General features: G+C 39.1%; 1 protein-coding gene and 1 long non-coding RNA gene across 2 annotated transcripts; both read right to left on the bottom strand.

Moving 5' to 3' along the window:
• Positions 1-33,617: 33,617 nt before the first annotated feature.
• On the bottom strand, positions 33,618-62,622 carry LOC142141587 (low-density lipoprotein receptor-related protein 2-like). Its single transcript, XM_075200253.1, has 20 exons — positions 62,538-62,622; positions 59,851-60,027; positions 58,514-58,729; positions 56,715-56,950; positions 55,700-55,829; positions 54,014-54,192; positions 49,968-50,154; positions 48,765-48,983; positions 48,463-48,646; positions 47,953-48,154; positions 47,708-47,872; positions 42,214-42,414; positions 40,498-41,035; positions 39,905-40,030; positions 38,652-38,759; positions 36,069-36,305; positions 34,837-35,233; positions 34,364-34,495; positions 33,942-33,974; positions 33,618-33,707 (listed from the first exon to the last, which is right to left on the bottom strand). Exons 1-20 carry the CDS (start codon positions 62,620-62,622, stop codon positions 33,701-33,703), a joined length of 3,759 nt encoding a protein of 1,252 aa, XP_075056354.1. The 3' UTR covers positions 33,618-33,700.
• Positions 62,623-64,126: 1,504 nt separating this feature from the next.
• On the bottom strand, positions 64,127-65,201 carry LOC142106827 (uncharacterized). Its single transcript, XR_012679796.1, has 3 exons — positions 64,991-65,201; positions 64,334-64,547; positions 64,127-64,236 (listed from the first exon to the last, which is right to left on the bottom strand). It is a non-coding gene; the product is annotated as an uncharacterized LOC142106827 (long non-coding RNA).
• Between the last annotated feature and the right edge of the window lie 6,888 nt (positions 65,202-72,089).

The following is a 72,089-nucleotide window of genomic DNA, read 5'->3' as shown; positions in this document are numbered from 1 at the left end:
GACCGTTAATTTAAAATGAAGGATAGTAGTGGATATAGGGTAAAAATAGGACTGCAATATTGAGTCTGGGGGGATTTTCACAATTGAAACAGATTGGCGGTTGCTTACTCTGGATTAATTTCAAATATAAGTGCAGGATCGCAGGAGATCCAAAATAGGTTGAACTTGATGGACTGGTGTCTTTTTTCAACCTCATCAACTATGTTACTATGTGACATCCTGCTAAAACGTTTGGAATTCAAAAAACATCCATAGTTCATGTGCAATTTGATTGCAAATATTTTTATGACATTTTTATTGTTACAATGATATTTTATTTCTCTTATGTTTATATTGAATATGCTTTTTTTGGTATTAAATATATGTTATTTAATGTGAGCCATACCTGTAAAGAGGAATCTTTATAGCGAGAGCAGGGTGCCGGGCATTATAAAAATAAAGGTTAAGCCTGCTTGGCATCCCCTCTCACCTATACAGTTATTTGCACATTTCTAAAATGACACCAGGGTGTAAATGTATCAAGCTGAGAGTTTTCTGGCGGGTTTGAAAAGTGGAGATGTTGCCTATAGCAACCAATCAGATTGTAGCTAGCATTTTGTAGAAAGTACTAAAGAAATGATAGTTAGAATCTGACTGAGAGTTTTCCGGCAGATTTGAAAAACCAGCTTGATACATTTACATTTAGACCAGGAAGAGATGAGTATAGAGGGGTATAGAGGAGGCATTTTTCCTAATTTACACTACAAAGTGTTTGGGGTGTCATATTCCCCCCCTTCTACAAAAAAAATATACCAGCACTATATATTTTTGAATTTGCACCACAAAAGTGTTAGGGGTGTCATATTCCCCCCCGTCTAAAAAAACTAATATATTGACTGTTGAAATTCTAATATACCAGCACTATATATTTCTGAATTTGCACTACAAAGTGTAAGGGGTGTCATATTTCCCCAGTCTAAAAGAACTATTATCTTGACTGCTGAAATTCTAATATACCAGCACTGTATATTTCTGAATTTGCACTACAAGTGCTTTGGGTCTCATTAAAATGGATTCACAGCAGTCCACATATGAGCAGGATCAGCAAGCAGGTACTGGCACCAGTCCTGATGGTAGTCTTCCCTGTACGTCATCTGGTAAAGCCTATGTAAAAGTACATAGTCTTTTGAAGTCAGGGAAAAAAAATCACACAAAAAAAACACATTTTACCGTGTTGAAGAGAAAAAGAGCTGTAGTTAAGGTTAACTGCTGATAAAAAAAAATTGCCAACATGCCATTCTACACACGCAGTGGCAAAGAAAGAATGAGGCCTTCGCCTTTCTCTATTAGTGCGAGATCTAAAAATATTACTGAATTTTCTTCTTGTAAGGTCACTCATGACCAAGCAAGACCAAGTAATTCGGAGTCCAAAAGTGGTGCACAACTACTGTTACGTGTGAAAGCTGAGCTGCAAGAAAACAGTAAGGCATTAGAGGAAAATGTATGCTCAGAATCAGAAATGACACCAATCCCTGAGGAGAGTCCATCCACGAGTGGTATGTGTAATCGTGACAATTCTGATAGTGTAAATAAAGAAGGGCCCTTTCAGCATTTCTGCTGATGTGTGCCTGCAAAGCCCGAGTGTATTTATTATTATTATTATTATTACCATTTATTTATATAGCGCCACTAATTCCGAAGCGCTGTACAGAAAATGCACTCACATCAGTCCCTGCCCCATTGGGGCTTACAGTCTAAATTCCCTAACACACACACAGAGACAGACACACGAACTAGGGTCAATTTGTTAGCAGCCAATTAACCTACCAGTATGTTTTTGGAGTGTGGGAGGAAACCGGAGCACCCGGAGGAAACCCACGCAAACACAGGGAGAACATACAAACTCCTCACAGATAAGGCCATGGTCGGGAATTGAACTCATGACCCCAGTGCTGTTAGGCAGAAGTGCTAACCACTTAGCCACCGTGCTACCCATGTGTGTAGCCAGTGATACACCGATTGAGGATGCCACTTTGGAATTGGGAGAGGACGAGGGCGCTAATGAGGATGTTGATGAGGATGAGGTTGTTTGTGTAAGTCCTGCACCAGTGGAAGCAGTTCTGGCATGTGACAAGAAGAAGGCCATTGTCATGCCTGGGCATAAGACCAAAAAAGCTACTTCTTATGTGTGGAATTATTTCTATCCAAATCCTGACAAGAGTTGTATAGCCATTTGTAGTGTATGTAAAGCAGCAGTCAGTCGAGGGAGGGACCTTAACCATCTTGGAACCTCATCCATGTTACGCCATTTGACGAGAGTTCATGGCAAGGTGTTGGGAAAAGCTGAAAGCTATGGCTAAAAAATAACAACAGGCACTCCATCAGCTAGGACCCTTCTCTCTCCTACATCCCGACGCCTGCAATCTACACCCACAACACCGTCCTTATTAATATCCTCAGTAGCGATCGGAGTTAGCCCTGCATCCAACTTGTTAAGGCTCGATGACTCCTGCACTAAAATGGATTCCTCTAAAGAATTTCTGAGCGTTAGTCCCCCTGATGCTGGCTGTAGCTGCTGCTGGGGGTGAATCTTCCTCCCATAAGACGCTGAAGTAGAAGAGCACTAGTACTTTACAACAATAAACTGTGAAACAATCTTTTGCTAGAGGAAGCAAATATGACAACAGTCACCCAGTCGCAAAGCGGATCACAGACGCCATGGCGACTATGCTAGTGTTAGATCTGCGTCCAATATCCACTATAAACGCAGCTGGCTTTTCACAGTTAATTGATGTTTTGTGTTCCCATTACAAAATTCCATCGCGACACCATTTTTCACGATAAGCTATTCTGCAACTGTATCAAAACGTTCGTAAAAATGTACTAATTGGGCTCAAAAATGCCATTCTACCCACTGTACACTTAACTCCAGATATGTGGACAAGCAGAACTGGGCAAACTAAAGATTATATGACTGTGACAGTCCACTGGGTTGGTCATTCGCCTTCCAAAGCAGGAACAGCAGCAGCATGTACACCCCTACGTAATATTTCTCACAGAGAAGCTACTCTTTGTATCACCAGCTTCACTAACAGGCATACAGCTGATAATTTGTTATGAAAACTAAGGGATGTGATTGATACATGGCTTATACCACTTGGACTCTCCCCAGGATGTGTTATTTCTGATAGCGCCACCAATATTGTGCGAGCATTACAGCAGGGTGAATTCCATCACATTCTCTGTTTTGCTCACACAATAAACTTGGTGGTGCAGAGATTCTTGAAAACTAACCTTGAAATACAGGAGATGCTTTCGGTGGCCCGTAAAATTTCAGGACATTTCCGGCATTCTGCCACAGCATGTAGGAGATTGCAGCAGCTCCAAGAACAATTTAACTTGCCTTGCCACCAACTTAAGCAAGAGGTGTTAACAAGGTGGAATTCCACCCTGTACATGCTTCAGAGGATGGAGGAACAGCGCAAAGCCATACAAGTGTATTGCACAAGCCATGACATTGGGAAAGGAGGAAAAATGTATTCAGTCTTGCACAGTGGAGAATCCTTTCTGTGCTGTGCAAGGTGCTGAATCCATTTGAAGTTGTGACATGTGAAGTGAGTTCAGACTCTGCGTGCTTGAGCCAAGTCATTCCCTTAATTCAACTTTTGGAAAAGCAGCTTGACAAACTGAAGGAGGAGATGAAAGAAAGCAATGATCTAAGAGTTATTAAAATCTTGAAGTTGGATCACTACGTTTAGGGTTTAAGACCTACATCGATTCTATGCTTCCAAATGACCGAGATCAAAACAGTTACAAGGAGCTATTGGTCAACAAGTTGACCGCTGAACTGGGCCTTGGCTTGACGACGTCTCCTCCTTCAGTTTCTCAGGCAGCTGCCGCTCGGAAAAAATTGCACTTTCCAAAGACAAGCAGGGATGACACAGGTGGCAAGACCACAACAGTTTGACATCTAGGCTGGTTTGAAAGATTTTACCAAAAATAGTGTGACCTCGGCCATAAATACATCCAATCCTTCTATTAACATGAAAAGGATGGTGGAGGATTATTTTCAAGAGTTAATTGATATAAAAATGTCAGACAGTCCCTTTCCATAATGGGATGAAAAACAAGCCATTTGGAAACCCATGTACAAATTTGCTTTGCAATACCTAAGGTGCCCACCCTCCAGTGTGTACTCAGAAAAAGTATTCAGCACAGCCGGAAATCAGTGATCGACGCAGGAGGTTACTTCCTAAAAATGCGGAAAAGATGATGTTCAGCAAAATGAACTACATCTTTCACGAGGAAGGCCTTTATTGGCAAATACATCCAAATACTGACACTTCTCTAATTGCGGATTCCAGCGGAGATGAACTAATTCTCTGTGATGATGATGTACACACTGATGAGGGTGAGGATGATGCTGAAGATGATGATGAAATCATCATGACAGTGTAGAATTTACTTCACATCACTGTTGGTCTAAGATGGCTTTAGGCCATTGATAGCTTGTTTAAGGAGTGCCTGAGAGGGATTAAACTGTATTTTTCTGAATTTGCACTAATAAGTGTAGGGTGTAATATACACCCAAAGAGAAAAGGTGCTTTGGACATTTTGATTTATCGTACAGTCTTTGCAGGCTGCATTTTTGTAGCTTTCCCTATACCGTGTTTCCCAGATAATAACACCTACCCTGATAATAAGACCTACCCCTTTACCCAAACGATCTAAGTTAAGCCCTACCCCAAAAATAAGCCCTAACTAAATCCCCATTTTGTTTCGGTCCCTGCGCTACAATACAATGCCCCTGGCTCCGCTCCCCCCCGCATGAAATTGATGCCACTGTTAAACAATTAACAGTGGCATCCAATGACAGCTGCAGCGTATCACTGTCTTACAGTGAGCATGCAACCTCCCCCGTGCGTGCCAGCGTCATTTACAGCAGCGCCGCGGAGGAGAGTACCGAAAAGGAGGAAAGTGAAGAAACGGTAAGTAAAGTATTGTAAAGCAGGACTGAGGGGGCATGATGTGGGAAAAAGCAGAACGAGGGGGCATGATGTGGGAAAAAGCAGGACTGAGGGGGCATGATGTGGGAAAAAGCAGGACTGAGGGGGCATGATGTGGGAAAAAGCAGGACTGAGGGGGCATGATGTGGGAAAAAGCAGGACTGAGGGGAGCATAACAGTCATCATTTTATTTCTTATCCTGTCTGTTTTGACCCCCAGACATGAGTGCAAAAAAGAAGAGCTATACCATTGAGTATAAAAAAGCAATTGTGGAGGACTCACAGGGCAAGAATCTTTCAGCTTTCTGTAAAGAAAAGATGTTGGATCTCCGAATGGTCCGAAAATGGCGAGCGGAGTACAATAAGCTCAGTCAACAGGTGGATGAGGGAAAAGATAAGAAGTGCAGGCCTGGATCAGGTCGGCAACCCTTATATCCTGAGCTGGAAGACATCATTGGTGAATGGATTGCTGACAGGAGAGCAAAGGCGTTGGTTGTACGCAGGGCTGATATTCAAGCATTTGCCCTTGCAATGGCACCACAGTTCGAAATGGTCCCAGAAGGATTCAAAGCATCACAACACTGGTTGGACGGTTTCCTTCAGCGATATGAACTGTCTCTAAGAAGATCAACAACACTGTTTAAGCTGGAAGATGTTGAAGTTATTAAACGTCCTTTGTTGATGGGTTAGACTTTTCTAAATACCAAACCTGCAATATGATTGCTATGGATGAAACTGCAGTGTTTATGGGTCAAGGATCTCAAACGACAGTTAATCACAGGGGTACAACATCAATCTACATTCCCACCACTGGCTACGAAAGTGCACGAGTTACCTGTGTTTTGGCAATTCGTCTGCATGGAAAGAAAGCCACACCTCTAATCATCAGTAAGGGCACGAAAAATAAGATTGAACGCGTTTCAGGCATTTACGTTCTTGAAACCGAAAAAGCCTGGTGCACACAAGCAGTTATAAGGAAGTGGCTGGATTTAATGCTGCCACTTGTTTTGCGAGGTGACCAAAGAGGTCTGCTAGTCTGGGATTCAGCCAGCACTCACCGCGCTAAAGACATGAAGATCTTCCTTGCAGAGAGAAGAATAGATCAAGTAATGATTCCCGCAGGAATGACTGCCTCCAGACTCTTGATATTGCAATAAACAGGCCATTGAAAGACCATTTGCGCATGGAAGTCAATGACTACATTGAAAATAGAATGGAAAGAAATCACCATGGAAACTTTGTGAAGTCCAGCCTGCAAGAGGTTGTGACTTGGGTGAAGAAGTCATGGGATAGTGTCTTGCCAATACACTACGAGCAGGCTACATGGACAAGACATGCTCATTTAAGGAGAGCTATATTGCTGGACATGACAGATTGGGTCCACTTCTTCTGCAGGAAATGGTGGTGCAAGAAATCCAGGCTGGAATTCGAGGTATGGTCACACTTACCTGTTTATTGAAATTGCTGTCAATGTTAATTAAAATAAGACCTACCCCAAAAATAAGCCCTATACATTTTTTTGGCCCCAAAAAAGAATAAGATAGTGTCTTATTATCGGGGAAACACAGTAAGTATAGGGTGTAATATACACCCAACTGGCTTTTTACTTTGAATTTCAATAGCTCTTTTTAGTGCATTTGTGTGTGTCTGATAAAAGCACACATCCCGGGGGGGTCAGCGCTCGTTGACATTTATTAGCTGTAGAATTACCTCACTTATCCAAGAAACAGGTAGAGCGCTCGTTGCAATGTTTCCTAGATGTGGTAGGAACTTTTGTGTGTTTGAGTCATTGCTCTGTCGCTTACCATCCAGCCAGATCGCTGCAGTATTCGGCTGAGAGTGCATGAAAAGCATATTGTGACCTGTGAGATGGTCAAAATTGAATGGAAATGACTGCAAATTAGTGTTAGTGAGGTTAATAATAATGTAGGTACAAAATAATACATAAATTATGTTATTTAAGCCCAAAATATTGAATTTTTAAAAAAATGGCAAAACAAAACCAAAACACGCAAGGGCGGTTTTGGCAAAACCAAAACACGAAGGTAATCCAGATCCAAAACCAAAACAGGGGGGTCATTGAGCATCTCTAATATAAACTAACTAAGGATTCACTTTGATTTGTAATGCCAGCATTAGGACCTACCTTATTGTTGGTAAATCTTTTTTGTAGCCAACAAATCACTAATGTAGCTAAGGTCTAAAATCCTTTCTCAAATTATTTAAAAAAATATTCTACTATGCACAATAATCTGCAGGGCCAAACACATTTGCTGATGAAATATTGATTAAAATAGGCTACTGCTAAATGGTTATAACATAGCATTCAGAAATTTGATATAATATGATTCGTTATGACGATGATATGATATGAACCAATTTGGTGTCTGCATATTAGAGACATAGATAACAAATACACTTCTACATTTATTGTATATCACTGGGCATCTCCCTTTTTTCTTTTATATCTTAAAGAGCTTGCCTGCTTCCGACCATCAAGGCCTTGGATTCTGCAATGGACATATTATATTGACAAAGGTATCTGTAACAATTGCATGTGCATGTAGCACCACCTACAGGAATCTGAAGGCAAACTCCAACTCAATAAAATGTTGTTTCACCATATTCTTATATTAATTTATTGCTTATTTGGTGCCACTCTATTCAGCGTCGGACTGGCCTGCCGGGGAACCGGGTGATCCACCGGCAGGCCCCGACGCTGGTTAGCCACTCCCCCGCCCGGGCCCGTTGTTCGGGTGACAAGCAGGTCAGGTGACACTGACAGCACTGCACTATCTTTTAAGTGCAGAGAGCCCAGATGCGACTGTGGCCAGAGGAGCTACACAAAGAATGCAGGAGCAGCAGGAGCCATTTCTGATAAGGTTAGTAAAGCGGGCAGTGTTGCAGCAGCGAGCAGCCTGTCATGGGGGAGAGGGACATGAGAGATGAGGGTCAATAAGGGCATGAGAGAGAGGTGCAATAAGGCCATGAGAGATGAGGCATCAGGGCATGTGAACTACCATGGCAGAGTGTGAAGAGGGGCAAAAGCAGCATGGCAGTGTGTGAAAGGGGGCCAAAGCAGCATGGCACAGGGCGGAGAGGGGCAAAAGCAGCATGGCAGAGTGTGAAGGAGGGCCAGGTCAGCATGGTAGAGTGTGATGGTGGGCCAAGTCTGCATGGCAGAGTGTGAAGGGGGGCCAGGTCAGCATGGCAGAGTGTGAAGGAAGGGCCAAAGCAGCATGGCACAGGGTGAAGAGGGGCAAAAGCAGCATGGCAGAGTGTGAAGGGGGGCCAGGTCAGCATGGCACAGGGTGATGAAAAAGGGCCAGGAGATGGGGGGAGCATAAGCAGCATGGTGGGCGCAGTGTGATCATAAGGAGGCACTGCATGGTGATTAAGGGGAACAGTAGTATGTGTGATGGCACAGCGGGCTTGTGGCAATATAATGTGTGTGTGGTAGGTGGTGGCTAAGTATTAATTGTGGGTCCTATTGATTTAACGCCGGGGCTGGTTGAAATTTTCTAAATGTACCCATTATTTTTTCCAAATAGGGCCGCCAACATTCCAGGATCCAGACAAGCCGCAAATAAAGAAACCAGCAGCCACAGGTGGTAAAAGTGAAAAGAACAGGTAGGACAGTCTGTCTAGTGCAGGCTTGGATAACCTGTGGCACTCCAGGTGTTGTGAAACTACAAGTCCCATCATACCCTTTCAGCAATAAGCTGCTATATATTAGCAAAGCATGCTGGGGCTTGTAGTTTCACAACACCTGGAGTGCCACAGGTTAACCAAGCCTGGTCTAGTGGGACAATCCCGATTTTTGGTGACTGTTCTGCCCAATCTAAGGGACAGGTCAAGACTATGTACTCTTTATATATACACACTACATTCTTTATATACAACACTATGGTGCTAGCTGTCCTTCCAGGGCTGATCACTCCCCCTCTAGTGTCTGGTCTCGCCTCTATGATGGCTGGCCACACCCCCCTGGAGGGCCCCTAGCGTTGCAGTCCCCCGGTGGGCCCTTTATGCCCCAGTCCGACACTGGCTAGGCTACGCTTTTCAGGGAATATTCAATCATTCACATCAATTAAAATAGTGCAGTCTTTTAATTTGAACATTTATGGTTAATATAACTTGTAACCAATGTGATTTGGTTTTAACTCATTCCATGCATATTTTTATTTTATGCCCAAATTGATTACTAAAATTTTAAATCGCATCTACTTTGTGTTTGATTCACACCGTGGGTTAGACAATACACATTAAAACAGTCCAGGTTGACCATCCTCTACCATATTACTGTACACATGCAATTTAATGAAAATCATGTTGGAGTAAAAACTGATTAAATTCCCTGTATTCATTAAACAGGAAAGAGCATTTAGTACTGGTCTACATGGGTAGACCAGAACAAGGACGTTACATACAACCAAATCTGTCAAATATCTGGACTTGTGAACAACCTGTGTGAATCGTGGATGTATGGTCACAGAGAGTCTCATTATTACGGTCTATGAAAAAGTCAATCAATCCTGCAGTCTCCATACAGTTTGGAAATAGGAAGCAGTCAAATGTTTGGCTCATCATTTTCTCTGATCATCAGATCGCTGAACTCATAGGACTTTACGCTTCCATCCGTAACGAAAACATCAGTTTTATTACTTTAGCTTATCTTAATGATAGATCCCCCCCCCCCTGCACAATATTCTTGATGTAACAGCTTTTAAATGTTGTGCCTGTTTCTTAGTCATTCATTTTGTAAAGTTGCCTGATGAAGGGGCCTCTGTGTTCTGAAGGACTAGCAAATATAATAATATTTTTTTTTAGGTTAGCCAATAAAGGTATCACTCCTATAATACTTTTGTCTTTTTTGACACAAAAGTATTGTAATGATTTTTTAAAAAATAATTTTTTTGCTACCCATTCTATGTCTAAAAGGTGAAAACTCTTTAAGATACATATTCAAGTCTCCTAGTGCCATTGGCGTAGAGTCCACTTCTGCTGTTGTAATTCATGCGTCATGGCTGCATTCTCCCCTGCCTAGCACACTAATTGGATGGTAGAATATAAAATAAATCTATGGGAGCACTAATTAGTACCCTTTACATTGTAAGTTCTCCTCTTTCATTGTGTCATCTTTTTCGCTTCTACTCGTACATCCTTGTATCATGCCTCAACCACCCTCTTAACCTCACTACATTATCCTATTACCACCCGTTACACTATTTCACACAAGACAACTACCCCTTGACCAACATTGTTGTGTGACAGGATCATTTAGCTTATAAGTAACTTTTATCTTTGCAGTCTGGCTGGGCTGAAATGAACAATGTAGACTTAACCTCATGTGTCAAACTCCCATTGTCCCATAGATTGTAAGCTTGCGAGCAGGGCCTTCTCACCTCGTCTGTTTTACCCAGTTTGTTTATTACTTTACAATGTTTGTCTCCAATTGTAAAGCGCTATAGATTATGTTGGCGCTATATAAATAAATAATGATGATCATCATTTTAACACTGCACCAAAAGCAATGTGTATAACATTTGCATAGTCAGACAGATAATGGAATTTAAAAGTTCAAAACCCAGATTTTTTTTTCTATGTCCTCTGAATAGAAAAGTTTTCATCCACACAGGGATTGGAGAACATTTGCAAATTTGAAGTTTGGCTGATATTGATGTTTTTATCCAGCTGCCATCGGGTAATAAAGAATATGTTTTTACTTTGATTAGTGTTGAATCATATACAGTAGGAGAGCTTCCATTATTTATACATATGGACATGCAAACTTGGTTGTTTTCTGGATTAAAAGAAAAATAGTGATTAAGTATAACCACCTGTAAGAAGTTATTGTGATTCATTTATTTTCAGATCTCTCAAACAAGAGAGTGGAATATCAATTCATATAAGAGTCATTATCATCATTACGGATAAAACTTTTTTGGTTGAAACTTTGAAATGAATTATAAGGAAATCTATATGTATGTGTTCTAAAAAACTTTTGTAAAGTGAATATAATAAGTTAATTAGAATATTAGCGACACCTTGAAGTGGCTTCCAAAAAAAACACAAAAAAAACACTATATGCAGATTGCACTATGAGGTTTACTTTTTTCCCCCCACATGTTATAATTTTGGAGAAAAGAAGAATATCAATATTTAGAGCAAGACAAGAATCCCATCATCCACAACAGAATTTTACACTGTATAACATTGGACATTGTGAATTTTGGTGACGTCATCACGCCCCGACATATTCAGTGAGAAGCGACAGGAGAGAGGAGGATGCTGGGTCCCGGGCGCCGCCAGATTGGAGAAGAAAGAAGTGTAGGCGAGTGGAAAGTATCATGCTCCTATGTAGGGTCACATGCAGAATGGCGCAAGATTAAAGATATAATGTAGAGGATGCATACAGTATTTGTGAAAAGGAAAGCAGGACACCTATGTGGATAGACATTTAAGACCACCATAAAGGCCAGGACATGCTTTATTCTTTGTTACAAATACTGTAAAACAATTACCACTAGTTCTGCTAAATTCTAAAAAAATTCAAACTTTATTGCTACAGATTACCACTAAGAAAAAGGAGACGTGTCCTGAAAAATCCAGGAAGCATGGGGCCCCTTACCTAAGGGCCTGTTGTTTGGGACTTAGAAACATGTTTCTGTCACATATCCCTCCCCCTTCTTTTGATCTGTGGGGTGGAACACTTGTAGTTCTTAAACAATATATCCGGGACAAAGCATTTGCATTGGCCAGTTGGCTTCCTGGCCTATGTTCTACAGAAAACTTTACATTTTTCTGTCACATATATTTTTCTGTCATTATATATATATATATATATATATATATATATATATATATATATATATATATATATATATATATATATATATATATAATCAAACACAAAGGGTGCACTTCCATAGTCAGTGTCGGACTGGGGCATGAAGGGCCCACCGGGGGACTGCAACGCTAGGGGCCCACCAGAGGGGGTGTGGCCAGCCATCATAGAGGCGAGACTAGACGCTAGAGGGGGAGTGGTCAGCCCACGAAGGACAGCTAGCATCATAGTGTAGTATATAAAGAATGCAGTGTGTGTATAAAGAGTACAAAGTCTGACCTGCCCCTTAGATTGGGCAGAACAGTCACCATAAATCGGGATTGTCCCACTAGACCAGGCTTGGCTAACCTGTGGCACTCCAGGTGTTGTGAAACTACAAGCCCCAGCATGCTTTGCCAATATATAGCAGATTATTGCTGGAAGGGTGTGCTGAGACTTGTAGTTTTCACAACACCTGGAGTGCCACAGGTTAGTTAAGCCTGCACTAGACTCAGAATATTTGACAGACTGTCATACCTGTTGTCACTTTTACCACCTGTAGCTGCAGGTAACTTTAGTTGCGGCTTGTCTGGATCCTGGAATGTTGAGGGCCCTATATGGAAAAAATAATGAGTACATTAAGAAGATTCCAACCAGCCCTGTCATTAAATCAATAGGACCAACAATTAATACTTAGGCCTTCCTCCAGCCCCAACATGCTTAGCCCTTCACTCTGCCATCATGTCGCCCTTCACTCTGCCCTCATGTCCCCCTACACTCTGCCCTCATGTCCCCCTACACTCTGCCCTCATGTCCCCCTACACTCTGCCATCATGTCCCCCTTCACTCTGCCATCATGTCCCCCTTCACTCTGCCATCATGTCCCCCTTCACTCTGCCTTCATGTCCCCCTTCACTCTTCCTTCATGTCCCCCTTCACTCTTCCTTCATGTCCCCCTTCACTCTTCCTTCATGTCCCCCTTCACTCTGCCATCATGCTCCCTTCTTTCTTCCATTCCCTCACTTACCTTTTCTATCTGCTACTTTCTTCTCTTCTGTCTGCGGCGCTGCTCACTGAATGTCGGGCGTGATGACGTCACGCCCGGCATTCAGTGCGTACGGAGCCGGCGCCACAGTCACGCGAGGTTTTTTTTTTTTTTCTTCCTTCAGTTACTCGCTCCCCCCACCAACGGAGAGGGGAGCGATCAGGGTCGGGGCCTACCGGTGGATAGACCGGTCCCCCGGCGGGCCAGTCCGACCCTGTCCATAGTGTATTATCAGATGTAAAAGATTTATCCATAAAACGTAAAATCATGCACATACCAGAACAAAAAGTATTCACAGCATATCAGGTTACAATTCAGCTTACTGTTCCATTCAGAACAGAGCAGCTCTCCCATTTGTAAGCAAGTGTCTACTCCCTCTACATGTTTCGTCGCAGGTGACTCCATCACACCTCTCCTAATGAAGTCACTTGCGTTGAAAAACTAAACAACTGCGACGAGCAGAGTTAGGATTTTAATTCCAAACCCAATTTATAATAAACATGCCAAAGTGGATTGTGCACCAGTTTGAATTATTTGTCATTTAAATTGAGTACAGGCAGGGGCTCTCCCTAATATCTCACTGGTGTTCATAATCCCGGACATTACCTGATTTCCATGAGTCAAGATTTGGGTGGTGGCATTGAATTGTTCCGGAAGGTGAGAGGTACATCACATTATACACACCCACCTTTCTCTGAGCTTGGCCAGGAAAATGGACATGACACAATTTAGAAATGTATCCATCAAGCAAGGCTCCAACTTGTAAATTTAAAGTGCAGTTTTAAAACAAACAACACCCCCTTGAATCACAGTCTCATAAAGGACTGTAAATAATGTAGAGATTTTCGAGAAAAACTACCAGAATCTGCATTATTTTGAACCAGGGTTTTTTCAGTAAAATTACCAGCAGCTTTTGAATGCCGAAAAACTTTAGTACTGGAAGACATATTGGAGTGCGAAGTCAGGATAAGTAGAAAATAGTCTGTTGGTTGGAGAGCTGGACTCTAGAACTATTTAGGCTTGGTATTTACAGATGCAAGAACAGACTGTCGGAGCATTCCTCTTTGGAAAGATGAACACAGCCCATCTGAATGGGTGCTTTGAAAAAAAAAAAATAGCGGTTTCTGGAAACATAGGGCTAGATTTACTAAAGGGCTGTTTGTTCAAACCGCCGCTTTTGGCTACTTTTCCGGCGGTTTTGAAACTGCTGACAAAACGGCCAGAATTAACATTTTTCAAAACCACCACTTTACAAATCGCCATCCCAATTTTAACAATGATGAACATACAGGCCACCAGATTAACTATGCTGGGGTTTTCAAAACTGCTGCAAAACAGCCATCCAAACGGCCAAAATGAAAGAGGTGGCTGTGAGTGGCAAAATTGCTCAAACTACATGCTGTTTGAGGTATTTTGCCATTCAGAACATAAGAGAAAGCATCAATCATATATAAATTATTGAGGCAATCATTTATTTATTAAGGTGCAAAATTAATTTATAATTTACTTATGAGGATTTTTTTTTTTTTTTAATTTTAGAGGGCAAAATGATATTATTATATTATTCTGGCACTATATAATGCCAAATTGTGCAACAAATAATATTATTAATAATATTAAGTGATTGCTATTGGTGAATATTTTAGTTTTGATTGCACAATTTGGCATTACATAGTGCCAGATTAATAATAATAATATATATATATAATAATAATAATAATAATATAATAATAATTAATAATAATTCAATAATTTTGCCTTCTTAAAAACAAATTTCCTCATAAGTAAATTGTAAACTAATTATGCACCTTAATCAATAAATAATGATTGCCTCAATAATTTAAATATGAATGATGCGGCTTCCTCTTATGTCCTGAATGGCAAAATAGCTCAAACAGCATGCAGTTTGGCAATCAGAGGCAGGTACTTAAAAACCTCAAACCAAAAAAATGACTAAGTCCACGGCGCAAAGCAATGTATCAAATCCAAAAGGCAGCCTGTAGCAAACTATATAGGAAACACCAATCCCTATCAAATATATATATACACACAGCAAATTTGCAAACAGGCGCCAATCATCTGTCAGTTCACCAAAATATAAAATCAAAAAAGTCCAGAAAAAATATATATAAATGTAGAGGAAGTTCTATGTTCCAAAAGGCAGTTATGGAATCTTCTGATCAAGTCGAGTGTTCCAATATTCCTCATAAATCATACATGCAAAAGAGAAGGAGAAAAAACATAGTGCAATCCACATATATATAAAGAATGTAGATGGAGGAGAAAAATCCCTATGTACTCCGTGCAATAATAGATAAACGGGAACACCTCACGTGATGATGGGTTAAACTTAACCCCTCAGGGTTGCGCACTCACCAAATAGTATAATAAAAACAAGCCTGTACGCAAGATGCAACTCCCCAGACTCGTCGGTCCTCCAATCCACAATATCACTCGAAAATACCGGACAGATAGCGCGGTCAAATTATGCCCAAGATGTAGCTCCCCACAAACATCGATCCAACAATGCAGAGCTTCCTTCAATTAAATCGAACTCCAAAAAAGGGAAAATGCTCCATAGTGTGACAACGTATGGGTAATTTATTGCAAACAATTAAACATGAACAAACAAATAAAACGTCAGGCGGGACCTGTCTTTTGGATGGGGGTTTTGATGGCTGTTTTAACCAAACCGCCGGCGGTTTTGCTGTTTTCCAAACCGCCACACATCGCCAGCCATTTCAAATCGCAGCCTCAAATTGCACTATAGTAAATGCGGCGGTTTGGACCACTAAACCACCAGCGATGTGTGGCTGTTTCAAACCGCCACCAAACTCGATTCTTAGTAAATCTAGCACCTGAATTCAATCAAAGAGGCTGCATTTACTGAGTTTACCTTTCCAGAGAACGCTTTTTAAAGCAGACATTAATTTTCTTACAAATGTAATGTGTTTATCAAGCAGGGGCGGATTGGGAACTTAAAGTGGCCCAGGAAAAAAGTCTGGAAGTGGCCTCATGTAGGCGGGGCCAAATAAATGGTAGACGGGCCCAGTATGTATGTGCACCCAGTGTGTTTGCATGTGTGTGTGACCAGTGTGTGTACCTGTATACGTGTGTTCTGTTCTTGTCACTTTCATCTCCTGTGGCTGCTGGTGTCTTTGCTGCTTGTCTGGATCCTGGAATGTTGGAGGCCCCATTTGGAAAAAAAATGGGTACATGAAATTTCGAAAACTCCAACCATGCCCGGTATTAAATCAATAGCATATACATTTACAAATAGTCATCCTCTCCCCAAACTCAGCACTGCATTCAATTAAGCGACAGAGCAACGACAAAAACACCCTGCAGTTTATATCACATCTAGAAAACATTGCCACACACCAGTGTCACAAACTCACAATAGAAAAGTAATACAAGATTTAATTGTCCTTGAGGCCTCCCACCCACCCTTATGTTGGATCTTAAAAAGGACATGCATACTTTAACAAGCCAAGCAGTTCATCCACAAGGAGTGCCACTTTTGTGGCTGAAGTGCTTATTTTCTTTCAGCCCTCAATAAACAAGATAACAATGTCACCCACAATTAGGAGAGGTAGCATGTACAATTTATCAAGCCAAGCAGTTCATCCACAAAAAGTGCCAATTTTGTGGCTGTAGTGCAAGTCCAACATGGCCCTCCCTAAACAAGCTAACAATGGGCTTGTTAGAGTAATGGCAGAAACACACATCAGTGCCAGGAAAGATTAATGGTGCAAGATGGAATTGTCCTTGGGCCCTCTCACCCACCCATATGTTGGATCTTACAAAGGACATGCACACTTTAACAAACCAAACACTTCAGTGACAAGGGCTGCCACTTTTGTGGCTGAAGTGCTTGGTTTGTTTGGGCCCCCACTAAACCAGCTATCAATGCCCTAAAGGCAGGTTAAACCAACAGTGCTGTCAAATTAATTCTACACTGTCAAGATGTTGTCATCATCCTCACCCTCATCAGTGTGTACAACATCATCACAGACTATTAATTAATCTCAGCTGGAATCCGCCATTACAAAAGTGTGAGCACTTGGATGTATTTGCCGGTAAAGGCCTTTCTCGTGGAAGTTGTAGTTCATTTTGATGAATATCATCTATTCTACATTTTTAGGAAGTAACCTCCTATGTCGATCACTGACAAGGTTCCCGGCTGTGCTGAATACTTTTTCTGAGACGTATGTGGGGTTAGACGTGTGTGATTTCTGCACTAAGTGGGATTTTCTCACAAAGTGGACGAAAATGCACAGTTAGACAACACAGCAACTAATCCTCATCTTTCTCTTCTCTTTTCATCTTCAGGTATGTTCATCCATGCTGCTACTACTACTACTCTGATCATTATTCTGTGAATTTCATCCCTGCAATCTGTGTTTAAGTATGTTCATCCATGCTGCTACTACTACTACTCTGATCATTATTCTGTGAATTTCATCCCTGCAATCTGTGTTTAAGTATGTTCATCCATGCTGCTACTACTACTACTCTGATCATTATTCTGTGAATTTCATCCCTGCAATCTGTGTTTAAGTATGTTCATCCATGCTGCTACTACTACTACTCTGATCATTATTCTGTGAATTTCATTCCTGCAATCTGTGTTTAAGTATGTTCATCCATGCTGCTACTACTACTACTCTGATCATTATTCTGTGAATTTCATCCCTGCAATCTGTGTTTAAGTATGTTCATCCATGCTGCTACTACTACTACTCTGATCATTATTCTGTGAATTTCATCCCTGCAATCTGTGTTTAAGTATGTTCATCCATGCTGCTACTACTACTACTCTGATCATTATTCTGTGAATTTCATCCCTGCAATCTGTGTTTAAGTATGTTATAGGAAACTGTTATCTGTTTAAACTTAGGTTGGCACAGTCTTTTATTGCTGCCTAATTTATGATAGGTATCTGGCCTCTATCCTTTCCCACAAATGTTTTTTTTTCCTTTGATTAGCTGACCAATTAGCACATCTGTAGTGTATTCCTAAATTAGACTGACTACATCTTAGCTTCATTCTATGGGGAGACGTATGTGGGGTTAGACGTGTGTGATTTCTGCACTAAGTGGGATTTTCTCACAAAGTGGACGAAAATGCACAGTTAGACAACACACTTGGACAAACATTGGACAACATTTGACTTGCTTTTACTCCCAGCAATAAGCAACATCTGCCACAGCCTATTTCTGCACTACTTGTCTATTTATATGGAATACTGCTAAGAGGTAATTCTTAAAATACCCTTGCTTTTTGCTTTTACCCCTTTTATCACAATGTTTCACAAATTGCTTTTCTTAGTCTCATTTCATGGCATGATCTTTAGGACTGTGTCATCTTTCACCCCTCCACCAACACACAAATTTGTTCATATTGCACCTGCATTACTCCACTCACCTCTATTTAACACCCATGAACTGTTGTCCTATTTATTATCTCTAACAAGTACAGCCTCCACCTGTCGCCAGAAAATAAAAGGCCACACATCTTACAATCCCCTTGCCTATCTTTCGCTCACTCTGCTTCTATTAGCTGGTGATATATCACCTAATCCAGGTCCCCCACACTCCTCACACACACATACATCAGAACACTACCGTTCTATAGCAAACCTCAAACACATCACCTGTCTACCCTCTCTTCCCAAGTCCTTTAAATGTGCCCTTTGGAATGCACGATCTGTTTGTAACAAACTTACCTCCGTTCATGATCTCTTCCTCTCAAAAAACCTCAACCTTCTGGCAATAACAGAAACATGGCTCATGCAATCAGACACTGCCTCACCTGCAGCACTTTCACATGGTGGCCTCCATCTCACCCACACCTCCAGACCTGAAGGCAGACAAGGAGGTGGGGTTGGACTACTTCTCTCCCCACAGTGCACATACACAGTTCTACCAAATGTCCCATCACTCACGTTCACATCTTTTGAAGTACATGCTATTCGCATTTTTAATCCATTCTCCCTACGTGTTGCGGTGATCTATCGTCCCCCTGGAGCACACCAACAATTTATTGAGGATTTCTCTGCATGGCTCCCTCACTTCTTATCTTCAGACATCCCCACCATCATCATGGGTGACTTCAACATCCCCATTGATAACCCACCTTCCAAAGCTGCTTCCAAACTACTCTCTCTAACATCCTCACTTGACCTCTCCCAGTGGATTGAATCATCTACTCATAAGGATGGCCACTGCCTTGATCTTGTTTTCTCTAGACTATGCTCAGTTTCTAATTTTATTAATACACCCTTCCCCCTCTCGGATCATCACCTTATCAGCTACACTCTCACCCCCACTGCTCTAACCTCTCTACTGTCTAACTCTACCAAGCCTCCTCATACTCGTAGAAATCTTAATTCTATTAATCTTCAACAATTTTCCACCTCTCTCCAACACCTTCTCTCCCCTATCTCTACATTCTCATCCCCTGAGATGGCAGTACCTCATTTTCACCTAACCTTAGCAACGGCCCTTGATCAAGTGGCTCCAGCGACACTTCATACTACACGTCGACTTCGATGTCAACCGTGGCACACCAAAGCAACACGAAATCTTCAAAAACTGTCCCGTAAAGCAGAACGTCACTGGCGTAAATCTCGAAGCTCTAATGACTTCTTCACATATACTTCTGTCTACCACTCCTATCGAAATGCTCTGGACACTGCAAAACAAACATACTTTCAATCTCTTATCTATGCTCAGGCTTCTAACCCCAAACGCCTTTTCAATACATTTAATCATCTTCTCAATCCTCCCACCCCGAACCCTCCATCTACTATCAGTGCTCAGGATCTTGCTTCCTACTTCAAGGACAAGATTGACAAGATCAGACTAGAAATGGTATCCTCCTCCTCAACAAGCCATCAGCTCATTTCCTTCCCACTACCCTCTGACACCCTTTCTTCATTTGACCCCACAAATGAAGAGGAAATTTCTACGCTCTTCTTATCTTCCTACTCTACCTCCTGTCCTCTTGATCCTATTCCCTCGCAAATTGGTAGATCCCTGTCTTCTGTGCTCATTTCACCTCTAACTCAAATCTGTAATCTCTCACTCTCTACTGGCATCTTTCCATCACTATACAAGCATGCAGTGATTACTCCTATTCTAAAAAAACAAAACTCCGACCCAAACTCTCTCTCAAATTACCGTCCCATCTCTCAGCTCCCTTGCCCCTCCAAGCTTCTAGAGAGACTTGCCTACACTCGCCTCACACGCTTTCTTTCCGCAAACAACCTGTTGGATCCTCTTCAGTCTGGCTTTCGTTCTCAACACTCCACAGAGACTGCGCTGACCAAGGTTGTTAATGATCTGATCACTGCTAAGACTGAACGCCATTACTCTCTCCTAATTCTCCTTGATCTCTCGGCTGCATTTGACACCGTTGACCACTCTCTTCTCATACAAACGCTGCAATCCCTAGGTCTTCAAGACACAGTTCTATCCTGGTTCTCATCTTACCTCTCTAATCGCTCTTTCACTGTTAATTTCTCTGGAGCCACATCTGCTCCGCTTCCCCTATCAGTTGGAGTACCACAAGGCTCGGTGCTAGGTCCTCTGCTGTTCTCTATCTATACCGCTTCTCTTGGAAATCTAATAAGTTCCTTTGGCTTTCAGTATCATCTCTATGCGGATGATACCCAAATCTATCTATCCTCTCCTGATATCTCGACATCTGTGTTGTCCCGTGTAACTGACTGTCTTTCTGCCATTTCATCTTGGATGTCCTCTCGTCAACTCAAACTTAATCTTTCTAAAACAGAGTTAATAATATTCCCACCCGCCAACAAGAGCATACCTGACATTTCTATCTCTGTTGATAACATGACCATAAATCCCACCCCACAAGCTCGCTGCCTAGGTGTAATCCTTGATTCACGCCTATCCTTTGTTCCCCACATTGACTCTATATCTAAATCATGTTACATACATCTAAAGAACATTTCCAGAATCCGCACATATCTCACACAAGACACTGCTAAAACCTTAATTCATGCACTAATCATCTCCCGCATTGACTATTGCAATTCCCTCCTTACTGGTCTTCCCAAAAACAGACTCAAACCCCTAAAATCTATTTTGCATGCTTCGGCAAGACTGATTTTCCTTGCAAATAGCTATTCCTCTGTTGAATCACTCTGTATGTCTCTACACTGGCTGCCTGTCTTCTACCGAATCCAATATAAAATACTTTTACTAACCTACAAGGCCATCAACAAAGCTGCACCAACATACATCTCCTCTCTTGTCTCAAAATATCTCCCAACTCGGCAACTCCGTTCTGCAAAAGATCTGCGTCTCTCATCCACCCTCATTACATCCTCCCATTCCCGGTTACAGGACTTTTTTCGGGCTGCACCCACTCTATGGAACTCTCTCCCTCGCACAATAAGACTCTCCTCTGTTCTACAAACTTTCAAGCGTTCTCTGAAAACCTACCTATTCAGACAAGCTTATAATATTCCTCAACCACCATCTTAACCTCACTACCTTTAGCCTGTTACACAATTTCACACAAGACAACTACCCCCGGACCAACATTGTTGTGTGACAGGATCATTTAGCTTATGAGTCACCCTACCTTTGCAGTCTGGCTGGGCCAAGATGCAAAATGTATACTTAACCTCATGTGTCAATCTCCCATTGTCCCATAGATTGTAAGCTTGCGAGCAGGGCCTTCTCACCTCTTTGTCTGTTTTACCCAGTTTGTTTATTAGTTTATTACGTTTGTCCCCAATTGTAAAGCGCTACGGAATATGTTGGCGCTATATAAATAAATGATGATGATGATGATGATGATGATGAGTACACACTGGAGGGTGGGCACCTTAGGTATTGCAAAGCGAGTTTGTACATGGGTTTCCAAATGGCTTGTTTTTCCTCCCATTATGGAAAAGGACTATCTGACATTTCGATTTCAATGAACTCTTGAAAATAATCCTCCACCATCCTTTGCACGTTAATAGTAGGATGGGATGGAGTTATGGCCGAGGTCACACTTTTTATGCTAAATTCTTTCAAACCAGACCAGTTGTCAAACTATTGTGGTCTGCCACCTGCGTCATCCCTGCTTCTCTTTGGAAAGTGCAATTTCTTACGAGCAGCAGCTGCCTGAGAAACTAAAGGAGACGTCGTCAAGCCAAGGATCAATTCAGTGGTCAACTTGCTGACCAGGAGCTCTTTGCATCTCTTCAGATCTTGGTCAGTTAGAAGCAAACAATCTACGTAGGTCTTAAACCTAGGATCAAGCACAGTTGCCAAAACGTAGTAATCCAACGTCAAGATTTTAATAACTCTTAGATCATTGCGAAATGAATTAAGTACTTCATCTACAAGGCCAACATACTTTGCGCAATTGCTTTCTTTCATCTCCTCTTTCAGTTTGTCAAGCTGCTTTTCCAAAAGTAGAATTAAGGGAATGACTTGGCTCAAGCACGCAGAGTCTGAACTCACTTCACATGTCACAACCTCAAATGGTTTCAGCACCTTGCACAACACAGAAAGGATTCTCCACTGTGGAAGACTGAAATACATTCCCCCTCCTTTCCCAATGTCATGGCTTGTGCAATACACTTGTATGGCTTTGCGCTGTTCCTCCATCCTCTGAAGCATGTACAGGGTGGAATTCCACCTTGTTAACACCTCTTGCTTAAGTTGGTGGCAGGGCAAATTAAATTGTTCTTGGAGCTGCTGCAATCTCCTACATGCTGTGGCAGAATTCCGGAAATGTCCCGAAATTTTACTGTCCACCGAAAGCATCTCCTGCACCTCACGATTATTTTTCAAGAAGCTCTGAAATAAATCACAATTTTTTTTTTTTTAAAAAAAACCCCCAAAACATACATTCAGCAGCCTCGGTAGGTTGCATGGCCAATCCGCCCCTGTTATCAAGAGATGCTGGAATATCATGAACCGCTAATTCATTATTCCATTATTTTATCAAAAAGTCACTTGCAGATGTTAGTACCAGTAGCACCATGATATAAGCATAGCAGACTTGCAGATGAAACCTAATTTGGCTCATTAAAAACTTTGTAAAACACTGAAATCAAGGCAGTAGGATGAGGTGTGAGGCCCAGGATGAATCTTCTCCATAAGTAAGAAATTATATAAGCCACTTTGGCATGCTCAGAGATGATGTCCCAAGGCTGCAATTTGAATCATATCTCAGCCTTGCAAACCTGAGAATCCCCATTGTAATGTGACTTAGAGGGAAGTTGCAGGGCAGTTGTACAGGAAAGGTACAGCCAGTGCAGGTACAGAAATCAAACATGCAGTTGTAATGCCAGTACCAAAATATACTTAAAGTGAATTCAAGTAACTATAGATACATAAATTGTATAATATGTTCTTGCTAGGCTACCAGCTTTGGCACTCGCTCATATAGGTTTTGAATAGCTAAAGTAGGCAACAGAACACAAGTGGAGCTCATACTTGACCTGAGCAAATGTAATATCCTGCAAATCACAGATATATTACTGTATGCATCCATTCAGAAAGCTACATCTCCCAAACTGCTCTGGGAGAGGTGTGCTCTGTTCAAGTTATTTAAGTGAAACAAGCGAGACCTCCAAATGTGTTGTTAAAACCTTGGACCGCAACTGTAATATTGCTATTGAGAAGTTATGGTTCTTTTCTGAAGGAAGAGTTTATTCCAGCCAAATCTGCTGTGCTTAAAGTTATCTGCAAGCTGACACAATGTGCAAGGGACATAGAAAGCAATAATTTGTCTCAAGAGATTGTCTATATTGCATTAGAAGTTTGATTCTATTGCAAAACTGCCTAACATGGTTGTAAGGGAGATAGTTGTTTAACGCTAAAGTTGCTGGGAGAGATCAATTATTGATTCATCTTGAACAAGTAAATAGGTTTCATGTGTCCAGCTGAAACTTCGCTTTAACTTGTGCATTTCAATTTACCCCCGTGGGTTCTGTCTATTGTAAAGTGACCCTAATCTACAGTAATTTCTGCTAAAGCATCTAACCTGAACAGGCTTGATTAGTCCTTCTTGCATCTCTACCAATTTTGTGTGGTAAGTGTTGTTCAATTGCATTAAGTCTATTATGATTGATTTGTTTAGATAATCTGTTGCAGCAGCATTTAGTGTAATTGTCTATTTAGCCTGTTAGCAAGCGGTTGTCTTTCAAAAGTATTTATCCAGTGAAACCCATTTCACTTAAGCACAGTGCCTAACATCAAAGTGAGATATTTATTCAGTGATGTATGTGTTGTAGTGATTTGTTTGCATATTGCGGATATTATTGAAACAAGATTCCTAACTTACTTTTTGTGTGACATGTTGAATAACCTCAAGTTAATACTATCCTACACTACTGCTACCTGGCTGCTGCGTGGTAAAACTTTACACAGCAAATAAAGAGAATAAACCCACACGTTTATGCAGTTTTAGCCCTGTGCCCCTTGTTTAATTCCAACAAAACTGGGGGACTTTTGCTCGCTACCATACCACTGGGCTTGTGGAATCCTAGCTTACACTACTTCTGGGGTGCCAACCAGACACGTGCCATGGTACTCGTAAAATTGCTCTGCACATGCCCAGAACCAAACCAAACCATTCACCAGTGACTGCAGCAGCATCCAATTAATTTTGAGCTCAATGAACCCTTACTACAGCATACGATTTCATGGCCGGAATGGGGAGAGGACTAGGCGTATGCACATAGTCCATGTACAGTAAGGGTGTGCCAAGCATGAGCGCATGCAGCAACATCCAAATCAAACTTTGGGCAAATCAAAAGGTATGTGTTTTTCTGTTGTATCACTTGCCCCAGATATAGGTCTGGTGTAAGTACCAAGTGATAGTGATGAGGGTTGCATATACATGCTAGAACAGGTGTTTGCAATCAAAAGCAATTGTAAATATGCATTTTATGTACAGTAGACATAGCATACTAATAAAACTATTTTATTACCAAAAAAATTAGAAACTTTTTTTTAATGTTTTGTAATGAATGACTTATGAACAGGTGACATTACTAGAAATTTTTTCTGTGCATTCTTTTGGTCCATCTATGTATTGGATGTGCATATCCCCGATTTGTTTTTAGGTTTTTTAAACACATGTAAAAACACAATTTACGTTCGTTTTGCATGCCTAAATAAATCAGACCCTGTCTGAGGGGGGACACCAGAAATCCTACAAGAATTATCTTTGGTCAAAAGTGAACTAAATATGGTGTTAATAAACTTATCTGAAAGGCATTGTGTTTTACAGGGCAGCACTTCTATGATAATGGATAGAAGGTACCTGCTGCTTTGCCATCACCTCAACCAGAGATTTACTAAAAAAAAGACTGGAAATCCTGGGGGGAAAAAAATATAATCTTTTTCCAAGTTCTATGATGGCCTGGTGGTTGATAGGCCCCTACTGCATATCAATGATAGAAAAAAATCCTGGCTGCCTTTCCTCTCAACTTAAAAAAATTATTTTGAATGTCCCAATTACACCAGATAAGACTCGGGTACCTATTAAATTGCTCAAAGCTTCCAAAAGGTTGTACCTCAAGAAATTTGTAGAAATCCTGCCACCTAAATGGAATAAAAAAAAAGGTTTAAATTTGTTCTGTGGAAGATCAGAATTTCTAGCAGACATGTTGAGAGGCAGTGTGATTGTGTTGCCTTAAAGCTATATAGAGAGACAATGTGCCAACTATAGACCCACTTCTTTAATTAATAGTGAACTTTTAGCAGATGGACTTTTTTCCCAGGTTGCCAAACCAGACAATACTTGCAGAACAATAGATTTACTCCATTAGAGTGCTTTCTATTGCTTTGTCCCTTGATGAATAGAGAGTCTTTGATAGGTACCGCCACCACACTGACAGAAGTTTGCCTTGACTTCTATTTGCTACATTGGTCTTAATTCCAAACAAGTGATATGAAATAGGGGGGGGCGTTTGCTCTCCCTAACCTTTGGTCTCTATAGTTAGAATATCCAGCAAGGACCTAGAAGTTAATAATGGATCTAAGAGAGTATAAAAGTGGCATTGTTCTGGCTGGGGTACTAAACAGATATTGCCAAGCTGCACAGCTTGGTCAATGTGTCCAGTAAAACTGTTTCCCTGATAAAAGTTTGGGTCTGGATCAAAGCAGCCTATATCAGACTCTCTATATTGACCACCCTTTTATGGATACCCCCTCCTGCCACCCATTTTAACTAGGACTCATCCAGTAATAGCATTTTCACTATCAATCTGTGATCACATTATTAAAGTTGCCTCTGATAACACCTGGCAACCTCCGCCAGTTGCTGTGTACTATCAGAAACTTCTGTGTACCAACAGGTTTAAATATTTAGGTATCTGGATTACAGCCCATACATCAGAATATGTTGCTCTAAATATTGACCCAATAAAAGAATAAAGACCAAAAGCCTCCCACAGTCTATGGTAGGATCAACCTACTAAAAATAGAGATGTTTACTGACCCCAGTGATTTGGTTTTGGATCTGGATTAACTTCGTGTTTTGGTTTTCATTTTAGAAAAACCGTCCTCACGTGTTTTTGTTTCCTCTTTTTTTTTCTGCTGAAATAACATAATTTGCCTCATTTTTATCCCTACATAATTATTAACCTCAATAACTATAATTTCCAATCATTTCAAGTCAATTTTTGTAAAATGAGAAAAACACTGCTACCCCTCCTGTTTATGTATGAGCAGTGGCACTGAGCTAGGTCACTGGAGAGTGACAAGAACACTGCTACCCCTGTTTCTGTGTGAGCAATGGCGCTGGATCTCCTGGGGAGGGAGGTACTTATGGAATCCAAAGTCTGCGAGATCCAACGGTAACGTTTTGCCTTCATTCAGATCTGAGGATGCGCGAAAGTAGTGAGCCTACTCGGATTCCCTAAGTTCAAGTGGGCTCTGTTTTCCAAAAACCAAGCCTGAGCATCTCTAAATAAAAACGGTGATCCAACCGAAGTACTTAAACTCCCTCCAGCACTCGCCAGTGTATCTGCCATTGAAGGTTTTCCAAAACATTAATAAACATCTAATTTCCCTGATCTGGAGTAGTAAGGTTGTAGAGCCAAAAATTAAGGAGGACTGGCCCTGGTTAGGTGATACACAGAACACCACTCGGACACTTCTTGAGCGAGCAGATGGACCCCTCTCTTGGAGCTTTGCAGGTTTTGTTATCCAAGCACAGACCTAGCAAGGTGGCCCTATAATAGGACAGGCATCAATTATTTAGGCAATATCACATGCGCTTATGGGAGGTGAAAGGTTAGACCCCGACACTCCCTTATGGTTCAATACTGGTTTCAGGAAACTTGTTGGGCTGGAGAGTTCAGTGTGGAAGGATGCGGGAATTCACACCATTGGTCAAATATATCTATCAATCAATTAGCTACATATGAACAATTGAGAGTGACCTTCCCATTACCCAACAATCAGTTATTCGGTTATCTGCAGCTGAGACATGCACTGAATGCCCAGTTTCCTGAGGGTTTGTTTTATATGTCAGATTCTCCAATTAAAATTATATTGATCTGTAATATATATATATATATATATATATATAATTATTAATATATGATCTGTAGGGTCATATAAAACTATTTCTGCTCTATGCCTTGTTACCTCAGGTGTTCCCAAGAGGACTAGATCTGCTTAGAATAAAATAGGAAAAACTGATGTAGGGGTTGTTTCTGATGAGGAGTGGAATATAGTGGTGGGAAATACTAGACATGCCATATCTTAAGTTTCAGCAGATCCATTTTTACATTGTACACAGAGTACACCAGCCAAGATGCATGCAATGGGACTGCGCACCTCTTCAGAGTGCCCAAGGTGCAGCATCACTGAGGGCACTTTTTGACATCCTATAGTCATGTCCAGTTGTCCAGTACTTCTGGGTCCAAATATGGGACTGCATTACATCCACACTACCCATGACTCATTTATTATGCTGCAAGATGTCCGTTTGGCACTACACTAAAAGAAAATGTAAGTATTCCACTCTTCAAATATAGATTTACCTCTGTAGCTAAGGTTATTATAGCTAGGGGATGGATAGCAACTGAACCACCTAGTGTACCTCACCGGCTCAATCTAGTTACTGAAGCATGGAGGCATGAACGGTTCATGTATGAAAGTAGAAAAGCCATACATAAATACCATACGATATGGCACCACTGGTATAAATCAAATTATGGTATCCACCCTCATCAGGATGATATGATGAACTTCGGGAATCGCCAGGTGGATGGTTAGTGGCTCAGCCCTTTGCGGCTTCAATAAAATTTAACCTGGAGTGCAATAAAAAATACTATTGTATCATCGGCCTAAAAGTTCACAAGCCATCACTATATAATGTTTATAGCGACATAAGCAGGGATAGATGTTTATTTAAATTGGATGTTAGATATGTAATGTGTGTTTTAACTAAAAAAAAAAAAAAAAAAAAAATGCCTCTTCTCCAACGGCCCTGGCTTTAATTCTACATTTTCCGCTCCATAGCAGGCAGGTGGCATCAGATTTTTTAGCAATATTTGTTCATCCACATTTCCCCATTTTTTATTTTATTTCTAAGCCACTCTGAATGTAACAAGTGTCTATCGCGGTTTACAAATGAAGGATTATTTTTGCATCTAAAAGCTCCACACTAACGGCGAGACTGTTTACTACATTTGAATCACTCTGCATAAAAACAGGCATCCACCAAATCTTTAGTCTCCACACTTTGTCAAACTTGCTTTACCCAGCTCTCCCATTAGCAAGAAGTATGGGGATTTGACATTGGTGACGCATCAGATAGAAAGGATTGGTCCGAGATTTGGGAACCTATGACTTGCAGCTCTATCTTTGTGAGGATCAATATGAATGCCTATAAATTATTGTATCGTTGGAACTATATTCCCACTAGACTATTTAAAATTTCTGATGCCTCAGACAGATGCTGGATGATCTGTTGTTGCTGTGGAACCTCTTCATATATCTGGTGGTTGTGCCCCAAACTCACAAACTAATAGTATACACTCAGAAGCCCAATTCCTCACTGTCCTGCAAATTGACATCCCACTCACACCCAAGTTTTACTTACTCCTCTTAGCTGCTCCTGGTGCTATTAAGCATCAATTCAAACTATTGCTCCACCTGCCAGCTAGTGATTTATTGGAGGGCTCAAGCTCCCCCTTCCTGTCAATAGACATATCTAGAAGGTCTACTGCATGGAATATAGGACCAGTTAAAAAAATAAATAAATTTTCCAAAACCTAGGAACCCTACAATAACAGCCACTTGCCCCTCTCTCATTAACAATTTTCCAATTCCCTAATATTTTTTGATATCTCAACCCCACCTCCCCAGGCTTCAACTGTTCCCTCACTCCTCTACTTTCTTCCAAAACCTACCTTCCTAAAAAAAAATAGACAATCACATACACAACCCCAGTTCTTTTAAGCTTGTCAAGTTTTGCCATTTGTTATTTATTCTATAATTTGATCTTTATTATGCCTGTTTCTGGCTTTTATTTTCAATGTTTAACCTTGAAGACAAAAAAAAAAAAAAAAAGCCATTGTTCCTCAATGACTCTTACCCCTATTAAATTTCGCTCCTCTTTTACTTTATAAATAGGATAGATCCTGACCCTACATTTGGTAGGACCATTGGGAATGGATAACAAAATTTAGATTTTTCTGGCTCCTAGATATGTCCTCACTTCTAAAGAGAAAGGAGCAATCACCATTACATTGTAGTAGATAAAGTCTAATGGGTCACTAAGAAGCTATACATACACGGATCAGCCACAACATTATAAAACACTGACAAGTGAAGTGAATAACATTGATTATCTTGTTACTATGTGGCAAAATGGGCAAGGGTAAGGATCTGAGCAACTTTGACAAGAGACAAATTGTGATGGCTATACAACTGGGTCAGAACATCTCCAAAACAGAGGGTCCTGTGGGGTATTCCTAGTATGCAGTAGTTACCCAGCAAATTTTGGCCCGGGGGGGGGGTCAAAATTAAATTCAGCAGCCTATTTTAAAGGAGAAAAAAAATGCTGGTGGCCCAGAGACCCGGCCCAAGATAGCCTATTATGGGACCAGTCTGAGTTGCCCAAGTCCAAGGGAGGACAACTGGTGAACTGGAGACAGGGTGATGGGCACACAAGGCTCATAGATGCACGTGGGAAGTGAAGGCTAGCCAGTCTGTTTTAATCCCACAGAAGCACAAGTTGTTGAAAAAGTTAACGCTCACTCTGATAATGAAATGGGTTTGAATTGTCTGTGGCTACGCAGCAAGCTGCAATGCACTCTGTTCTGAGTGTCCACTCTGTCTCCTATACCCTAGTGAAAGTGCCTACAATGGGCTGACGATTGCCAGAACGAGACGATGGAGAAAAGGAAGAAGGTGGCCTGGCTCAATGAATTATGTTTTCTCCTACATTATGTGGATGGCAGTGTGCATGTGTGCCATTTACCTGGGGAAAAGATGGCACCAGCATGCACTATGAAAGAAGGGAAGCTGGAGGAGGTAGTGTGATGCTCTGGCCAATGTTCTGCTGGGAAAATTTTGGGGCTGGGTGTTCATGGTGTTACTTTGACACATGACACCTACCTAACCATTGTTGCAGACTATGTACACCCCTTACTGTATTCAGTGACAGCAGGGGCCTTTCCGCAGGATAATGGGCCCTGCCACACTCCTGTTCCTCAAACCATTCCTGAACAGTTTTTGCAGAGTTCAAAGTGTGGACATGGCTTCCAAGATCTCAATCCGATTGAGCATCTGTGGGATGTGCTGGAAAAACAAAATCACAGCCTTGGAGGCCCCACCTGGCAACTTACAAGATCTACTGCCAATATTTTGGTGCCAGATACCATAGAACACCTTGAGAGGTCTTGAGGTCAACGCTTTGACGAGTCAGATGTTTTGGCGGCACAAGGGGGACCTACACAATATTAGATGGGTGGTTTTAATGTTGTGACTGTTGGGTGTATAATAATCTTAGGGTATCTTGACAGTGCATTATTTGTACTATAGTATAGCTTATACTTTATCAAAAATACATATGGGTGAATTTTATCTGTTACAGTAAAACAAGTTAGGATTCACAAATGTAAAACCTGCATCACAATTGCGGCCTTGCTGAATGGATAACTTTGTAAATAAATTACTTTCTATGAACTGAAATGTGTGAAGTCCCAAATACCATTTCCTTGTTTAGTGCACAGTGAATTGAAAATCAAAATACGCCATAGGCCCGATAATCCCTGACAATTGCTCTGCCTGCTATAAAAAAATTGCGCTAACTGTTACTATGGTTTTGGATGTACCCAGGCTTATATCAATTGCCTTGTATCATGTTTTTTTTGTGTTTTTCCACCATAACTTCATCAGGGCCATACTGTGAAAAGACATAGCAGCAGACTATTTATGTTGCCAACTATATATTGGAGTACCAAGTTGGGGGGGGAGGGCATTCAAATTTCCTTTATAGGAGTTGACAGCTAAAATTTAAAGTGGCGCTGGCTTGTAAAGGCAAGTTGCCTTTACAAGCCAGCGCCGCTTTAAATTTTAGCTGTCAACTCGTCGACTTTCATACATTTACCCCCAGGAGTACATTTTTAATCTGTCTGTGGTATGCCATATATCTATACAAAAATTCAGACTGTGGCTACTTTTAGTACTTCATAACTGTGGAGTCAAGAGTATCAGCATTCCAGATCACTATAACTGCTAAAGTCCAATTTCACTAATTCTTCTTTCAAATAGTCATGATGCACATTGCCAGTCATCAACCAATTTTTTGATCTTAGAGGTTCTGCTTAATGAGAATACACTTGAACTTATGAAACCCTTTATTTCAGCAAAACAGCACTAGAGTGATATTCACATTATATGTGTAACCAATTGTAGCCCCCACCCGGCTGTCGGGCGTGACATCATCATCATCACGGCCTGACAGTGTCAGTGAATGGAGGGGAGGAGACGGAGCAGAGAGGAGGCAAATTAAGGCAAGAAAAGACGTGGGGAGGGGGGGGGCCACCGATTTTCACAGTGTGCCGGGTGGGTGCCGCCGATTTCAGTGTGCCGGGTGGGTGCCGCCGATTTTCACAGTGTGCCGAAGGCGCAAAGGACCCCAACACCGGCCCTGCATGTGTGTGTCAACACTAACAAGTGTATGGCCAAACTGGCTATTTGCCTGAGTGGACAAATTGAAAACCCAGACTGGGCAGCAGATTCACTCTAGGTAGACAGATTTAAACTGTCAGTAAAAATAGTCTTAGTGTTCCCTTCAAAAATAAAAGCTTGATTCGATTTAACAGAAAGCAATTCTCTATTTTGGAGATACTTCGAAATATACTTCAATGATTCTATTACTAGAGAAGATAGAAACACAAAACAAAATAGTTGAACTAAAGGGCACAGACCAAACTTTCATCAAGTTTGGAAAAGGAATGCATTAAAAGAAAAAAAAAAAACAAAAATGCTTTTAGTTGATTAGACTGAATTAAAATATTTTATTTTCAATACATTCTATGGAAATCCTGAAATTATAATTTTTCTCTAACAATTTAAAAAAAAACAAAAACAAAAACAAAAAAACAGATAAAATCAAACACTGTCAATGTCATATCGAGGACTAAAAACATGTTGGAGTGACAAATTTTAATAAAAACAAACTTCAAGAAATTTTAATACATAAAAAGGTTATTCTATTTCATTACATTTTGTTATAGTGAACCATGCATCGCGTGTTCTTTCCCCTATTACTTACACGTATTAAGGAATCTCTCAATGTGGAAGACAAAACAATAAAAAATTCATAGTAACTATATGAATTAATCACCAACTCCTAGTTACAGGTTCCACAAACAAAAAGATGGACATGTTGCTTTTAAGTATTGTACATGTATGTGGCTTATCAGAAAAATTACAACATATCCATATGCATAATTCCCAAGCTTGGAAGCAAGGGAGAATATTTCCAGGACTAGGAAAATAAATCTGAGCTGGTGTTTGCTTGAGGTGACAATCAATGTAACATTTACCCAGGTGTGTTACCAGTACTCCATGTGTCACACGAAATGCTCAACATGGTCTTGTCATGTATGGGAAGACTCTAGGCAAGGAATTTTTTTATAAATACATATGTACTTTTAAAAAGCACCATCTTTTAAGGTTGATACAATCCATACGATTAGGAAATGGATATGGCAGGGCTCTTGTTCTGGTGAGCCTAGGGAAATTGCCCCTTTATTAGAACTATAAGTATGTTTTAATACTCTACATAAGAAAAGGAAGTTCTTATTCTCAAATTAGTATTTTGTATCTCTTCAGAGTCAACAACTGGATTAAGACTAGGAGGAAAGGTAGCAGCTATCTTGGGTAACCATTTTGAGACTGCTAGTTGAAGCAGATTTTTTAATTCAGTGTGGTTGACCTTAGAACATAGAAACAAATTCACTATTTACAACAGAATGCAAATACCTCACTAGTAACTGTGGACATGGACAATATTTAACAGCCCCTATAAAAAAAAAATGAAGTTCTTTAACACTTTCCGGTTTAGGCTAAACTGGACCGGGGCAGACAGATGTTGATTATATATCCTCTGCACAGCACTGAATACTATGATGGCACTAATTATATCATTGAGTAATGAAGGACTTTCCCATGAACTGTATGACACAATGCTTCTCTATGGAAGTTAAATTCACTTTAGTTTTAGCTAAAATTTAAACAAAAAAAACCAATGCAATTAAATATGATTTTTTTTTATTTGTATACAAGTGGATTAACATTTAATTTTACGTTGTACAAAGCAACTTGTGGAATTCTTAGCCCCTGAGGAGGAAAGAACAGATTTAACACATTTAGAAAACGGATATCCCAACACACAAATAGTAGTATATGTAACAATTTTACGAAGCAATATAGCATTTAAATTTATACAACCAATATGGATGCTTAGAATGTTTTATGACAAAAATGCATGTTCCTCAGTTTCCATTTCAATATTTTGTTGATATAAACCAATAATGTTAGAAAGGAGGGATTATTAATTAAAATATGGCTTACTTGGGGTCTTCAACATGTGTTTCAATCATTGTCCTGAAAAACAAACAACCCAATCAAGTTGAGAAGTCAAATATTGAGTTTGTAATTCTCCAAGAAGACAAACTAGTTAAAAACAAAAAAACAAAAAATAAAATTCTGCATCAACACCACATCTATAAAGAAAATGCATCTTCAAAGATGATCTAGGTTAAAAAAAAAAAAAATCAAAAAAACACCATTGGAAATATGTATTTCTACATAGTGTTATGTGTAATTTAAAGTGAGATGTGTTGAATATAAATTGGCTATTTATATAGCACTACCAATTCCGCAGTGTTGAGCAGAGAACTCACATCAGTCCCTGCCCCATTGGGCTTTACAGTCTAAATTCCCTAACATACACATGCAAAACAGTGTTTATTTGGGTAATGCTTGATTAATACCTGCTGGTACCTTCAGCATCAAAGGCCTCATTGAAAAAAGTTTCAGAGAACTCCCTGTTTTCAGCTTCTAGTGGCTCCATGTCCTTAGCAGTTTGCCTAGTTAGAGTTCTTGAAGAAGCTGAACTATAGGTCCTAAGTATGAAGGAAAAAAACAAATTGGAGATGTTGTATTAATTTAGTATTGCTCCCCCCATCAATATAAACATGCCGGGAAAAAAACCCAAAACACGACAGGTGGCACATAGAAAACAGTAGGTTAAATAAAATGTAGGAGTTTAGATTGTAATATAGAAAACAAAGTGACAGTTCTAGTGAGGGGATTAATGTACTCCCTACTGTAATGTATAATCAAAACATGTCACATGACATTGACATCTGTAAAATATTTATGGATGCTACTTGCAGAAAAATAAACTACAAACACTTCATTTCTTGTCTAAATAAAAAATGTACTTATGCATTCCAATGCCAACCTTTGCAAAGCTTTTCTTCGGGTTACAAGCACAAAGATCCCCGCAGCTATCACAAATACAAGAAGAACAGCAACAGTGCCAACAGTGAGGGGCACAGCAAGTGGTTTTAAGCCCTCTTCACAAAAGTCTCCACCATAGCCATCAAAACACCGACATTTGACTAAATCATTTTCCACAACACATGTTCCTCTCATGTTACAGGTCTCGCTAGTACATGGCCTGGACTCCATTTTTCTTTCAAAATCTTCATTTGTCTGGTTATACTCAGGGTTTTCAAAGTCTACAGAGAGAGTGCTGCTTGGATAAGACACATCCTTGCTAGCAGGGGTTTTAGGTGCAGCCATTAAAGTTGGTAAAATTACATTACTGGCGCTCTTTCCATCAATGTTGTACTCACCTAAAAAAAAAAAAAAAAAAAAAAAAGTAAAGAAAATAAAATTGTAAAATTTAAAATAATATTTTAAAAGGTTGTAGAAAACTAAACAATGCTCTTTGATTTAGCAGACCTGTCCTAACACTCTAGGCACAGAGCATATTAAAAAAAAAAAAAAAATGATTAACATTTTTTAAATGGATTTCCTTGTTTTCAGCATAGCACAGTACCAGCCACATAAACATGGCAACTTCTGAACATAAGCAGATATTTTGGAACTAATGTAAGTCAGCAAAAACATTTTTTTATTTACATGCATCAATTGTTGCTTATAAAATGTGTTGTACGATAGCTATAGATATACAAAGGTTTTCCCAAATAGGTGTCTAGAATAGCAGTAAAAGGTGTATTTGTTAATTTTCAAAGGTCACACAAAAAAAAATAAAAAATAGAAAAATACTCTGCACAGAATTGCCTATAATGGATGCAAGTGTGATATATTAATGTGACTTAATCTGCTCTAAATGTGCTTAGGAAAAATATATAATAGTGTAATCCCTTAGTAGTAGCAAATGGTGCTACCCCTAGAGAAAAATGTATATTCACAAGTTTGCCAGAAATGGGGCACTCCACAATTCTTCTATGTTAATTGATATGGATAATAAAATCATTACTTTTAAATATAATTCTTTAAAATATACATCAGAAAAATCAGCAAATTATCTTATTTATATAAAATTTGTGATTCGGAAGAAATGGTGAATTAAAATGTTGTATTATATGTATTTTAAAGAATTGTGAATAGAATAAAAAAGGTGCCTGCATCACTTAACATATAAAATATATATTTAGAACTTACAATTTTTCTCATCAGAGCCATCTAGACAGTCTGTTTTGTGATCACATATTTTGTTATTAAGGATACATTTTAAACCATCTTTGCAGATCCGAGCTCCTTCGTCGCAATACAACTGTTCATGGCACTGTGTACCATTCACCAGGCGATGAGTAGATGAACAACGGCATGTGTGGCCGACAAGATTAGGCAGACATATTTGGCTACAACCACCATTATTTTTTGAGCATCCATTGCTGCCTGTTACATCGGAAGAAAAAGTTAAATAAATTGGCATAAAACAACTCATTTGCTGGGATTAATTCAAAGTTTTCACTGCACTTGCAGCACAGACATTTTAAGTGGGTACTATGGGAGAATTCCAGTTTAGTTTTGCGCAATAAAGAAAAAAAAAAAATGTAGGACAAATTAGAAAGTAAGCAATTTAACAATGAGCAAAAAAATGTCATACTTGAGTTAAATTTACTATAAGATTTCATATTTTGTTAAAGATGAAACACTTATTTAATTGCCCTTTGTGTTTTTGAACTTTCAACAGAAATGAAATAGGGGGTAGTATTTATAAAGGGAAAACTAAAGCAGTTTATTGATCAAACAGATTTAGCACCGATCTGTAGTGCAAAAATTGTTAAAGGAACTGGTTGGACTGGTTCTTCTATTAAATACAGTTTGTAACAAGGACATGTGTTCTTGTTACAGTATCATGGATAGGTTAGTAAAAAATACTGGAATAGTTTTCAAGGGCAGGAGGATAGCATGTGTTGGGGTGGGGGCAGAGATGGGTTGTGACTTAGAAGAGGCTATGAAGGAGGTATGCAAGGTTAGACAATAGAAATCAAACAAGCTTATACTGTGCTACTCATTGATAAGTTAGTGTAAAAGATCAGTTTGCTCTTATCATTTATTTAATTTTCTCTAACTGTAGACAAAAATTCTGCCTCACTGCGCTGTGGTCAGGAGTTCAATTCCCAAATATGGCCTGATCTGTGTGGAGTTTGTATGTTCTCCCTGTGTTTGCGTGGGTTTCCTCCCACACTCCAAAAACATACCAGTAGGTTAATTGGCTTCCATCAAAATTGACCCTAGTCTCTCTCAGTCTAAATTCCCTAACATACACACACACACACAGACAAAGCTCCAATGTGGTAGGGACTGATATGAATGAGTTCTCTGTACAGCGCTGCGGAATCAGTGGCGCTATATAATAATCATCACCATTTATTTGAGAGAGACAGAAAAAGCACTTGACCTAGATGACTTACACACGTGCTACAGGAACCAAGTTTGGAAATTGTTGGATTACTACTTTTAGATTTGTGGACCCCCCTATTTTTGGGAATTTTCCACAAGAGTGACAGAAAAACAGATGTGGTACTAGTCTTAAAAGAGAACAAAATCAGAACCAGAAAGTTATAAACTGAGCTGGACATCTGTTGTGGAAATTTGTAAAAAATTCTGAAATGTCGTAGAATATTTGACAAGTGTCAACATGGTTTAACGAGGGACCAGTAATCCCAAATAGGATTAGGTTTCATGGATCTTTGTGGTGAAATTTGTGGAAAAATATCTGCATTTTGTGAATGTTTGATACTTTAACACACAAGTCTGGTAAATAAGACGAGTACTGGGTCTAGGTAAAGGTAACAAGTACATAGGTGGAGAAATGATGGAAGTATAGGATACAAAGGGTAGTTAAGGGACAGCACAGTATGGATCACTGGGCTAGGGTGATTAGTAGTAGACCTCAGTCTGAACATTTTTTATTTATATTAAAGAACTTGGTAACTAGACCTAAAACGTGAGATTTTCAGATTTGGTGAAGACAGAAAGCTATACATTTATCATCAGAGCAGGATAGTAAATTGCTACGGCAAGATTTAGACAAAACTGCAAACTGGACCTTTACACAGCAGATGAAATCTAATGTAGATAAAATATTTGTTTATGAACTTAGGCTATGGTAATAATGATGCTAATTACACATTAAATAGAATAAAATGGAAGAAAATTCTAGATGGAACAAAGTCTTCGGAATACTAGTTAGATTGGATATGCATTGCCGAGTGGCAAGCAGATGTTGCCAAGGAATATCAAATCCATTGGATAAATGTAATTAAAGAGAATCATTTTTAGAAATCTCTAGTTAAAACACATCTTTAATAAGTACAGATTGGCCATTTCACTGTAAGGACATGGGAGAACTTGTGTGCTGAGAAGTTTGAGGATGTTTTCCTCTGATGTCTCTTTGCCCTAAGTAGGTTTTTAATTGCAAGGAATACTTAGCATAGCAAAGGGTTCTTTAGTTTATTTCAAGACATTGAGACTGTAGCCAAAACTAGTAGGGAACATTGTAATGGAGGGGGGTGGGAGGGAGGGTTAGTTATTCAAAGAAATTATATTACCGTTTTTTGGAATTAAGAAGGCTAAATTGGCAAGTCACATTGGAGGTTTTGTTTATTAAGATTACAGAAAGTCAATACAGATGAACCATTTATGAATTTTTAATTGCAATAATAATCATGTAACCAGCATACAAGTTGAAAATGTTCAAACAATCAGAGGGGAATGGGGTGGAGGATGACTCACCTTGCTGGGTTTGACTACTGTACACTTTTAAATCTACCACCTTCTGGTCCATTTCAAAAGATCTCTTTTCGTATGTGTCCATTCCACTAAACCAAACTTTTGTTTTACCTAAGAGACAAGAAAGTAGATTTTGTTTACCAATTGCAAAACAAAAATTCCATGCCAGGGACCACACACCACTCCTTTGTGAATAGTTTTGCTTGAATATCACTATATTGTTGCCTGTCTATTCATGGAAAAGTGGCATTGCAACATTAGCGAGGGCCAGTGCTTTATTTCTGAATGGTCCGCAGCATGGAACCCACATGGTTCTGTTTGTTGAGGGGGGGGGGGGGGGGAGGAGGAGTTGGATGTTTAGTAGTAAATATGTGGCATTATCCAGTTAAAGGTTTAAAGCTTTGTAAATATTAAGTTTTAAAAAGTTTAACAGTGTGTAAAGTAACACCACATAGTCCCTTGTATCCAAACATTAAATACTTTTTTGCATATATACATCTACCAATACAGTAAGCCCTGTAGTCCCAATTACTACTTAAACCAGATAGAACACCTCATCTAAACAGAACAAAAGCTAAGATTCTATATTTCATTGCGTCAAGATACTGCTGCTTAATAAAGTTGCAGATTAAAGATTAGCAAAATATTTCCTTTTATGAATTTAAGACTTGTTTCAATTGCAATGTATATTAACCATCCGCTTACAAGATGCCTCTGAATATATGGAACCTACACTAGCCAATGAACATATAATGAACTTTAAAGAGGCTGCAAATTTAGAGGGGGAACGAAAAAAAATTCTCATTAAGTTAGACTCCCATTAAATGCAGCCAGCTCTCCTTCACTTTCAAATGCCCTCTCAGGGACAAGTGCTGTTGGCAGTGCTCAAAGTGGAGATTTAGAAGTGACTGTATGGAAAGTGTTATGGGAAGTTTTACCACCATATACCAGCCCAGCCCACCTAACGTCGGAGGGGGGGGGGGGGGGGAGAAAATAAAATGAGGTAGGGAGCATTACCATATATGTATAGTACCCATTTCAGTCAAGTTAGAAGAAAAACTCAATTTGCCAACAGGTGAAAGGTTTTAAGTTATCAAATTTTCTTCTAGAAAGTTTGACTGTCAGATTCTGATGGATAATCTGTATAGAAGTAGACCCACTTTATGTGTGTACTTTTCAGTAAAGCTTCAGTGTTATTCATTCACTGCTATTCATTAGTCAGTACATATACAGATTTCAGCATTGTGTAAACATACCATTGGCAACCATGGTCCAGAATAAAACCTCATCCCCTGTAGTGAAAGCGTTTAGACCATGCAATCCACTCCGTATTACTTTATAATCTGATCCATCCACCCTAATTGACTCAATGGTGCCATATTCTGGGGGAAAAAAAAATTGTAAAATAAAGCCACTGAAATGAGGGCTCCATACATTAAAAGCAAGAAATTTTAAGGGTCGGTCCATCTATATAAAAAAAAAAAAAAAAAAAAAAAAAAAAAGAAAAACCACAAGAATCCTATTTTAGGCAATAAACACATTTTAGTGCGGCAAGGTGTGGTGCATGTATACATTAAAAGTAAAAACAAAAAAAATTACACTTGCTGGTTCACCAATTAATTTTGAAGCAACAGTTTGACTAAATTAGTTGCTTTGCGAAACCAGTTCCTAAGTATTTAACATTTAGTCTTTTCTATTGTTGCTTTGGTCTGTGACAATGCAGAGTGCTCCTTTTGCCATTTGGAGCCAATAGAGTGGATCTATTTTTACAAAATAAAAACCAAAGTTAAATTTGAGAAAACACACATACATATTTTCAAGGCATGAACATGGTAATTCAATATTTTACCTCTATCAGCCCAATAAAGTCTAGATCCAGAGTCTACAAAGGTCAATCCAGTCACCAGTTTGCTCTTTCTCCATAGAACTCTCCTCTCAGTTCCATCCATATCTGCACATTCTATCTTTCCACTGTTCTTTTGACTTGGTAATCCTGCATCAAAATAGCACATTATGCCAATTGATGGAAAGACCGCAATGCAGTATGGCTGATACAAGTCCTCACTCATTACTACAGTTTTATACATGCCATTTGAAGTGCCAACTTGAATGAATGGCTTATTTGTGCTAATCCAAAAAATATTTCCAGTTATCCAGTCCACTGCTATGGAAGTCACACTGTCCTCAACAAACAGAACTTTTCTCCAATCCTTGGGGTCAGCTTTGATTTTAGCTGTAGCTATGTAGCCACCACTTTTTACAGCAAAAACAAGTGATTGATTTTGTACATTGTAGTCCATAGATGAAAAAGGATTAATGCGGGACAAAAAAGCAATCTGAGTTTTCATTGGAGCCTTTTGGTCGAATGCTCGTTTTTGCAAATTGATCTGCAAAGAAAATAAAATCAGATTATTCACATTATCTTGATTTTGACAGTCAAGTGACAGATTGTTCCCCCAATTATGCAGATTTCTATAACACATTTCCAGTAATTGATGCTAAGATAAAGTAACCCTGCTCTAGTGATTTATCAGTTTGTAACTACCAACAGAACATTGGTCATTGGAATCCATGCTTATTAACAATGGACATTTTTCACAAGTCTAAAGAGTGCTACCATTAATATTTGGTAAAATAAACTTCTATCAAGCTTAATAAAACTGTAGTTAATGCCATTGTCCATTTTACCTTTCAGGGCAAGTGCCAAATATGCAGAGGAATACTTGGCCAACACCAAGATTGGTAAATGCATTTATGATTTCAACTGGTCAATAATCCACCTACCTAGAACTTAGAGTTGACATTGTAGATAACCATGTCTAGAGACAGCAAATACTCTACCTAGTGGTACTGTTAGCCCCTGAAGTGTCTCACCTACCTGGATTTTTCCATCTTTTTTCTTTTTTGTTGGACAGTTACCAATCCAGTTAAAGCACAACACCAAACCTGTTTATATTTTTAGCCCAGCTACAGTAATTGGTATTGCGTGTTCTGGTCTGCTGTAGAGATTAAATTCGACTACTTGTTGACAAACCCTGCCAATGATCAATTGTCTTGAACCAATCCTTCACTTTTACTATACCTCTGATTTTCTGGTATCGTTTTACTCCACGTTTACTCACCTAGCCCGCCCCATCATTGGTCAAATGGCATGCGACTGCTCACATCCCTAGTGTTGAAATACTTAGAGATATGTCCCGGAACCCTAATCAAGAGGCCTAGGCTCTTCCACATGCCAGAAAGCCCATTAACATAGCTCCTGGGGACTTGCTACCACCAGTCCTGACATGATTGCATGTCAAAATTTTATTACATGATTAACTACATTAATCTGTGTCGTCTAACAAACCTTGTGATTTTTACCCAATATAAAGTGACTGCATGACTGGTACACCAACTTGATGGCAACAGGGAATTTGTTAAAGACAATGTATGTTTAAATTCAAAATAGATTCATGAATACCAATACTCAGATTTATTCTCCGCCCTGTCAAGAATCACTACACTAAAAATAGTAGTATATTAGTACTTTTATATTAAGCAGGTATGCTTTGTTTAGTTATACCTGTATGACCGATGTTGACAGTGTCAATAGCAGAACGTGCAATTCCTTAAAAGGAACACAATTCCACATATTGATTGAAAGAAAAAATCCTGTGGGGCACCAACAGCTTCCATTTAATCCAGGACCAAGCAGGCACAAATGTGAACACTTCAGTAGTTGGCAGGGATTATCTGTTTTTGGTTGCAGAACCTCATGCATCACCTAAGAAACATTGAAGCATTTATAAAACAGGAAGCATTTATCAATTATAGAATTATACAAATGTATAAATAGCCTACTTAAAAGAAAAAGATTAATGTTTTGGGTTATAAAAACACTATTTAAAAAAACAGGTTGTATTGGAAAGCTGAAAAATGTCTCTGCTGGCATCACAACAACTCACTAAACCAACACATTGTTTAGACTAGTTAGTGTAGAATAGGCCAAACACTTCTAAAATGTTAGAATTTAACGAGCAAACACAAAAATATTCCTTTTAAGAACAGTTCCTTTTAAATATTGTGGCATGCTACCTGCAAGGTGGCAGCCTTGCCCAGTATTCAACATTGACCTCTTATCATAAATGCATATGGCATCTCCATCAAGTGGTATACTGAAGGAGGCTGTGCACTGCTGGTCAATAAGCAACCCCCTTATTGCTCAGTTTGTCACTACTACAGCAGTGACTATTGTAACAAGTTTAGGCTAACGAGCTATTTTAATAAATTAAGCCTGTCTGGTATCCCCTCTAGTCAGTAGAAACTCTGCTGAGGTTCTTAGAGCACAGGTAAAGTGACTGAGCCACATAAAAGATTTTTAAATGTGGCCATATGGTAGGTTATAAGAGAGCTAGAGTCCCCTGGTAATGTCACTGCTTTTAGCCCTTTGTGAAGCCCTCCATTGTATAGGTCAGCAGTAATGGTCAATAATGCAATTCCACACAATGGTACTTCATGCTTTAGCAGTAGGTTACCCCGAGATGAAATTTCCTATTGGCACTGAGCCCACAGTCATCACTTAGTTAAAATAGGATGAAAACCATGGCATCACCCTTATACAAGTGGTGATGTCATAACATTGTGGGTACCAATTCCTGGTTCCCAGATGGTGTACTTTGGGGATATAGGTTTGTTGTTGCATTTTTAGCCTATGTAAAATGTACATGGTTGGGGGTGTGTTGTAAAACACTGATGCAGCAGCCGCCGATTACCATATAAGCAGTTTTAAGGTATCATTGATTTTGCTCAAATACCCCAACTGGCGAAGAGGATGGAATGGCAGTGTGCTCATAGTGCTGGAATGAACATTTCAGAATATATTGCCAATTTGGACCACGCTTCTAGGATGCACTAAGGAACAGTTAGTTTAGGTGCTTTTGCTAGGCATACCACACACTAAGTATGTTGTCAGACTGCTGCAAAGGATGCTTCAGAGTCTTAGTGGCTAGTCCTCATATGAATCCAATCATTGCTGGGTTAAAGGAGGTAGAAAAAGTCATAATGGAGGCCACAGTTGAGTTGTGACAGATATGCACACAAACATACACAAAATTCACAGTGATCAATGTAAAACGTCCAATGTACACAAGGTGACCGAGAAAGTTGAATTTCGAGAGCCAGGAGACTAAGGACCTTTCCTTTGTCGAACTGCACAACATTAGGGTCACAGACCACCCCTGAACTAACAGGGTCAATCTAAAGATAGAGCTCATCATGAACTTCATTTTATCAGTAATTACTGCGAAGGAATATCAGACTGTTCTCAAAAAATCTGTTACGAGAGACATCTATTACTTAATTTATAGATTGGAAAAAAGTGGGTTTCTTTAGGAAAAAATTAAACTGAGCGTGAAGTACAAAGGCAAAGAGACAGACATCAGACCTTAGACCTATCTGTATTTCCACGTGTTGGACCAGCAATGTTCAGCGATATGAAATTTCATAAGGCTCAACTAGTGCCCTATGCCATTCAACCCAGAGTTGAGGCCGAACATCTGAAATTACAGATGACGGAACACTGGCGTCTACCAGAGTGGAGTAAATGGACCACACTATGGATTTGGGCCATTCACTCCATTTAATTTTTGGAGATTTCAAAAACCACCATTAATCCCGTACTCCACATGGTACAGTATCCATCACGATTGGGGACATATGTCTGGAATGGATAGCCTTACAAATATTTAGCTTATTTACAAAATGGTATTAAGACCATAAAAAATAAATAAATAAAATACAATCTTGACAATCAACATGTACAAGAACTTATTCCAATTCAACATTTTTGTTTTTGTAATTGCCTTGGCCCCAGAAATTTGGCACACAATGGACCAAGTAACAAGGGAAATTAGGTACCCTGTTTTAACTCAATCTAGTAACTGGCAAAGATGATCACTTAAATTAGAACCAAAGATCATGCCAATACTTACAAAAATAAGACATGCACAAGAAAGTACAACACTTCTTGACCAACTCTCAAACATATGTATAAAAATGGTTGGTATTCCATTAGACAATAAGTTGCAGCCCACAACATGTAGATCTGGACATCTAATGTACACACTGGACATGAGTGCAGGGCCACCCCATGTAGACCGGATTCTAGACACAAGGGAAGGTAGTCACAAATCCAGTTTTAGAACCACATCAGGCTCCAGATGTGGGTTTGGCAAGGAATACGCATACCCATCTGAATGCTTTTAAAGAGGCTCCATCTGCTCTACTGAGCTGTTGGGGTGCATGAAGACTGGAGTTAAACTCTGATCAGGTAACTTCTGCTTTGCACTTTTTAGTGTTCGAATAAAAACAAGAAACCCTGAGACCTATTTTATATATATTGTGATGAGGACCTTCCTGCCTGATCCATTTACTTGATTATGATCACATCTCACATGATGTCAGCATTCTAGGTTTTGTTAGCACACATTTTATCCAGGAAATTAATTTCTTATATCCTCTTGCTAAAAAACACGTGACTGTCAGTCTTCAATATTAGAACACAATAAATTGTGTTACAGTGCATTTCTGTTCAACAAGTGCCTCCCACTTTCAGTGTACTGCTAGACAGCCAAAAGTAAACCCAAAAAGTTGTCAAGAGTATAATAGTTTGAATCTGGAAATTACTGTACTTATGTCATCCAACAGTTTAAAGTTGCCGATATTAAAGTATATCTCTAGCAATGCAACAAGGTAAGCAAATTAAAACATTCCAATTTCAGAGTTAAACAATGTTATCTTACTGTATCCGAGCTCTGTAAATTAACTATTCAGAGTGGTAAGCAACCAGACATTTTCTCTAAGGCCTTCCCTCCTTTTTTTACTAGGCAGTTGCTAATATCTAAATATCTTTCAGTGTGTGGTAGGTCAGCAAGAGATGTGGGAAGAGGGATGCAGGTGTATCACATGCTGCAGTCAAGACATTGTTGTAATGGTTCTGAAAAAGCCATCTGTAGCTAGTACCCTGAGGAATGGTCCCCAGTTGCTGGAGGCAATTATTCTGGGATGATAAAGAGGTGTACAAACAGATTCTCATTGGTGAAACAAATAATCCAGTATCGTTTGTATTGAATGTTAATTAAATGGTTCAAGCAACTTGGTACCAGAAATCAGGATAACCATTCAAGCCTTGGAGTCGGGGGTGGATTGGGAAGTTAAAGTGGCCCTGGAAAATTTCTGGAAGTGGCTTCACATGGTAACCTGTGGTTGGGGCCAACACAAAAGTGGGCAGGGTTGACTATTCGTAACCACATCAGTCATCAGTGGCAGGTGAGGCTAATGCAACATGCAGTGGTAGGTGACGTCATAGAAACACAAGGAGGAGCTGTATTGTGCTCTCTTTAATGAATGTAAAGAACTGAACTAATTTATAAACTAAAAAGACGCCAGTGCTGGAATATTGCAAAAAACAGCAGCACTGTCAGGTGCGAGTAAAACTGTTCTGCAGTAGAATCAGATCATAAACATGTAACATGGTCCCATAACAAGAATAAAATCCTTAAATACTACCATAATGAGGCTACAATACAATTTCAGATGCCATAATACACAGCAAGATGACGCAGTAGGCTGGCAAGCAGAACTGCTCCACAAGGAAATTGTTGCCAATGATTATATGATATTAGGCCAGTACTCTTCGGTGGCACAGAGTGATCAATTCAGGTCACTTACCCATAGGAGTGGGCAGAACATTTTGTGAGGGTATGCACCCAGGGAAACCAAGCAAGGGATAATTTGTGCCGCAGCTCGCAGTCGGAAGGGTGTGTCTAGCAAGGTCTAAGGTGGAGGCTGCCTAGAAGTGCTTCCCAGACCATAGTATGCCAAACGGTGCCCGCCTCCCCCCAGGACCATAATATTCCAAATAGTGTCACAATATGAATCTGGCACTATTTCCTATGTCTGAGTTGACTTACCCATCACACTGATGTCTTCTGTACCACACTGGGACTGCTACTGCTGCTTGTGAGCCATCCTGGGAACTCCAATATGAGGCGCTGTTACATAGCCATCTCTCTCCTGCGTCTGGTGACCCTGCAGTCAGCGCTCAGTGATAGGCAGCCTGGCTATTTGCTTCCAGGACTGCTTCACTGTCGGGCCCACCCCCTGGGGTGAAATTTAAAGAAAAAACAAAACCCAACCACACACACGAAAGAAATTGAATTGCAGACAGCCTCTGTAGACCCCATGGCCTACCAGGAAAGCTCCCAGTAAGGCCCATGGCCACTCCACCCCTGTTTGTAGTACACTACTTGCTCAAGAGGTGTCAGATATTGATGTTTGAAAGAAAACTAATTTCTGCCTATGATTCTCCAGTCCTTTGTCTTCTGAATTCAATCTAAATGCTGGCAGCTAGATTCAGCACACACATTTAAAGGCATAGGTGCAATAATAGGAAATAGGAAAACTCAGAATCTTCGTCAGAAGAGTCCAAGGGTATATTGCATGATGTAACATCATAAGCATTGGAAATGCTAGACAGGGTGACAGGCACCCAATCTGGAAACCCAACAGCCAGTGCACTGGGTTAATATTAGGGTCTGCTGTGAACCCAGCATCGATGAGGATACCAGCAGTGGAAGTATCAAAAAAGCCATCCTAATCCCTAATTGCTATTGTATACAGCAGTCAGATCACTATATGCCCCAAATGATGGAAATCCCCATCCCCAGCCTGCAACTCAATAACCAAAATGTGAGTAACCTATACTCATAAAGTGTTTGAGATCCTGGGTACACAGGCTTTGAGAGTGAATCCTATCATTTCAACCAAGCTAGTTGCAGTGGTTGAGAATTGTGATGAAAATAGTGGCGGAAAGGGTGTTCGTTAGGGGACCAAAGTGGTGAACAGAATAGGATTTGCTAGTTCAGAAATGGAGGAACCCTCGCAAAATAAACAAAAACAGACACAAAAAACCTGCTGCAAGGAGCAGCCCTCAGAGCTCACAGTAGGTTGTAGGTCAGTTTGAATAATTTTGCATAGTTTGCCAAGTTATGCATTGGAGGTTATAATTAGTCAAGTACCTTAAGTCCATATGGCTGACCATGTCTCTTTATTAGAACAGATGCGTTTTTGCCAGTTTTCTTATTCATTTTTTGCACAGTTCTTGTCTTTATTTCAGACCAGTAAATCTCATCCTCAAACACAGTCAAGGCAAAAGGGCTTTGAATGTTTTCAATTTGAATCACCTGATGAGGAAAGAGAATTAAGACCAGCACCGCTCTTACAAAAAAAAATTTATTTTTAAAAAATTAAGTTAAAACTGTACCTTAATATTTGTGCCATCCAAAGTGGCTGAACCGATGGAATGAAATTTATCATCAGACCAGTAAATTTTCCAACTCAATAAGTCAACCGCTAAACCTGTTGGCCAGCCAAGTTGCTCTGTAATTAAAATTCTCCTCTGCTTTCCATCCATACCAGCTTGCTCAATTTGTGAGTTCACTCCAATTTCAGACCAGTACATTATTCTGCAGAATACAAATCATGGACATTTTTTACCAAGTGGAAAACGTCTTAAACAATCGTCATCCTTCTTGCAAAAAGCTTAATTCAGCGGAGATAGTTACTGATTAGCTCAACTGAATCCTCAAATAATCGATGGACAGACAAAAGCTTCATTTGTAGGGCAAAAAAGGGAAGATCAAACTAAAAGAAACAATATGCAAGTTGTATTTGAATGTAAATGAAAGTTTCACAATAATGCCTTTGCATACTATTCGGTACTGGATAATTGAAAAAAAAAAAAAAAAAAAAGTTTGCAAAAGTGACAACTCACCCACTAAGTGGCTGCAAAACCAAAGATCTTGGCTGAGCTAGGTGTTCGTCAATGACAACTGTGTATTCAGGAGAGCCTTTCCAAGATGCATTCAACGCTGTAGCAAGGATATGTCCAGCTATACCATCTGTCCAATACAGGTTGCGGCCAACCCAGTCCACAGCTATGCAATCAGATTTAATTCCTGAAGCACATAGAAATTATAGGCAATGTGTCTTCTACTATTACACTCCCAAAATACATTTTTCACAAGCTCTAGTAAAAGTCACAAACTACATTCAGGTAAAGTGAACATTCCTAACCTTTAACAAGGGTTCCCTTTGTATTTGTACCCATCGTCAGCCATTTGATGCTCTCAGCATTAAGGTCCATCCAGAAGATCTTCTGATCTAGTACATCATAATCCACAGAAAAGATCATTGAGCGCTTATCTGTTGATGTTAGAATCTCTTCTTCCAAAGTTCTCAACTTGTATATTATCAGATCAAACTGAACTGCTACCAGCAGAACTGGTTCTGTACCTATTATAAAGAGAACCAGATTTACGTACATACATTAAACAGGGTCTTATGTTTTACCCAACCATAAAAAAGGTACTCGGATGTTCCAAGATAACCTCTTTGGCAAAGAGTGGACATTCAAAATTCAACTATTTCACAGCACAATAATTTGGTGCATTATTTGTAATTAGCTTGTGTTACACAATACTATGGTCAATACTGACCCAGCAATATGCATGGATGAGTATTAATTTCAGATTTTTTTTTCAAGAAATCATATAAATATACATCCATTATCTTATGTATAGCATATCAATGTTTGTGAAGTTAATACCATTCTTACAAAATGGACAACTAGTGTACTAACCCCTAGTCTGGTGTTTGTTTTTGTTACTAGAGATTTGTGGATCAGCTAAAAAAAAAACACATATCCAGCTGCACAATATTCATATAAATATTTATCACCGTTTTCAATCTTCAAGTATCACAATGTATCATCTTCGCTCCTTGATGACAATCTGGGTAATTGTAAAAATAAAAGACTGACTTTTTTTTAATGGTAATTTAGGTTGATTAAAATTAATTTGTCTCCCCACACGATGATTGAGGAGTTAACTAATGTCATGCTAGAAAGCCATTTTATGATCAAAATTTAGCAATCTCTAATCTTAGATAAATGTTTATATGCGACAAGAAGACAACTTGCCTATGCAGGAAGTAATATTGCAGTCTATTTCATATTTCTAATTTAACATTTGGCAATTCCTAGCTCACCATCCAATCTGCTTATCACAGAGTAGACTTAATGCTGCAGTGATCTGCAATTCTATGTTATTTTTAGAAACATTTGCCTGACTTTGTATTTTTGTGTTGTGTGTTAGACTCAAATTTGTGGGACTTTTTCAGTCACTTTCTAAACCTTTAAGGAATTTTTGCATCTCTGTAAATCATAGTAACCAAATTATAGGAGGCCACAATCATATGAAGCAAAACATCTTGTTTTACCTGTTACTTTACACTGGTGACCATCAGGTTGTAGAACATAACCAGGATGGCAAGTACAGTTGTATGTGCCATTTTGGTTTACGCAAGATTGGCTGCATGGTGATGGATCAACTTCTTTGCACTCATTAATATCAATGCAGAGAGTCCTATTTCCATTTAACTTGAAGCCTTTATCACACATGCATTTCTGAAAATAAAAGTTTAATCTGTTATTTTATGGCACATACAGTGCAGTGTTCTTAAAAAATGTAAATAAAGCACTATGCTTGAAGATAAACAGTGTAATATGGATGCATGGGTACACTAAACCATTTCAGAATACATAAAAGCATAGATAATTGCAACAGGGAAAATGCAGTGTATGATTCAAACAGTTGTTTAATGGACAAGTTCACCAATCACACTGAGCAGTCATATTGTGGAGAGGGAACAAGTGCATACTTCCCCTAGATGTGAACAGAGTATTGACTGCCACTCCTCTTGCCAATATCAAACATTGTGGTTAGTTTAGGGTTACATCGTATTGGGAGATTATAGAAGCAGGAAGCTATTAATTGCTGCATGTGGGAGTCAAGAGTTATCCAAATATGGACATGCGATCCAATCTAAAAGTTGGACTCTAGTCCATTTGCAGTTTGTTAAAACATGCATAGAATTGGGCATATCTTCGACTATGGTTTCCCCAAACCCAGGTCCTGTAACAGTCAGTAAAGAATATACCTGTACTTCAGCAAGGAGATATAGAACAGAACCACAGGCGGTACAAATTATTTCACGTGACCTGGAAAACCTGCACCATTAGGGGGCCATGAGGACTGTTTGTTAGTTGATGGCTGCCACATTTGTATGCAACTTTGATATACTTATGATTTAAAAAAAAAAAAAAAAAAAAAAGGCAAATGTACAGTATCATACTAAATCTGGCCAACGGTATGTAAAGGACCAATAAAATGAGCATTTGCTTTGCACATGAGATCTATTTGTAACCTACAAACATTTTAGGATGTCAGATTTTAAATAATCTGTTTAGCTCAATAAAGTCACTCAACCTTACATTATTAAGGTTACATAAAGTGTATAATACACATGTTATTTACAGTAGCTTATACATCTGTATAAAGTGATTTGAGGTCATCACTTCAGTGCTATAAAAAAAAAAAAAAAAAAAAAAAAAAAAAGATTTTATAAAGTAATAAAGAACCACTTACTGAAAATTACAGATATTGCATCTCCATTCAGATTTCTGAGTACCATATAGAAGCAAATATAGCCTTGTGCTTTATAAGGTCACAGAACTCATCAACTTCTAATATCCATATTTGTGGTAGGGAGTACAATGTCTCATATATAAAAGCCAGTACATAAACAAGTCACACTGCTAGGACAGGGACAAGAGTCAACGTGTTCAGAAGGCCCAAACATTATACTCTGATAAAAATACAGGATCAATGACAAAGTGTTTACAGATAACCTGTTTCAATCCTGCATCCTCAAGTTCACTTATACCACTTCCACATTGCCACCCCTACAACATCCCAGGTATATGAACCAGGGATATTGCAGGGGAAAAGAGCCTCCCACGCCGGCAAATTCCCAGCTTGAAGTGGTTTAAGTGAACTTGAGGATGGAGGATTGAAACAGTTTATCTGTAAACATTTGTCATTGATCCTGCATTTTTAATCAGTGTAATTTTTCAGTTCACACTCAGCCTGGGTCTGCCCAGAACTAGAGATGAGCGGGTCCGGAATTATTAAGTCAGAACCTTCCCCCGAACAGTGCCGATCCGAGCCCGTCCCCGAGCACTGTTCGGGGGTTCCCGCCGACCACGAACCTCAGAACGAGGCAAAACCTCGTCATCACGCCGTCGGATCTCGCGAGATCCCGAAGAGAGGAGGATCAAGGAAGACAGATGGGAGGTGTGGTTTAGTACTTACATGGGTGATGCACTGGGCAGTGTATAGTGGATAGTGCTGTGATGGGCATGAGGCTGCCATGCACTGGAAAATGTATTTTGCATAGGACTAAATGTGATAAGGCATAGGGTTAGATATGGTGGACAAGATGTTATATGTGGTAGAAATAAGGCTGTTGTGTCTAGCACACATGTGGCTGGCATGAGGCTTTTATCCTGGGTGCAGAGATGGGCATGATGCTGTTATACTGCGTTGGGCATGATGCACAGAACTGTATGTGGTTGACAGGACTGTGGTGGATATGCTAGATATGGGGATATATGGTATGTGGTTGCTTGGGACGTTTGTGGATATGATGCTATTATGCTGTATATGATGGGCATGTGATCATACATGGTTACCATGGGGTCGTATTTTGCTACAGCTATACAGGACATGGGTAGACACACAGCTATTTTATTGGGCATCAGACTGTATATGGTGGTACGAGATATTATGCTGACGTTTGGCTGCACTGTTATGCATCATTGTTTCAGATATAAAAATGGGAAATAAATACTAAATAAAAATGGGGTTCATCTTTTTGACATGTTGTGGGGTGGGGAGAAAGAGCCAGGTAACAAGAAAATAACTTCCTGTGGGTCAAAAAGGTGCGGTGTGAGCATAGTTTATGAATATTCTTCCTCCTACACAAAGCAAACAAGGGTTCCAGTTATTCAGGATGATTTTTCTTGCTCACCAAATTAAACTTGTGTCGCTTAGCTTAGTCATCCAGCTACCTCGGTGCAACCTTTTGGACTAAAAATATTGAGATGTTCAGAATAGACTGGAAATTAGTGGAAATGAATGTTAGAGGTTAATAATAGTGTAGGAGTGAAAAAACAAAAAATAGATTTTAGCACTTTTTAAAAAAAATAAATAAAAAAAATCAGAACCAAAACCTTTCGTGGGGTGTTTTGGCAAAACAAATTTAGAACCCAAAACCTCAGGCTAATCAGAACCCAAAACACCAAAAGACCAAAAGTGGCCGGTGCACACCCTTACCCAGAACATGGCATTTCTTTATTCAAGCCTATCAGTCCTCCTCATAACTTCTTTGTCCTGGCTTTCTCCCCCAGTTAGTACCACCTTATTTGTGTCTTCCCATTCCCTTTAGGATGTAAGCTCTCAGTAGCAGGGCCCTCTTTCCTTGTGTGCTCCTTCTACTATTCCATCTCCCTCTGTACCTCTTGGCCTGCTTCGATAGCCCTGTTTTCTTAAGCTTCAACCTACTTCTCGCTGATTTCTACCATCCCTTTCACTATCTGTCCCAGAAATAATCTGATTTGCTTTACCCAGTCACCTGTGTTTGTATATATTTTTGTATCATGTTGTGTTTTGGTTCTCTGTATAGGTAATGTATGGCGTTGCAGACCCTTTGTGGCGCCTTATAAGATTATTATTATTGTTAATAAAGCCTCGAAGTTAATTTATGACACAATGGGACACTTAATGCAGACTTAAGATTACTGTACACCGACCAATTGTGTGAGTCTTCTGACCTCATTTACCCACATTGCCAATAAAGATGAAATCAGAAGCCAAATTGCATGTAGTCAGTCTTGCAAGTGTCAGTTCTCTGGCCAAAGCGGACATGAGCCAGCTTTTCAGTGCAACAAGCCATACATTAATGCCTTCCAATAATTTTTATCAAATTAGATCACACAAATGCTTCAACATTAGGTCACTATCATATATTGTAGTGCAGCTAGCAAGTTTAATTTACTGCAGAACACTTTTTTGTAAAGTTCTCATTCGATTCTGTCAACCGCAAGCTCTTTTAAAACATGTTATTTATATTCCATATAGTGTATTTTAAGCTGAATTGGTGCTCATCCTTGAGCAGCACTGACTGGTTCCATCAACTTCTCTGAAGATAGAGTAGCAGCATATTAAAAAGGTAAAATTGTACACTGTTCCAAAATGTAAAGGTTTTCTAAAAAAAACATTGACTTCCTGCATGTAGAGAATAATCAATAGTATAAGTGGTCAAAAAAATATCATGATCAAGTGGGCTTTTAAAATCAGCACTTGTACTTAAAAAGTACACATTTTGTAATTCTGAGATATCCAAGCTTGTAAATTGTTACTTACCGGACCAATTGGGGACAGAAAACATGCAAGCGAACAGTCTTCTCCACACGTCTCATTACATTTCCCCCCTTCATCTGAGCTATCCAAGCAGTCAGATTTCCCATCACAAACAACCTCAGTAGGAACGCAGTCAAAGTTTTTACACCGGAACATGTCATGTTTGCAGTTTTGGATCTCACCTTAAAGAGATGCATTTAAGTGGTCAGATGTATAGCAGGCAAGAGAGGAAACATTCTAGTAAGCTATAGTCTCATTGTGTAGCAGTGCACACTGGTTATAGGTTGTGCATGGAGGACAATTTAAAGTGGAAATAAAGATACAGCCAACAATTGTAGGTGCTTAACCTGTTACATGGTAGAGTCCTACATACAAAAATTTTTGTTTTATAATTAGTGTTCAAGCTACATTGAAGCTATACAAGCCTACATTATTTGTCAAAGTGAGAACTTTATTTGGCACACTCTATAATAGATTAAAAAAAAGTTGCGGAAACTGGCACAAAAGGTTCTAGGAAAATTGATAAAACCAGGGGGCTGCAGAGTTCAAGTGCTCCCCAGTCTGTAAATCTAGGGATTTACTGATACCAACCTTTTTTGTCAAAGTAAAGGCTTCCCAATACATCTTTTATGCCACTTTATCATAGACTTTGTAATTGTGGTAACCTGTTGCAGCTGAAGTATGGTAGGCTTTAAGCTTCCCAACTAATGTCAATGCTGAAATACTAGCACAAAGTCTTATCTGTGTTTTACTCATTAGGCGGAGGAGAATTGGCAGAAGAACGGATATTGTGCTTGCCAAAACCTGTTTAGCATGGTGTGTAGCTTTTTATTTTTAAACACCAAGATACAATAATGATTTTTTTTTAAAAAAAGCCACCACACCATGCTAAATAGGTTTTTGGCAAGCACAATAACTGTTCTCGTGCCAATTCCCCTCTGCTTAATGATACTAAAGGAGGATAGAGGAGCATGTGGTGTAATGGTGTGGATGCTACAGAGTTGGGACAGGTATGAGTCTAGTAGAATGAATTATTTTTGTGGTATGTTTCTGTACAGTTTAAAAACAGATATGTTCATTTTTAAAGATGTACAATTGTACCACACAATTCCCAGGTCAGCCTTGTAAATCCAGATACATATTCATTAGCATGCATGGTATACATACAGTAAATATGTCAGTGCATCCATTTATATACTGGATTATAATAGCTCACCTGATCATCCTACCTTTGGATTTGTTATTTTAGCTATGCATTTAGTTTTATCTTCATAAATTAAATTTAATAAGTGTTGGTACAATGAACACCCAACTGCTAAAGATTAAATGAGGCCAAGTGAACATAATTTACTTTGTGCATCCCAAAATTAACATAGTTATATTTTAGAGAAGTTGCACTAGTGTTCATATATGACTAATTTTTTTACCCAGCTTCATATCTGCAAGTATCTGAAGTCATTTAAAGACCACTATAGTCAATATAATGAGGACCTTAAAACTGGGTATTACACAAATTACCTTCCGTTTAAAACGTGTGTATATGATGCCAAGTAGATCAGTCTTTGCCATCTCAAACAGTTTTGATTTTTTTGTTACGTTTGTATCTTCATTTGCCAACAACTGTACTCACATTTAGCACAATTTTGTTCAGTTTTGTGGCCCAGTTCTATGTAGATAATAAAAACTTACAGCGAGTTTCATCACTGCCATCTCTACAGTCCTTTTCTCCATCACACTGCCAGAAGGATGGGATACATTGATCTTTGCGTGCACATGCCCACTGTGCTACTTTACATTCAATTGTCTCAAATTTACACTCCTAAAATTGGGGAGGGAAGAGGAAAAAAAAAAAAAAAAAAAAAAGTGACGACATGACATTTTAGCTTTTCCTATCCCTCTTAGAACATAGGAAACAACAATTTTTTATTTTATACATAAATCTTACCATGGTTTAATAAATGCTGGCCACACGCTGCTGTTACATTGCCAAATCAATATAACTTATGTGGCCTAAAACTGACCATATAAAACATGATAATATGGTTACAATTGTAAAGTAATAACAAAAGTGGTGGGGTATAAACTGTGCTTCCCTTCTATGTAGTATGTATGATGCTGCCTTGTGTGGGAATACTTTGTGCAAGGGGGTGGGCTCCTTCCCCCTTCCCCTAGTGGACATATAATAAAAGGAGCAGTGTTCCCTGGCGCAATGGATGTTGAATTAAGTGCAGCATTTATTCAAAAGAAAAAAAAAGAGTAATGAATATAAAAAAACAAAAAAAAAAAAAACACACACCACATAAAAATGTTCTCCTATTACCTACCCAAGTTACTTCATTGCAATTTTATGTATACCGAATTCTTATTGGTCCGGACCATGTATGCTTTATGTGTTTTATTCTTTTATTATTCTTCTGTTTGAATAAATTTTGCACCCAATTCAACATCCATTGCACCAGAGAACATCGCTCTTTTATTATATTACAAATGTAAAGGGCTATAGAATTTGCTGGCGCTATATGTTGATATACATTATTATTTTCCATATAATGTTTTGATTAAGATTGGTTACTGGTGTAACCAAACAGTTCTAGGAAAGTTGATATCTTTTAACCTCATTTGCAAAAATACAGCTTTCTTAAAAAGCAGCAGACAAATAAATAGTCTTAAAAGGCAGCGTAAAAGTGGCAAAGATGTAGCATACCTTTTCATCACTTCCATCTTTGCAGTCATTGGCACCATCACATTTCCATTCCTTCAGGATGCATTCACCACTTTCACACTTGACTTCTCCCCTCTGACAGTGCACAGGTTTAGAGATTGTGCAATTTGCTTCATCTGAGAAGTCACCACAATCATTGTCTCCATCACAAACCATGGTCCTAGGAAGACATAGGCCATTCATACACCGGAACTTGCTGCTACTGCATTGCTTTTGTTCTAGAAGAGAAATCATATAGAAATTATATGAGGCATTATCAGTGTCATTACTTGCAGATATTAGATTTTTCTATTTTTTAAAAAAATAGGAGCAAAACACATGCACAGACTTCTTATTCAATATTCAGAAGTACATCTCTAGAATCTGAATCATTGCAAATTTATTCAGTGCAAGATGGCAGGTACATTTCACTAGGGTCAGAGCATGTAATGTTTTAGGCCTGACAAAACTGGGTAAACAAGCAGGAGATGAAGGTGCTGCTAGAACCTGTAGCATAAAGAATTAAAGTCTACAAATACTTCAAATTTTTTTAGTTCTACCAACTCCCACATTAAAGATTGACTTAGGAGGGGCTAGGCCAGCATGTTGCCAATGTGATCCTCTAAATGTAAAACGGTGCAGAAAGGTTTTGAGTTGACAAAGAAAAGCACAAATGAAGACAATTTAACTCTTGAATGGTGTTTGACCATAACTCTATAAGACAGACCTGTTGGAAAGTTTTGGCTAATTTTCTAGACACAAATTGATCATGTTTTACCATTTTCAAATACCCTCTTACAACGTTGCCATCTCATTCCTTTAATAAAGAACACATAAATCAAACCAATTACATAACATGTCCACATCTCACCTGGCTTCCATCAGCCACAGAACCTGTTCTTTTTGGTCTCTATTGGATTTGGATTTGAAAGTTCCTCAAAGTCTGTGCTGGATTGAGAGCTTCATGCACATGTAACTGAGGATAGGCACTTCTGACTGAATTGAAACATGGACACTTTAAGCAACAGCTCATCTCCTGCCCCAGCTCTAAGTCTATTTGCCTGGACATAGTAGACAGGGTAATTAGAGTTCCCTGCACACTAGAACCAATACACAATGCTTCCATGCAATGCTAAATGCTGCACAAGAAAGCAGGCGATTTTAGCATGGATCTCAAACTAGTCCTGAAAATCAGCCACTTACACTCTTTGTGCATTAATCACGAAGGCGAGCAAAAAAAAAAAAAAAAAAAAAAAAAAAAAGATATACCACTTGTTACAATGCAAGATGTGGAGATTAGTTTATTATTTCACACTTAAGTATTTGTGTGCTACACGTAAAAAGAGCCAGTAATTTACTTAATAGCTCTATTGTTACACTGAAATTTAAAGTTGATCTTCTAGGACATGCCCTACCCAAACTATAAATCTGTCCACACATTTTAAATAATCTCCCCCTCCAATGCAACATGGTTTTGCCAAGGTGCAAAGTTACTCCTTTAATCTTTCCTCTCCTTAATGACTCAGTCCCTCTGACCTAGCCTTAATTTGCACGCACTCAATGTCTTAATTACGCCCCCCCTTTCCCGCCCCAAAGAGGTCTTCCAGCTATTGCAGGTTAGTATCCTTTTCCATGCCCAGCCAGAAGGAGGAAAGGTCTTGTGCAGAGGTAAATCTATGCATGATCATGGCTAAAGAGCTACATTTTGATCTGGTGTTGGTGGGGAGGAATAACAAAAAAAAAAAAAAAAAAAAAAACCAAACACAAGAAAAAAAAAACAACCAAACAGCTAGACTGCTTACCACATCCTTGCTCATCTGTCTCATCAAAGCAGTCTGCTTTATTATCACATAACCAGCTCTTGGGGATGCAGCGACCATTCCTATCACAACGCAAGGCACAGCTCTCAGATGGTGTCCAGCAGTTTCGCTCATCAGATCCGTCAGGACATTGGGATACACCATCACATCGATATCGCTCGTCAATACATTTTATACCTTTTAAGCACTGAAACATACCTTGAAATAAAGCGTTTAGTAATAAGACAACTTGAAATAATGGTCTGGTTTCCACTTGAAAAGTGACAACCAAAAAAATAATGTGCTTTCAAACCTTGTAAGAGAGAATAGATAGCATATACTTTCAATATACAGTGCCGCATGCAGGGGGGGGATTTCTGGAATTTCTGTAGAATTCAGACGCGCCGAAATGGAGCTGCTGCGCATGCAATATTTTTAATTTTTTTCGGGGGGGCGGAAACCCCCCCTTCTAAATCCTGCGTTTGCCCCTGATATAAGTGATAATATAAAAGGGAGAAAAGTGGTGAGGATTTGTAGAGAGCAGTCTCCTACAATGGCTATCTGAAGCATGAGTCAGAGAGCTTTACTGTGAGTAAATCCCTTTTTCTCAAAGTGAACTAAAGTCCTGCTTCCTCTTCCAAGTTAGAATATGGAGAATTTTATACAGCAGATAGGGAGTGAATCCATAAGACTTGATTATTTCCCTTTAGATGTCTAGTAGTCAGTTAAAGCATCATATAGGGATAATCTAATGCTTCATGAATGCTTGTCATCTTATTAAGTAACCGCACAACAGATCTACTCTAAAAGCCTCTGCACATTCCACACATGATGGAATGAGATGCCCTTGTAGAATCTGCTTCAAGTTACCTCAATACATATATACACTTTCAGGCTTGAAAGAACCAAAGATAGATATTTTAGCAGGTAGTAGAATCAGGTCCAACTCACCCTTCTACTGCAATGTCAGGTTTAGACTGTGGGCTTGTTCTGCCCTATTTGAAGGAAGCATGACCAGTCTGTACCTATGTAGCTTTGGGAGGAGGATGAATCAGTTTTCCTAGTTAACAAGTTTAAACGACTTTTGTGCTTATTTTGATTCTGGTTAAATATTCAACCCCATTGTCAGCTTCTTGTGACCTTAGATAATATCCCTTTATCTTCCAGGTACAAGAGTTAGAGTGTAAGCTCATTTGGGCAATGAAATCCTGCATGAGCAGATTTGTGAAGAGCACTGTAGAACAGTGCCATGTAAAATGAGAAAAATTTGATCAAGAATAAGCTAGACTTTAATAAATAGCATGTATTTGGCTTTGAGGAATCTAGCAAGAATTGTTTACCTGCATTGCTACAAAAAGCTGTGCAATCATCCTCATCAGAACCATCCAAGCAGTCCTTCTCACCATCGCATACAAAATCTGAAGAGACACATTCTTTTCCATCCCGGCATGAGACAAAGGTCCGTGGACAAAATAAAGTCTCTGGGAAAGGCAATTTTTCTGGTGAGGCTTCCTCAACTGCAAAGAGAATATTTTGTGTGTTACATCAGAAATTTTATATAGTGAGAAGTTACATATTTCATACCAGCCGAAATCTAATACACACCAAACCACAAAACCTACCATGCATACAATAAAAAAAAGTTGGAGAAACAAAATCATCTGGCTGCCAAAAAAGGTACATAAAGCTACATTTAAACAAAAAAAAAACAAACAAACCAAACACACTAAACAAAACCTCCATTTCTCTGCACCACTATGGTTTCATAGTGATACTGAAATCCCAAATGATCTCACATAAAGTCTAACGGTCATTACTCATAATTAGGCCAAGTTGCATAGGTGAATACAGGGTTATCTCCAATTATCCATTAAGTAATTGTAGCTAGAAACCAACTTTTAAAGAAAAGCAGTGTCAAAGATATAACTGCAACTGTTGAAATGGCATGTCAATGAGGACATCTAAAAAATGGAAAGCTAAAATCCCATGCTGCCAGAGGCCGATTAAGTACGGATTTATTTTATGTGATCTGCGTCAATCTTATAACAAAAATCTGTAGCCAATTTCCTGTTTAGTAATGTCGTTAAGGCAGAATGCTTTACTTCAAGCGTGTTCACTGCTAAACTCTTGTAGAAACATCAGAATGTGATTAACAAAAGAACTACTTTATTACACTGCTCAAAGTGCACCCGTTGCTGAAAAACGGTCCAAGGATGGAAAGCAGTCCATCTTAGAATTATACCCATTTCTGGCCTCCAAATGAAATGGATAATACATAGTTCGAGAAACCTTTCTGCCTTAACAGCCTTTGCTCAGTAGACTTACCGTTGGTTTCCAGAATTATGGCTAGGGATGCCATATTTGACCCCAGTATCATAATTTTATTTACTTTGTTCTTTCTAATCCCAGTAACCTGGAAATCATGGTAACTGGAGGAAATGCATATCCATGACTGAACTGCCATCTCATTGAGAGAGCATCTACTGCTTCCACCCTGTTAACCACATACAGTGAATACAAGCTTGTTACTTTGGAGTGCTCTTCAGTTACCATGAGGATGGCAATCAACATTTTGGAAAGGAGGGGGTAAAAAAAAAAAAAAAAAATATGCAAAGATATGGAGAAAATGAAAGGTTCATTAAAAATTATACATAATATACACAGAATTTAAGCTCTCTTCTGGGCTGCCCCCTCCACTGGAAAGAAAAGACCTCCCTTGCTGTAGCAGACTGTCCCTCAACATGTGCACCTTAAAACGGTCACATAAAAAAAGTCATCTGTTCCTCAAAGCCCACCAGCCATCCTCTTAACCTCCTCCCCTGTCCATGCTCCTCTTGCACCTGATCCTCTCCACTGACTCCCTTGTGAGCCAGCTGTCCGTTTGCCCTTCCTTTAGTATGCAAGCTCACAAGCAGGGCCCTCTTCCCTCCTGTCTCTATACTTACAACTGCTCCAGCCAAACAGACTCTAAAGGCTCCAAGACAGACCAGAATCAAAGTAGTATTGTCCTGTACTGTTTATCCCGTGAGGTCTATGTTTTTTATTTACAAGGTAGCTGCAGCGCCGCACATATTACAATTTAAATTTTATTTATCTCCATCGGGGACATCAATAGCACAGATATTTTCTTTACAGTTTTATTGTATTTTATTATTGAAATGTGTGCGATTTCCTAGGAGAATCTGGACTGCATTTGGTTTGGGCACTGGGGGGGATTTCCGCACTTATTTTAGATTTTCTAACATGTCCAATCTTTCTGGTGGAGATCTTCGAACCTTGTTCCCTGGATGTTTGGGAAATTCTAATGTATATCCTCTCATACCCCCTTGTCAAGACCCATGCATCTAGTCATTAAGGCCCATTCTTCTGTGAACCTCCCACCATTAGGCCCACCTATTGATAAACCTCTTGGGAATCTATCAAAAATTGGAAAATTTCTCATTGCCTGTGCATCTGAAATTTTTGTCTGGAGGCTATGAAATGGTTTGTAGTGGAAACTCAAAACTTGGATTGTTTGGCCTCAAACTTCTGGGGGATACTCTTGAAGCCTTTCTGAATAAAATCTTGTGTTTGGACAATGTTATAATAATTATACTGCCTTCCTTCAAGTAATCTAGAAACCAAAAATTTCTACTGCTCCACAAAAAAGGTACTTTCCTTCAAACGGAAGCAATACAAATATATTCTTAAAGTATCTGCAATCCATGATCACCACCATAAAGCTTGATGGGTTACCACTGCAGATGCCACAGCCCTCTCAGAAAGTCTATTAAAGTCCATGGAATCTTCACAATTAACCATCTTAAGCAGCTAATTTTTTTTACACCATCCTGAATATTTCTCAGAAAATCATTGCCCCCAGTGAGCACTTTCAACACTCCTATGCATGCCATCTTGGAGACGTCGCATCTTCTAAAGCAGATGTATTCAAGTTCAGTCCTCAAGGGCAACCAACAGCTCATGTTTTGATTTCTGTCTGTAGAAACAGGTGGTATAGTTACTGACAAAGCCAAAAAGTTTAACTCACCTGTGAGTGACTGAAGTTGTCCTGAAAGCATGAACAGTTGGTAGCCCTTGAGGACTAAACTTGACCACCTCTGTTCTAAAGGCATTATAGTAGTTTTAGAAAGTCCAGTGATTGACACATCAGTATTTTCAGGAGAAATGCAATACAAAACACAACCTATTTACATCAGATTTTTTTGTCTTGTATCAATATCCTTAACAGTCTTGTGAAAAAGGTAAAGTTTGAGTCCCTCCTACTATCAAGAAAAAGCATGTATTGTAACATTTGTTTTTCCACCATCTCCTTAATTTCCATTACATTATCAATAGACTTAATAAAAGGCAATCAATGAGATCTAGATTGAAACTACCTTCATGAAGAAGGTCTCCTGATCCCAATCTGAATTGTCCCATAGATTGTAAGCTTGTGAGCAGAGCCTTCTCACCTGTCTGTTTTACCCAGTTTGTTTATAAGTTTACTATGTTTGCCCCCAATTGTAAAGTGCTATGGAATATGTTGGCGCTATATAGATGGATGATGAATATCAGATCTTGGAAAAAAATGTTTTCCACGTCAACTTCCTCAATATCTAGTCTTACGTGAGAATAAAACCCTGTACACTGGAACTGTTAAATATTTTTTAGTTACCAGAGTGTCTAAATGTTTCTTTCATCCACCTTTTAAATGCCATCCTCTGAGGGGACTGTTCTGCATTTTTTACATATTTAGCAGAGTATCCCTCTGGGGGATATTATTCAGAGCCTGCTCACAAGAGGTGTATTTTTTCAGGTTTCTCCATTAGCACAGGAGGAGTCATTTCCTTAGAATGTTCAAGGTTTGTATAGTAAATAGAAGATCGGAGTGAAATCTAAAAATAAAATGCTCCCTTGTGCGCCATGTTTGGGACAGTTTTTGTTCTAAGTTGCTGTAACATAACAGCTGCAGTGAGCGTCATAAAAGTGTAAATGAGTAAGCCCAGTGGCTAGGAATGATCTCACTGAACTTGCTCCTCCACTCCCCTGGGAAGTCCAATGCTGCAGGAGACCGGTTCACTACCTCATTTTATCCAGCTAGTACTGCCAGTATGATGCCTGGGGCTTCAGAAGAGATTCCACCTCCTCCTGACAAAAGATATCTTATCTGCAGGGAAGCCCATATAACTAGAAAGCAAATAAAACATGTAAACACTGCTACATGACTCACCAGGAGAGGAAAGAAACAGTCACAGGAAGGAGTCACCTAATGTACCTTCCTAAAGGCTTATTTTTTTTGTTACTGTCCCGAGACTGCTAGAAAGAATGAACCTTTTAGTATCCACTGCCATGAGGAGGAAAATTAAACATGGTTACTTATTTACCAAAATATATAAAAAAAAATAATTGTTTTTGCTTTGCTTTTTTAAATTACATTTTGCTCGCCCCATCCTCGCAAGCCAGCAAATGTGTCAGTTGGCATCTTTTGCGATTTATTTTGAGCCCAATAAAAACATTGTGAAAGAGGGGCAAAAACAAAACAAAGGTTTACAAATCGAGGCCCATTTATATTTAAATATTCTTCTTTATGACTTGGTTTTCAAAACTGGAGTAAAGACACTGGATACTTACTGTCATGGCAACGATCCTGATCATCTGGACAGAGACAGTTTAATACATTCCTGAAGCCAGGCACACAGATCTCTTCAGACATACAGCCACCATTGTCCAAGCTGCATGCAGAGTGGCTTCCTTAAAAAGACAGCATTAAGAATAATCTATTTGCAAGAATAGTAAGCTAATACACATAGATTAAACGTGGGTAACTAACATTTCAAAAATAACTTGCCTTTGATATGACTGGATGTCACCATTATAAGTTTGGTCAGGTTTGCTTCTTTAACAGTGGAAACAATCTTCATGGTTGCTCTATCCCATATTTCAATCATTGAATTATTATAAGCCAACAGATAGGGCTCAAAAGCTTCCATTACTGTGCTTGTGAATGTAACTTTCAAGTGGAAGAGTTTCTTTTTTAGAAGGCCAAATGAATAAAAACCTAGAACAAAATATACATAGGTTTGCATTGACTTTGCTAAACCTTTTCAAGCACTCCAATATAGAACAAACTGAACATGAAATTTTAGTTTGACAATATATGTATTGTAAGGGGTTCATTACACAGCACAGTATTTTGTACACTGGCTATTGGAAAAGTTCAAAATATTTGAGGTTTCTAAAACGGAATTCATCAGTCCTGGACTTGCTATTGTACACACCCAAAAAAAAAAAAAAAAACCTATCATGTCCATCCATCTTCTGGTTTTAGGACTCAATGCAATATACTACTACGTGCCACCAAAATATCATTTGAGGTTTGAGGAAGAGTTCTAGCTATAATACAGGAGCATAGTACCACCATTTTTTAATTAGCCAAAAAAAACAAAGTTATTTGAATAGAGGTTTGCACAACATTTAACAGGAGGTTAAGGTTTTACTTACTATCTTTTTTGCTCCACACAATGCTATTTGATTTTATATCTAAACTCATATGTGCAAAGCCAGTGCCATTCAATACAGTCTCCACCTCATCGCCAACAAGATTCATCTGTAGGATTTTGTCATCTTCCATCACATACAACAATGCCTTCTTCCAGTTAAGCATCAAATTCTGTAGAGTGTGAATGGATTCATAGATGGCCTTTGTCCCAGACCCAGTGTGCTTTGTAACACATATTCTGTTTCTTTCACAGGGCAGCCAATAAATGTTTCCAGTAGGAATGTCAATTTTTGCCACACAAACTAGAGGAAGAGCAAATAAGTTTAATGCTAACCAGCATAGATATTAAAAAAAAAAAAAAGTTCTTTGCAATCATTTAATATTTGTTAGATCAAGACATTCTTTGGATATGAAAATTCTCCCATGCATGCCTGAAACTTGGATATTGATGAATAAAGACAGTGATGAGAAGCAGACAGCCCACTGCCCCAATTGGCTGTTCATGATCGGCTTTATAAAAAAAAGGTGAGAACAAGTCAGAGCGCAAGACTTAACTAGAACAGATGACTTCTGCATCACGTGACTTCCTCTGCCTGACATAGGGATGCCATTTTGATCAATAGACAATGGTGGGCAACAGGTCCGAGAGGCATATTGAATGATACATGCCATGCTAACTTTAAAAACCTCCCCTCCACAAGTTCCCAGATGGGAGGGTAAGTGCAGGAGGGCATGGGGCTGCATTTTTGCCCCTCCCACAGCAATGAAAGTTTGCAAAAGCATCAGGACACCACTTTAATTAGAATATAAAAATTTACAAAATATAAAAGAGTATTTTTTTTTTTTACAATTTATAATTGTATAAGCTTTGCACAGGCTACTTCTTCCAACACCCATATTAAATAACCATGCAAGAATATACCTGCTCCACCAGTTTGGATTACTTTAACATTTCCAAGAACTCCATTAGAACGTAAGAGAAGGCCATGGTCATCTGTCCAGTATACAAGATCTCTTTTCCAATCAAAATCCATCAAGTTTATTTTTGCTGCCTTGATCACAAGCGTCTTTTTCACAAAGACTCCTTGAAAGCCCAGCTCCAACAAATGGATTTCATTTTTATCACCATACATGATCTTAAGATCTAAGATAAAGATACATTTAACATAAATGAAACAACTCTGATAAACTTTATAAAGCAAAATGAATGTCACTAGAACTATAGTAATAGGTCACTTATCTAGTCACCTCTTTGGTGTCAAGAGAAGGGGAACCCTTTAATGAATATTGTCCAATTTACTGTATGTACAAATGAAAGATCAATGTTGCTCTACAAAACAAATACTTGATAAATATGCAAATACTCCCATAAAACGTACTCACTTTCACATTTTCCAGATGGTAGAAGGAACAACCCCGCAGGGCAAGCACACTTATAAGATTTGGCCAAGACAGGTGATAACAAGCAGATGTGACTACAGACCCCTGAAGAGCATGGAGTGAGTTCATCTAAGAAACATAAGATATTAGTGACAATAATGGTCTGCTCACTTACTATTTTACAGGTTACCATAGGCAGGCCGGCTGAGTTGGGACTCCAAAGCAACTGCAATAGCTCACCCAATGCTTTACCCTTCTGGCTCAGTAGGCTCATTTCCACTACAGAGATGTTTGCTTAGGTCATCTTCTCTTATTGTCTTTATAAATCGTATATAAGCACATAAAATAGTTCTATATTATAAATAAATGACTGCATACCATTAACGAACACATAAATTCATTAAATGTATGGGAAGAGAATTCTAACTCAAACCTATATTTAACATTTGAGTCTAGGGGCTAGATTTACTAAGCTGTGGGTTTGAAAAAATGGGGATGTTTCCTATAGCAACCAGATTCTAGCTGTCATTTTGTAGAAGGTACTAAATAAATGAAAGCTAGAATCTGATTGGTTGCTATAGGCAACATCTCCACTTTCTCAAACCCGCAGCTTAGAAGAATCTGTAACAGACTTAGGGCTAGATTTACTAAGTCCATTTACTTACTAATATTGATGAATGGACGATAAGTCTTTGCAGCCAAAAGTTTCCCCTATATAGCAGGGACTGAATTTTTTAGCTGCTACCCAAAAATCAGGTTTAACATTTTTTTTTTTAGAAAAACTGGACAGATTTGAAACATTGAGACTACAACTGTATAACTTCCCTCCATGTTGATCAACCCAAACATGATTTGTGGGGAGATTTTCCAAGCTGTCCTTGCAGAAAATCAATCTTAATATCACTGGTACATTTAATGCGTTACTGGAAATGGTGCACTTTCTAAAGCTGTCCATGGAAAGACTTCTGGCACCATTTATAAGACACTGGCATTTTCAGTATTTTGAAGTTACAAATGTTCACTTACTAATAGATTGCTGGAACTCATGTAGCACAGTGAAAGCAGAAATGTTTGAAGTGTTCAGAAATAATTCTCTCTCCGCTGGATTATTTCTTGACAAAGAAAACAACTGTTTTTCGTCAGCCAAAAAGAACCACCCTTCAAAAACGGAAAGGCCCAGGACATTCTGGTCTTTATACAGTATATCCGGGAAAGTAAATCTACCACTTCCATCTGTATTAATGGTTTCTATTGACTAAAAAGATAAAGACATAAATACACTTTCTTACATCTTAACACAACATAATGTATGTAGCTTTATTTGACAGAGGTTTGTGCTGTGCCAGCTATATAACGTCAGCATAGAGGCAGGGTCAAGTTCTTTTTATACAGTCGTACTTCCCTAGTTACACCTTTTGGCTTTTTGTATAACATGTTATCACTCCTAGGGCTCAAAGCTGCACAGTCTCCAGAGTGGAGTGGTTTATTTTTTGTTTTTGGTCTTTTTAATTAGCAAGCTTGTGATTTAGATTAGGTTTATACTACCGGGGCTGCTTGGGCAGGAGCAACCCACACTGGCAGGCTGCCAACTTCTCAAAAGGAAATAAAGATAAAGAAACCACAACTGGGAAAATGAACAGAGCCCAGGGAGGGGTGGGAGAGCAATCTGGTACTTGTAAAGTGCTAGCCAAACTGAGGGCTTTGACTGCTTTCAGTAGGTTGGCCACACTCCTTACCACTTTAGCTCCCATAGAGACTGTGGATGTATGTGACAATGTTCTATTTTATCTGGGCATTAGAATGTCTAGTTACAGCTCTATGACCTTCCTCATGACCACAGCTCATAGAACATGGTTTGCTTGTCAAGAGATATATAGGTATAAATTTTATCCAGTGCATAAGACTATGAACAAGTAAATTTACACCAAATGGTGGTTAGAGAAGTGGATATTGCACATTAATTTATTGTGAAACCTAGACAATATACTGGGCTCCCACATCCACTTATTACAGTGAAACATGGTAGACACCACTACAAGTTGATTGCTGCACTGGGGGAGGGACTAAACCAAAAAAAACAAAAACAAAACCCAGGTCAGTTGACCTTTACTTTTTGGGCTAGTAGCATGTACAATGCAGCACTAGGATCACTGAACATGATGATTGAAGTTGGCACTAAGCTTCAACACATGCATATTATCATTTATTACTGTATCTTTATTTGATTAAATCCACATTCTGTCGAGTTATTTCTGCCCAATACCTCTTTGTACTCGCTGACCCAGTACAGACGGGATGTAATGTGATCAAGAGTGAGACCTATTGGCTGTTCCATGGGTACAAACACAATCACATGCCGATCAGATCCATCCATACCAGCCATGTCTATTGTAGTATTTCCTTTCTTGCCATAGTTGACCCAGTACATGTATCTGAGAGAAAAAAAAATGCAGTTCAACAAAATTTACATACAAAACTTACCTAAATCTAGACAATTCTTTTCATGTATTGAAACTTGCATCTCCACTCTCCCTATGCTTCAGGTCACACACACCACAATAAGTGGCTATTAGCATGTATGAGCACTGATGGTCACCCTATTTTTCTATCATTGACAAATAAAATGTATTTTTCTGCTGTACATTTGAGGCCGCTCACTGCCGAGTCAATATAATGAACGCATTAATTTGTGCATTTGCTCTTCAATCAGTTACACAGCATTAGAAGTATCGGGTGACATATGCAGTATGATTACGTGCAGTCTGACAACTATGTACAATTCCAGTGCTGAAATCACAAAACCTCACAGAATAAGGAGCCTTAGAAATTGTGGTCTTAAAAGGAAGATATCCCTCTAAATCTACAGTTTTTATTGAAAAAAAACAAAAAAAAAAAAAACAAATTGTGTTCTACTACTCCTTCCTTGACCCCAGCCAAGTTTTCATAATGGTTAGAATTTTGTTAGCAGTCAAATTTACCATTTGCCCTGGTGCTGAATTTCCTTTCAATAAGGCCTTAAAATTATTTTACATAAATGTATAACCGTGTTCTTGAAAGATAGCAATACTGACAAGAGGGAAAGAAACAATTTAATAATACTTTACTACGTGCTCAATAACAGGTGCTTATTAGGATAGAAATTACGTTAAATCAATCTGTATCAAACTAAGATGTTTGTAACTTGCTCTATACACATACATATTGGTGTAATGACAACTTTTTAAAAACCAGGTGGGCTGTGTGACAGGAGTGAAAAGGGAAAAGATCATATGAGCCAAGGGGATAAATGGCAGAAGACATGGAACAAAACAAAAGTATGCATGATGCTAAAAAGTAATACATGCCTGTTAAATGGCACTTAAAAGTAGACCAATACATCCATTTTATCTAACTAGAACAAATAAAACGCAACATGCTATACTTACCAGCAAACTATTGTCCTGCAAATATTTCTTAAGTTCAAGAACGGCAAGTGACCAATTTGCAATAAAGGCTACAAAACATATGTAGGTCACAAAATGCATCCATTTAAAAACATACATCTTACCTTTTGTTGGGAAACACAATAAGTTGATCTGGTACAATGTCCTTTTCAAGAATGTTAACATACCCCCTCCCATTAGTCAATCCGACAGATATAGACTTGCTTACACTGCTTGCCCAATATAGCTGGCCTGTAAACCAGTCTACAGATAAACTGTTAACCTTGCCAACATCTGCAAATAGAAAGAAATGTCAAAGTTCACACAGATTCTACAACTATGATACCAAGGATGACAAAGCCCCAAAATAAACGTTTTGTAGGACCAATGTTATGGTTAACTTAAGGAACACCAAACAAAGCCTAATTGGCTGGCTGTTAACATACGTGGACCTACTACGTCCACAGCAACAACCATCTGGTAAATGTGACAACACCAGGCTTCAGTAACAGAACAGGCTTGTAAGCATAAACAATCATCACTGCATGAAAACTTAGTATGGAAAACAAATCTGGCGCAAGTTTGAAGATGCAATTAAATTTCAAACCCAGCTCCTCACTGACATGTCCTAATATAAAAAATAATAAAAAAAATAAACCCCACCACCACGCACCATTAATTTTCACATTGACTATGCAGATTAAAACCCATAAATACATCTATATGTGCAACAAACAGGTCGGGAGGGGGTCTTTTAGCTAAAACACATGTTACAGAAATATTTATCATTTGTAGTTGGAATCCAAGGTGAACATCCAAAGACTCATGTTTGAGTTAGTTTCCCATAGTTATTGCCACCTCTTCTGAGCAGTAAAAACAAGTAACCATTCCATTAGGTTGACCAACAGAATGCTTATGGGCAATAAAAGGTGTTCGAATACTCTTTGGTGCATATTCAATTGTTGGCGTTCTAGCCAAAAATCTCGTGGCGCGCGCACTATTACCGTTAATACTGTAATTTTCTCACTGGATTTCAGCTCGCAGCTCCCTGAGCTGAAATCCAGCTTACTATTCCTGTAATAGACTTGAAGGGGCATATTCAATTGTTTAGTTTTCCCCGCAGCGTTAAAACTAAGACTGCAGATATGTCCTTCCATTATAACTTCTTGTGCTCCTTCGTCTCCCAAGGTTTTACCTGATATAAGTAGGTTCTGTTATCTTTAGTACACGTGTTATACAAACCTGATGCTTCTAAAGCAAGCAAAACATATTTCCTACATAACACATTTGTATCAAAGACTAGAGTATTTTTTAGTGCCAACCCATTATGTAGTATAGTGCTTTTCAAACTTTTACTCTGTTCACACCTCAGCACGTGCACTTTTTACTAGTGTCTCCTCTGAAAGGTATTTATATAGATCAAGCAAAATTAAATAAGACAGACTTCAGATGAACAGTTGCTAATCTCGGATTAAGGCAAATTTTTCCATATAGAGAGCAAAGCAGCAAAACTGCAGGCCAACCATGTGACTTGTTTGCACTGGGCCCAATGCACCATGGTCTGCTGATATCCACACATTCAGATTTGGTCAGACAAATCAGATAATTCATCCAACCTGATGAGATCAGACACCCAATTTTTATTGTGGTGCACTGTCAAACTGAATTGGATGACAAATTTTAGTATATGGCCAGCATTACAAACACGCAAAGATTTTTCCTGTAATGGGGACATGTGTCTGTATAACAAAGGTATAATGGGCTTATACAGACACTCCAGAGGGGGGGGGGGGGGGGAAATAATTTTTATACGCTTTAAAGGCACAACTTTCCATGGACACCATGGAATTGGTAGTCAAATTAAAATACATTTTCAGTAGGCCTAAAGAGATTACAAATACAACATGGGGTGGCAAATAAAAGCTTTTTGTACCTGGATAGAGGGATGTAGACTGTTTTTCTCCAATTACAAAGAACTGTAGAGTTTTCTTCTCATCAATCCAAAAGTATGACTCACTAGACAAGTAGTAAGCAACAGCAATAGGCCGTCCATGAACAGAGAAAAGATGTTGGTAGTCACCAGTCCTAGCATCCACTATGCCAATGTCACCTTTTTTTGCCAACAAAATTACTGTAGTATTGCCTAAGAATAGAAATTGTACTTAATAGACAAGAGCGCATGTAATTTGATAGGCATTACATAGAATAAGCACTTTTCACCAAACTAGAAGTAGCATTTGTATTTATTCCCACATCAGGAAAGGGTTGACAAGGGTGAAGGGTGATTGTCAGGTGTCAC

This window comes from Mixophyes fleayi, chromosome 1 (genome assembly GCF_038048845.1).
Source record: "Mixophyes fleayi isolate aMixFle1 chromosome 1, aMixFle1.hap1, whole genome shotgun sequence".
Classification (NCBI taxonomy): domain Eukaryota; kingdom Metazoa; phylum Chordata; class Amphibia; order Anura; family Limnodynastidae; genus Mixophyes; species Mixophyes fleayi.
This window is presented reverse-complemented; position numbering and strand designations above follow the sequence as displayed.

What these genes read in the sequence shown, in the direction of transcription:
- LOC142141587 (XM_075200253.1), bottom strand. Translation starts at nt 62,622, where the DNA reads ATGCCTTTAGAACAGAGGTGGTCAAGTTTAGTCCTCAAGGGCTACCAA. An exon ending in AAGATGGAAGTGATGAAAAG is followed by an intron (nt 55,830 to 56,714) that starts GTATGCTACATC and finishes CCCCAATTTTAG; the next exon opens with GAGTGTAAATTTGAGACAAT. An exon ending in TGGCTCTGATGAGAAAAATT is followed by an intron (nt 35,234 to 36,068) that starts GTAAGTTCTAAA and finishes TTTTTTTTTTAG; the next exon opens with GTGAGTACAACATTGATGGA.